Genomic DNA, 69927 nt, shown 5'->3' on the forward strand with positions numbered 1-69927 from the left:
TACCCAAAGCCTTCCTTTGGGGGCACTTTTGGATGGGCGAATGGGGCTCGTAACACATTTTCTGTGGCCCGAGCTTTCAGTCGACTGCCAGGCGTGCTAGGGCTATATTTAGGGTTGCTGTGAAAGAGCAAATACGGAGGGTCCAGTTGCATGTGGGGCTGCGTTAAGGCTCCCCTGGGGAGTTCACTTGTACCCAAAGCCTTCCTTTGGGGGCACTTTTGGATGGGCGAATTAGGCTTTTAACGCATTTTCTGGGGCCCGAGTTTTCAGTTTTCTGCCATGCTGGCTAGTGTTATATTTAGGGTTGCTTGTAAACAGAGAACACGGGGGTCCAGTTGCGTATGGGCCTGCATAAAGGCTCCCCTGGGGAGTTCAGTTGTACCCAAAGCCTTCCTTTGGTGGCACTTTTGGATGGTCGAATGGGGCTTGTAGCACGTTTTCTGGGGCCCGAGTTTTCAGTCGTCTGCCATGCGGGCCAGGGTTATATTTAGGGTTGCTGTGAAAGAGCGAATACGGAGGGTCCAGTTGCATGTGGGGCTGCATAAAGGCTCCCCTGGGGAGTTCACTTGTACCCAAAGCCTTCCTTTGGGGGCACTTCTGGATGGGCGAAAGGGGCTTGAAACACTTTTTCTGTGGCCCGAGTTTTCAGTCTTCTGCCATGCTGGCTAGGGTTATATTTAGGGTTGCTGTAAAGAGCGAACACGGAGGGTCCAGTTGCATGTGGGGCTGCATAAAGGCTCCCCTGGGGAGTTCACTCGTACCCAAAGCCTTCCTTTGGGGGCACTTCTGGATGGGCGAAAGGGGCTTGAAACGCATTTTTTGGAGCCCGAGTTTTCAGTCTTCTGCCATGGTGGCTAGGGGTATATTTATGGTTGCTCGTAAACAATGAACAAGGAGGGCCCAGTTGCATGTGGGGCTGCGTAAAGTCTCCCCTGGTTGAGTTCAGTTGTACCCAAAGCCTTCCTTTGGGGGCACTTTTGGATGGTCCAAGGGGAATCGCAATGCGTTTTCTGAGGCCCGCTTTTTCAGTCTTCTCCCATTGCGCCGAGGGCTATATTTAGGCTTACGGTGAAAGAGTGAACCCGGAGGGTCCAGTTGCATGTGGGGCTGCATAAAGGATCCCCTGAGGAGTTCACTTGTACCCAAAGCCTTCCTTTGGGTGCACTTCTGGATGGGTGAATGGGGCGTGAAACGCATTTTCTGGAGCCCGAGTTTTCAGTCTTCTGCCATGCTGGCTAGGGTTATATTTAGGGTTGCTGTAAAGAGCGAACACGGAGGGTCCAGTTGCATGTGGGGCTGCGTAAAGGCTCCCCTGGGGAGTTCAGATGTACCCAAAGCCTTCCTTTGGGGGCACGTTTGGATGGGCGAATTAGGCTTTTAACGCATTTTCTGGGGCCCGAGTTTTCAGTTTTCTGCCCTGCTGGCTAGTGTTATATTTAGGGTTGCTTGTAAACAGAGAACACGGGGGTCCAGTTGCGTATGGGCCTGCATAAAGGCTCCCCTGGGGAGTTCAGTTGTACCCAAAGCCTTCCTTTGGTGGCACTTTTGGATGGTCGAATGGGGCTTGTAGCACGTTTTCTGGGGCCCGAGTTTTCAGTCGTCTGCCATGCGGGCCAGGGTTATATTTAGGGTTGCTGTGAAAGAGCGAATACGGAGGGTCCAGTTGCATGTGGGGCTGCATAAAGGCTCCCCTGGGGAGTTCAGATGTACCCAAAGCCTTCCTTTGGGGGCACTTCTGGATGGGCGAAAGGGGCTTGAAACACTTTTTCTGTGGCCCGAGTTTTCAGTCTTCTGCCATGCTGGCTAGGGTTATATTTAGGGTTGCTGTAAAGAGCGAACACGGAGGGTCCAGTTGCATGTGGGGCTGCGTAAAGGCTCCCCTGGGGAGTTCAGATGTACCCAAAGCCTTCCTTTGGGGGCACTTTTGGATGGGCGAATGGGGCTCGTAACACATTTTCTGTGGCCCGAGCTTTCAGTCGACTGCCAGGCGTGCTAGGGTTATATTTAGGCTTGCGGTGAAAGAGTGAACCCGGAGGGTCCAGTTGCATGTGCGGCTGCATAAAGGCTCCCCTGGGGAGTTCACTTGTACCCAAAGCCTTCCTTTGGGGGCACTTCTGGATGGGTGAATGGGGCTTGAAACGCATTTTCTGGAGCCCGAGTTTTCAGTCTTCTGCCATGGTGGCTAGGGGTATATTTAGGGTTGCTCGTAAACAGTGAACAAGGAGGGTCCGGTTGCATGTGGGGCTGCGTAAAGTCTCCCCTGGGGAGTTCAGTTGTACCCAAAGCCTTCCTTTGGGGGCACTTTTGGATGGGCGAATGGGGCTCGTAACACATTTTCTGTGGCCCGAGCTTTCAGTCGACTGCCAGGCGTCCTAGGGCTATATTTAGGGTTGCTGTGAAAGAGCAAATACGGAGGGTCCAGTTGCATGTGGGGCTGCATAAAGGCTCCCCTGGGGAGTTCACTTGTACCCAAAGCCTTCCTTTGGGGGCACTTTTGGATGGGCGAATTAGGCTTTTAACGCATTTTCTGGGGCCCGAGTTTTCAGTTTTCTGCCCTGCTGGCTAGTGTTATATTTAGGGTTGCTTGTAAACAGAGAACACGGGGGTCCAGTTGCGTATGGGCCTGCATAAAGGCTCCCCTGGGGAGTTCAGTTGTACCCAAAGCCTTCCTTTGGTGGCACTTTTGAATGGTCGAATGGGGCTTGTAGCACGTTTTCTGGGGCCCGAGTTTTCAGTCGTCTGCCATGCGGGCCAGGGTTATATTTAGGGTTGCTGTGAAAGAGCGAATACGGAGGGTCCAGTTGCATGTGGGGCTGCATAAAGGCTCCCCTGGGGAGTTCACTTGTACCCAAAGCCTTCCTTTGGGGGCACTTCTGGATGGGCGAAAGGGGCTTGAAACACTTTTTCTGTGGCCCGAGTTTTCAGTCTTCTGCCATGGTGGCTAGGGGTATATTTAGGGTTGCTCGTAAACAATGAACAAGGAGGGCCCAGTTGCATGTGGGGCTGCGTAAAGTCTCCCCTGGGGAGTTCAGTTGTACCCAAAGCCTTCCTTTGGGGGCACTTTTGGATGGGCGAATGGGGCTCGTAACACATTTTCTGTGGCCCGAGCTTTCAGTCGACTGCCAGGCGGGCCAGGGCTATATTTAGGGTTGCTGTGAAAGAGCAAATACGGAGGGTCCAGTTGCATGTGGGGCTGCATAAAGGCTCCCCTGGGGAGTTCAGATGTACCCAAAGCCTTCCTCTGGGGGCACTTTTGGATGGGCGAATGGGGCTCGTAACACATTTTCTGTGGCCTGAGCTTTCAGTCGACTGCCAGGCGTGCTAGGGCTATATTTAGGGTTGCTGTGAAAGAGCAAATACGGAGGGTCCAGTTGCATGTGGGGCTGCATAAAGGCTCCCCTGGGGAGTTCACTTGTACCCAAAGCCTTCCTTTGGGGGCACTTTTGGATGGGCGAATTAGGCTTTTAACGCATTTTCTGGGGCCCGAGTTTTCAGTTTTCTGCCATGCTGGCTAGTGTTATATTTAGGGTTGCTTGTAAACAGAGAACACGGGGGTCCAGTTGCGTATGGGCCTGCATAAAGGCTCCCCTGGGGAGTTCAGTTGTACCCAAAGCCTTCCTTTGGTGGCACTTTTGGATGGTCGAATGGGGCTTGTAGCACGTTTTCTGGGGCCCGAGTTTTCAGTCGTCTGCCATGCGGGCCAGGGTTATATTTAGGGTTGCTGTGAAAGAGCGAATACGGAGGGTCCAGTTGCATGTGGGGCTGCATAAAGGCTCCCCTGGGGAGTTCACTTGTACCCAAAGCCTTCCTTTGGGGGCACTTCTGGATGGGCGAAAGGGGCTTGAAACACTTTTTCTGTGGCCCGAGTTTTCAGTCTTCTGCCATGCTGGCTAGGGTTATATTTAGGGTTGCTGTAAAGAGCGAACACGGAGGGTCCAGTTGCATGTGGGGCTGCGTAAAGGCTCCCCTGGGGAGTTCAGATGTACCCAAAGCCTTCCTTTGGGGGCACTTTTGGATGGGCGAATGGGGCTCGTAACACATTTTCTGTGGCCCGAGCTTTCAGTCGACTGCCAGGCGTGCTAGGGTTATATTTAGGCTTGCGGTGAAAGAGTGAACCCGGAGGGTCCAGTTGCATGTGGGGCTGCATAAAGGCTCCCCTGGGGAGTTCACTTGTACCCAAAGCCTTCCTTTGGGGGCACTTCTGGATGGGTGAATGGGGCTTGAAACGCATTTTCTGGGGCCCGAGTTTTCAGTCTTCTGCCATGGTGGCTAGGGGTATATTTAGGGTTGCTCGTAAACAATGAACAAGGAGGGCCCAGTTGCATGTGGGGCTGCGTAAAGTCTCCCCTGGGGAGTTCAGTTGTACCCAAAGCCTTCCTTTGGTGGCACTTTTGGATGGGCGAATGGGGCTCGTAACACATTTTCTGTGGCCCGAGCTTTCAGTCGACTGCCAGGCGAGCCAGGGCTATATTTAGGGTTGCTGTGAAAGAGCAAATACGGAGGGTCCAGTTGCATGTGGGGCTGCATAAAGGCTCCCCTGGGGAGTTCAGATGTACCCAAAGTCTTCCTTTGGGGGCACTTCTGGATGGGTGAATGGGGCTTGAAACGCATTTTCTGGAGCCCGAGTTTTCAGTCTTCTGCCATGCTGGCTAAGGGTATATTTAGGGTTGCTCGTAAACAGTGAACAAGGAGGGTCCAGTTGCATGTGGGGCTGCGTAAAGGCTCCCCTGGGGAGTTCACTTGTACCCAAAGGCTTCCTCTGGGGGCACTTTTGGATGGGCGAATTAGGCTTTTAACGCATTTTCTAGGGCCCGAGTTTTCTGTCGACTGCCAGGCGGGCCAGGGCTATATTTAGGGTTGCTGTGAAAGAGCAAATACGGAGGGTCCAGTTGCATGTGGGGCTGCGTTAAGGCTCCCCTGGGGAGTTCAGTTGTACCCAAAGCCTTCCTCTGGGGGCACTTTTGGATGGGCGAATTAGGCTTTTAACGCATTTTCTGGGGCCCGAGTTTTCAGTTTTCTGCCATGCTGGCTAGTGTTATATTTAGGGTTGCTTGTAAACAGAGAACACGGGGGTCCAGTTGCGTATGGGCCTGCATAAAGGCTCCCCTGGGAGTTCAGTTGTACCCAAAGCCTTCCTTTGGTGGCACTTTTGGATGGTCGAATGGGGCTTGTAGCACGTTTTCTGGGGCCCGAGTTTTCAGTCGTCTGCCATTCGGGCCAGGGTTATATTTAGGGTTGCTGTGAAAGAGCGAATACGGAGGGTCCAGTTGCATGTGGGGCTGCATAAAGGCTCCCCTGGGGAGTTCACTTGTACCCAAAGCCTTCCTTTGGGGGCACTTCTGGATAGGTGAATGGGGCTTGCAACGCATTTTCTGGAGCCCGAGTTTTCAGTCTTCTGCCATGGTGGCTAGGGGTATATTTAGGGTTGCTCGTAAACAGTGAACAAGGAGGGTCCGGTTGCATGTGGGGCTGCGTAAAGTCTCCCCTGGGGAGTTCAGTTGTACCCAAAGCCTTCCTTTGGGGGCACTTTTGGATGGGCGAATGGGGCTCGTAACACATTTTCTGTGGCCCGAGCTTTCAGTCGACTGCCAGGCGTGCTAGGGCTATATTTAGGGTTGCTGTGAAAGAGCAAATACGGAGGGTCCAGTTGCATGTGGGGCTGCATAAAGGCTCCCCTGGGGAGTTCACTTGTACCCAAAGCCTTCCTTTGGGGGCACTTTTGGATGGGCGAATTAGGCTTTTAACGCATTTTCTGGGGCCCGAGTTTTCAGTTTTCTGCCCTGCTGGCTAGTGTTATATTTAGGGTTGCTTGTAAACAGAGAACACGGGGGTCCAGTTGCGTATGGGCCTGCATAAAGGCTCCCCTGGGAGTTCAGTTGTACCCAAAGCCTTCCTTTGGGGGCACTTTTGGATGGGCGAATGGGGCTCGTAACACATTTTCTGTGGCCCGAGCTTTCAGTCGACTGCCAGGCGGGCCAGGGATATATTTAGGGTTGCTGTGAAAGAGCAAATACGGAGGGTCCAGTTGCATGTGGGGCTGCATAAAGGCTCCCCTGGGGAGTTCAGATGTACCCAAAGTCTTCCTTTGGGGGCACTTCTGGATGGGTGAATGGGGCTTGAAACGCATTTTCTGGAGCCCGAGTTTTCAGTCTTCTGCCATGCTGGCTAAGGGTATATTTAGGGTTGCTTGTAAACAGTGAACAAGGAGGGTCCAGTTGCATGTGGGGCTGCGTAAAGGCTCCCCTGGGGAGTTCACTTGTACCCAAAGGCTTCCTCTGGGGGCACTTTTGGATGGGCGAATTAGGCTTTTAACGCATTTTCTAGGGCCCGAGTTTTCTGTCGACTGCCAGGCGGGCCAGGGCTATATTTAGGGTTGCTGTGAAAGAGCAAATACGGAGGGTCCAGTTGCATGTGGGGCTGCGTTAAGGCTCCCCTGGGGAGTTCAGTTGTACCCAAAGCCTTCCTCTGGGGGCACTTTTGGATGGGCGAATGGGGCTCGTAACACATTTTCTGTGGCCCGAGCTTTCAGTCGACTGCCAGGCGTGCTAGGGCTATATTTAGGGTTGCTGTGAAAGAGCAAATACGGAGGGTCCAGTTGCATGTGGGGCTGCATAAAGGCTCCCCTGGGGAGTTCACTTGTACCCAAAGCCTTCTTTGGGGGCACTTTTGGATGGGCGAATTAGGCTTTTAACGCATTTTCTGGGGCCCGAGTTTTCAGTTTTCTGCCATGCTGGCTAGTGTTATATTTAGGGTTGCTTGTAAACAGAGAACACAGGGGTCCAGTTGCGTATGGGCCTGCATAAAGGCTCCCCTGGGGAGTTCAGTTGTACCCAAAGCCTTCCTTTGGTGGCACTTTTGGATGGTCGAATGGGGCTTGTAGCACGTTTTCTGGGGCCCGAGTTTTCAGTCGTCTGCCATGCGGGCCAGGGTTATATTTAGGGTTGCTGTGAAAGAGCGAATACGGAGGGTCCAGTTGCATGTGGGGCTGCATAAAGGCTCCCCTGGGGAGTTCACTTGTACCCAAAGCCTTCCTTTGGGGGCACTTCTGGATGGGCGAAAGGGGCTTGAAACACTTTTTCTGTGGCCCGAGTTTTCAGTCTTCTGCCATGCTGGCTAGGGTTATATTTAGGGTTGCTGTAAAGAGCGAACACGGAGGGTCCAGTTGCATGTGGGGCTGCGTAAAGGCTCCCCTGGGGAGTTCAGATGTACCCAAAGCCTTCCTTTGGGGGCACTTTTGGATGGGCGAATGGGGCTCGTAACACATTTTCTGTGGCCCGAGCTTTCAGTCGACTGCCAGGCGTGCTAGGGTTATATTTAGGCTTGCGGTGAAAGAGTGAACCCGGAGGGTCCAGTTGCATGTGGGGCTGCATAAAGGCTCCCCTGGGGAGTTCACTTGTACCCAAAGCCTTCCTTTGGGGGCACTTCTGGATGGGTGAATGGGGCTTGAAACGCATTTTCTGGAGCCCGAGTTTTCAGTCTTCTGCCATGGTGGCTAGGGGTATATTTAGGGTTGCTCGTAAACAATGAACAAGGAGGGCCCAGTTGCATGTGGGGCTGTGTAAAGTCTCCCCTGGAGAGTTCAGTTGTACCCAAAGCCTTCCTCTGGGGGCACTTTTGGATGGGCGAATGGGGCTCGTAACACATTTTCTGTGGCCCGAGCTTTCAGTCGACTGCCAGGCGTGCTAGGGCTATATTTAGGGTTGCTGTGAAAGAGCAAATACGGAGGGTCCAGTTGCATGTGGGGCTGCATAAAGGCTCCCCTGGGGAGTTCACTTGTACCCAAAGCCTTCCTTTGGGGGCACTTTTGGATGGGCGAATTAGGCTTTTAACGCATTTTCTGGGGCCCGAGTTTTCAGTTTTCTGCCATGCTGGCTAGTGTTATATTTAGGGTTGCTTGTAAACAGAGAACACAGGGGTCCAGTTGCGTATGGGCCTGCATAAAGGCTCCCCTGGGGAGTTCAGTTGTACCCAAAGCCTTCCTTTGGTGGCACTTTTGGATGGTCGAATGGGGCTTGTAGCACGTTTTCTGGGGCCCGAGTTTTCAGTCGTCTGCCATGCGGGCCAGGGTTATATTTAGGGTTGCTGTGAAAGAGCGAATACGGAGGGTCCAGTTGCATGTGGGGCTGCATAAAGGCTCCCCTGGGGAGTTCAGATGTACCCAAAGCCTTCCTTTGGGGGCACTTCTGGATGGGCGAAAGGGGCTTGAAACACTTTTTCTGTGGCCCGAGTTTTCAGTCTTCTGCCATGCTGGCTAGGGTTATATTTAGGGTTGCTGTAAAGAGCGAACACGGAGGGTCCAGTTGCATGTGGGGCTGCGTAAAGGCTCCCCTGGGGAGTTCAGATGTACCCAAAGCCTTCCTTTGGGGGCACTTTTGGATGGGCGAATGGGGCTCGTAACACATTTTCTGTGGCCCGAGCTTTCAGTCGACTGCCAGGCGTGCTAGGGTTATATTTAGGCTTGCGGTGAAAGAGTGAACCCGGAGGGTCCAGTTGCATGTGGGGCTGCATAAAGGCTCCCCTGGGGAGTTCACTTGTACCCAAAGTCTTCCTTTGGGGGCACTTCTGGATGGGTGAATGGGGCTTGAAACGCATTTTCTGGAACCCGAGTTTTCAGTCTTCTGCCATGCTGGCTAAGGGTATATTTAGGGTTGCTCGTAAACAGTGAACAAGGAGGGTCCAGTTGCATGTGGGGCTGCGTAAAGGCTCCCCTGGGGAGTTCACTTGTACCCAAAGGCTTCCTCTGGGGGCACTTTTGGATGGGCGAATTAGGCTTTTAACGCATTTTCTGGGGCCCGAGTTTTCTGTCGACTGCCAGGCGGGCCAGGGCTATATTTAGGGTTGCTGTGAAAGAGCAAATACGGAGGGTCCAGTTGCATGTGGGGCTGCGTTAAGGCTCCCCTGGGGAGTTCAGTTGTACCCAAAGCCTTTCTTTGGGGGCACTTTTGGATGGGCGAAAGGGGCTCGTAACACATTTTTTGTGGCCCGAGCTTTCAGTCGACTTCCATGCTGGCTAGGGGTATATTTAGGGTTGCTGTAAAGCGCGAACACGGAGGGTCCAGTTGCATGTGGGGCTGCATAAAGGCTCCCCTGGGGAGTTCAAATGTACCCAAAGCCTTCCTTTGGGGCACTTTTGGATGGGCGAATGGGGCTCGTAACACATTTTCTGTGGCCCGAGTTTTCAGTCGACTGCCATGCTGGCTAGGGTTATATTTAGGGTTGCTGTAAAACGCGAACCCGGAGGGTCCAGTTGCATGTGGGGCTGCATAAAGGCTCCCTGGGGAGTTCACTCGTACCCAAAGCCTTCCTTTGGGGGCACTTCTGGATGGGCGAAAGGGGCTTGAAACGCATTTTTTGGAGCCCGAGTTTTCAGTCTTCTGCCATGGTGGCTAGGGTTATATTTATGGTTGCTCGTAAACAATGAACAAGGAGGGCCCAGTTGCATGTGGGGCTGCGTAAAGTCTCCCCTGGGGAGTTCAGTTGTACCCAAAGCCTTCTTTGGGGGCACTTTGGATGGTCCAAGGGGAATCGCAATGCGTTTTCTGAGGCCCGCTTTTTCAGTCTTCTCCCATTGCGCCGAGGGCTATATTTAGGCTTACGGTGAAAGAGTGAACCCGGAGGGTCCAGTTGAATGTGGGACTGCATAAAGGATCCCCTGAGGAGTTCAGATGTACCCAAAGCCTTCCTTTGGGTGCACTTCTGGATGGGTGAATGGGGCGTGAAACGCATTTTCTGGAGCCCGAGTTTTCAGTCTTCTGCCATGCTGGCTAGGGGTATATTTAGGTTGCTGTAAAGAGCGAACACGGAGGGTCCAGTTGCATGTGGGGCTGCGTAAAGGCTCCCCTGGGGAGTTCAGATGTACCCAAAGCCTTCCTTTGGGGGCACGTTTGGATGGGCGAATGGGGCTCGTAACACATTTTCTGTGGCCCGAGCTTTCAGTCGACTGCCAGGCGTGCTAGGGTTATATTTAGGCTTGCGGTGAAAGAGTGAACCCGGAGGGTCCAGTTGCATGTGGGGCTGCATAAAGGCTCCCCTGGGGAGTTCACTTGTACCCAAAGCCTTCCTTTGGGGGCACTTCTGGATGGGTGAATGGGGCTTGAAACGCATTTTCTGGAGCCCGAGTTTTCAGTCTTCTACCATGGTGGCTAGGGGTATATTTAGGGTTGCTCGTAAACAGTGAACAAGGAGGGTCCGGTTGCATGTGGGGCTGCGTAAAGTCTCCCCTGGGGAGTTCAGTTGTACCCAAAGCCTTCCTTTGGGGGCACTTTTGGATGGGCGAATGGGGCTCGTAACACATTTTCTGTGGCCCGAGCTTTCAGTCGACTGCCAGGCGTGCTAGGGCTATATTTAGGGTTGCTGTGAAAGAGCAAATACGGAGGGTCCAGTTGCATGTGGGCTGCATAAAGGCTCCCCTGGGAGTTCACTTGTACCCAAAGCCTCCTTTGGGGGCACTTTTGGATGGGCGAATTAGGCTTTTAACGCATTTTCTGGGGCCCGAGTTTTCAGTTTTCTGCCCTGCTGGCTAGTGTTATATTTAGGGTTGCTTGTAAACAGAGAACACGGGGGTCCAGTTGCGTATGGGCCTGCATAAAGGCTCCCCTGGGGAGTTCAGTTGTACCCAAAGCCTTCCTTTGGTGGCACTTTTGGATGGTCGAATCGGGCTTGTAGCACGTTTTCTGGGCCCGAGTTTTCAGTCGTCTGCCATGCGGGCCAGGGTTATATTTAGGGTTGCTGTGAAAGAGCGAATACGGAGGGTCCAGTTGCATGTGGGGCTGCATAAAGCTCCCCTGGGAGTTCAGTTGTACCCAAAGCCTTCCTTTGGGGGCACTTCTGGATGGGCGAAAGGGGCTTGAAACACTTTTTCTGTGGCCTGAGTTTTTCAGTCTTCTGCCATGCTGCTAGGGTTATATTTAGGGTTGCTGTAAAGAGCGAACACGGAGGGTCCAGTTGCATGTGGGGCTGCGTAAAGGCTCCCTGGGGAGTTCAGATGTACCCAAAGCCTTCCTTTGGGGGCACTTTTGGATGGGCGAATGGGGCTCGTAACACATTTTCTGTGGCCCGAGCTTTCAGTCGACTGCCAGGCGTGCTAGGGTTATATTTAGGCTTGTGGTGAAAGAGTGAACCCGGAGGGTCCAGTTGCATGTGGGGCTGCATAAAGGCTCCCCTGGGGAGTTCACTTGTACCCAAAGCCTTCCTTTGGGGGCACTTCTGGATGGGTGAATGGGGCTTGAACGCATTTTCTGGAGCCCGAGTTTTCAGTCTTCTGCCATGCTGGCTAAGGGTATATTTAGGGTTGCTCGTAAACAGTGAACAAGGAGGGTCCAGTTGCATGTGGGCTGCGTAAAGGCTCCCCTGGGAGTTCACTTGTACCCAAAGGCTTCCTCTGGGGGCACTTTTGGATGGGCGAATTAGGCTTTTAACGCATTTTCTAGGGCCCGAGTTTTCTGTCGACTGCCAGGCGGGCCAGGGGCTATATTTAGGGTTGCTGTGAAAGAGCAAATACGGAGGGTCCAGTTGCATGTGGGGCTGCGTTAAGGCTCCCTGGGGAGTTCTCTTCTACCCAAAGCCTTTCTTTGGGGGCACTTTTGGATGGGCGAAAGGGGCTCGTAACACATTTTTTGTGGCCCGAGCTTTCAGTCGACTGCCATGCTGGCTAGGGGTATATTTAGGGTTGCTGTAAAGCGCGAACACGGAGGGTCCAGTTGCATGTGGGGCTGCATAAAGGCTCCCCTGGGAGTTCACTTGTACCCAAAGCCTTCCTTTGGGGGCACTTTTGGATGGGCGAATTAGGCTTTTAACGCATTTTCTGGGGCCCGAGTTTTCTGTTTTCTGCCCGTCTGGCTATGTTATATTTAGGGTTGCTTGTAAACAGAGAACACGGGGGTCCAGTTGCGTATGGGCCTGCATAAAGGCTCCCCTGGGGAGTTCAGTTGTACCCAAAGCCTTCCTTTGGTGGCACTTTTGGATGGTCGAATGGGGCTTGTAGCACGTTTTCTGGGGCCCGAGTTTTCAGTCGTCTGCCATGCGGGCCAGGGTTATATTTAGGGTTGCTGTGAAAGAGCGAATACGGAGGGTCCAGTTGCATGTGGGGCTGCATAAAGGCTCCCCTGGGAGTTCACTTGTACCCAAAGCCTTCCTTTGGGGGCACTTCTGGATGGGTGAATGGGGCTTGAAACGCATTTTCTGGAGCCCGAGTTTTCAGTCTTCTGCCATGGTGGCTAGGGGTATATTTAGGGTTGCTCGTAAACAATGAACAAGGAGGGCCCAGTTGCATGTGGGGCTGCGTAAAGTCTCCCCTGGGGAGTTCAGTTGTACCCAAAGCCTTCCTTTGGGGGCACTTTTGGATGGGCGAATGGGGCTCGTAACACATTTTCTGTGGCCCGACCTTTCAGTCGACTGCCAGGCGGGCCAGGGCTATATTTAGGGTTGCTGTGAAAGAGCAAATACGGAGGGTCCAGTTGCATGTGGGGCTGCATAAAGGCTCCCCTGGGGAGTTCAGATGTACCCAAAGTCTTCCTTTGGGGGCACTTCTGGATGGGTGAATGGGGCTTGAAACGCATTTTCTGGAGCCCGAGTTTTCAGTCTTCTGCCATGCTGGCTAAGGGTATATTTAGGGTTGCTCGTAAACAGTGAACAAGGAGGGTCCAGTTGCATGTGGGGCTGCGTAAAGGCTCCCCTGGGGAGTTCACTTGTACCCAAAGGCTTCCTCTGGGGGCACTTTGGATGGGCGAATTAGGCTTTTAACGCATTTCTAGGGCCGAGTTTTCTGTCGACTGCCAGGCGGGCCAGGGCTATATTAGGGTTGCTGTGAAAGAGCAAATACGGAGGGTCCAGTTGCATGTGGGGCTGCGTTAAGGCTCCCCTGGGAGTTCAGTTGTACCCAAAGCCTTTCTTTGGGGGCACTTTTGGATGGGCGAAAGGGGCTCGTAACACATTTTTTGTGGCCCGAGCTTTCAGTCGACTGCCATGCTGGCTAGGGGTATATTTAGGGTTGCTGTAAAGCGCGAACACGGAGGGTCCAGTTGCATGTGGGGCTGCATAAAGGCTCCCCTGGGGAGTTCAGATGTACCCAAAGCCTTCCTTTGGGGGCACTTTTGGATGGGCGAATGGGGCTCGTAACACATTTTCTGTGGCCCGAGCTTTCAGTCGACTGCCATGCTGGCTAGGGTTATATTTAGGGTTGCTGTAAAGCGCGAACCCGGAGGGTCCAGTTGCATGTGGGGCTGCATAAAGGCTCCCCTGGGGAGTTCACTCGTACCCAAAGCCTTCCTTTGGGGGCACTTCTGGATGGGCGAAAGGGGCTTGAAACGCATTTTTTGGAGCCCGAGTTTTCAGTCTTCTGCCATGGTGGCTAGGGGTATATTTATGGTTGCTCGTAAACAATGAACAAGGAGGGCCCAGTTGCATGTGGGGCTGCGTAAAGTCTCCCCTGGGGAGTTCAGTTGTACCCAAAGCCTTCCTTTGGGGGCACTTTTGGATGGTCCAAGGGGAATCGCAATGCGTTTTCTGAGGCCCGCTTTTTGAGTCTTCTCCCATTGCGCCGAGGGCTATATTTAGGCTTACGGTGAAAGAGTGAACCCGGAGGGTCCAGTTGCATGTGGGGCTGCATAAAGGATCCCCTGAGGAGTTCAGATGTACCCAAAGCCTTCCTTTGGGTGCACTTCTGGATGGGTGAATGGGGCGTGAAACGCATTTTCTGGAGCCCGAGTTTTCAGTCTTCTGCCATGCTGGCTAGGGTTATATTTAGGGTTGCTGTAAAGAGCGAACACGGAGGGTCCAGTTGCATGTGGGGCTGCGTAAAGGCTCCCCTGGGGAGTTCAGATGTACCCAAAGCCTTCCTTTGGGGGCACTTTTGGATGGGCGAATGGGGCTCGTAACACATTTTCTGTGGCCCGAGCTTTCAGTCGACTGCCAGGCGTGCTAGGGTTATATTTAGGCTTGCGGTGAAAGAGTGAACCCGGAGGGTCCAGTTGCATGTGGGGCTGCATAAAGGCTCCCCTGGGGAGTTCACTTGTACCCAAAGCCTTCCTTTGGGGGCACTTTTGGATGGGCAAATTAGGCTTTTAACGCATTTTCTGGGGCCCGAGTTTTCAGTTTTCTGCCCTGCTGGCTAGTGTTATATTTAGGGTTGCTTGTAAACAGAGAACACGGGGGTCCAGTTGCGTATGGGCCTGCATAAAGGCTCCCCTGGGGAGTTCAGTTGTACCCAAAGCCTTCCTTTGGTGGCACTTTTGGATGGTCGAATGGGGCTTGTAGCACGTTTTCTGGGGCCCGAGTTTTCAGTCGTCTGCCATGCGGGCCAGGGTTATATTTAGGGTTGCTGTGAAAGAGCGAATACGGAGGGTCCAGTTGCATGTGGGGCTGCATAAAGGCTCCCCTGGGGAGTTCACTTGTACCCAAAGCCTTCCTTTGGGGGCACTTCTGGATGGGCGAAAGGGGCTTGAAACACTTTTTCTGTGGCCCGAGTTTTCAGTCTTCTGCCATGCTGGCTAGGGTTATATTTAGGGTTGCTGTAAAGAGCGAACACGGAAGGTCCAGTTGCATGTGGGGCTGCGTAAAGGCTCCCCTGGGGAGTTCAGATGTACCCAAAGCCTTCCTTTGGGGGCACTTTTGGATGGGCGAATGGGGCTCGTAACACATTTTCTGTGGCCCGAGCTTTCAGTCGACTGCCAGGCGTGCTAGGGTTATATTTAGGCTTGCGGTGAAAGAGCAAATACGGAGGGTCCAGTTGCATGTGGGGCTGCATAAAGGCTCCCCTGGGGAGTTCAGATGTACCCAAAGTCTTCCTTTGGGGGCACTTCTGGATGGGTGAATGGGGCTTGAAACGCATTTTCTGGAGCCCGAGTTTTCAGTCTTCTGCCATGCTGGCTAAGGGTATATTTAGGGTTGCTCGTAAACAGTGAACAAGGAGGGTCCAGTTGCATGTGGGGCTGCGTAAAGGCTCCCCTGGGGAGTTCACTTGTACCCAAAGGCTTCCTCTGGGGGCACTTTTGGATGGGCGAATTAGGCTTTTAACGCATTTTCTAGGGCCCGAGTTTTCTGTCGACTGCCAGGCGGGCCAGGGCTATATTTAGGGTTGCTGTGAAAGAGCAAATACGGAGGGTCCAGTTGCATGTGGGGCTGCGTTAAGGCTCCCCTGGGGAGTTCAGTTGTACCCAAAGCCTTCCTCTGGGGGCACTTTTGGATGGGCGAATGGGGCTCGTAACACATTTTCTGTGGCCCGAGCTTTCAGTCGACTGCCAGGCGTGCTAGGGCTATATTTAGGGTTGCTGTGAAAGAGCAAATACGGAGGGTCCAGTTGCATGTGGGGCTGCGTAAAGGCTCCCCTGGGGAGTTCACTTGTACCCAAAGCCTTCCTTTGGGGGCACTTTTGGATGGGCGAATTAGGCTTTTAACGCATTTTCTGGGGCCCGAGTTTTCAGTTTTCTGCCCTGCTGGCTAGTGTTATATTTAGGGTTGCTTGTAAACAGAGAACACGGGGGTCCAGTTGCGTATGGGCCTGCATAAAGGCTCCCCTGGGGAGTTCAGTTGTACCTAAAGCCTTCCTTTGGGGGCACTTTTGGATGGTCCAAGGGGAATCGCAATGCGTTTTCTGAGGCCCGCTTTTTCAGTCTTCTCCCATTGCGCCGAGGGCTATATTTAGGCTTACGGTGAAAGAGTGAACCCGGAGGGTCCAGTTGCATGTGGGGCTGCATAAAGGATCCCCTGAGGAGTTCAGATGTACCCAAAGCCTTCCTTTGGTGGCACTTTTGGATGGTCGAATGGGGCTTGTAGCACGTTTTCTGGGGCCCGAGTTTTCAGTCGTCTGCCATGCGGGCCAGGGTTATATTTAGGGTTGCTGTGAAAGAGCGAATACGGAGGGTCCAGTTGCATGTGGGGCTGCGTAAAGGCTCCCCTGGGGAGTTCACTTGTACCCAAAGCCTTCCTTTGGGGGCACTTCTGGATGGGTGAATGGGGCTTGAAACGCATTTTCTGGAGCCCGAGTTTTCAGTCTTCTGCCATGCTGGCTTGGGGTATATTTAGGGTTGCTCGTAAACAATGAACAAGGAGGGCCCAGTTGCATGTGGGGCTGCGTAAAGTCTCCCCTGGGGAGTTCAGTTGTACCCAAAGCCTTCCTTTGGGGGCACTTCTGGATGGGCGAAAGGGGCTTGAAACGCTTTTTCTGTGGCCCGAGTTTTCAGTCTTCTGCCATGCTGGCTAGGGTTATATTTAGGGTTGCTGTAAAGAGCGAACACGGAGGGTCCAGTTGCATGTGGGGCTGCGTAAAGGCTCCCCTGGGGAGTTCAGATGTACCCAAAGCCTTCCTTTGGGGGCACTTTTGGATGGGCGAATGGGGCTCGTAACACATTTTCTGTGGCCCGAGCTTTCAGTCGACTGCCAGGCGTGCTAGGGTTATATTTAGGCTTGCGGTGAAAGAGTGAACCCGGAGGGTCCAGTTGCATGTGGGGTTGCATAAAGGCTCCCCTGGGGAGTTCAGATGTACCCAAAGTCTTCCTTTGGGGGCACTTCTGGATGGGTGAATGGGGCTTGAAACGCATTTTCTGGAGCCCGAGTTTTCAGTCTTCTGCCATGGTGGCTAGGGGTATATTTAGGGTTGCTCGTAAACAGTGAACAAGGAGGGTCCGGTTGCATGTGGGGCTGCGTAAAGTCTCCCCTGGGGAGTTCAGTTGTACCCAAAGCCTTCCTTTGGGGGCACTTTTGGATGGGCGAATGGGGCTCGTAACACATTTTCTGTGGCCCGAGCTTTCAGTCGACTGCCAGGCGTGCTAGGGCTATATTTAGGGTTGCTGTGAAAGAGCAAATACGGAGGGTCCAGTTGCATGTGGGGCTGCATAAAGGCTCCCCTGGGGAGTTCACTTGTACCCAAAGCCTTCCTTTGGGGGCACTTTTGGATGGGCGAATTAGGCTTTTAACGCATTTTCTGGGGCCCGAGTTTTCAGTTTTCTGCCATGCTGGCTAGTGTTATATTTAGGGTTGCTTGTAAACAGAGAACACGGGGGTCCAGTTGCGTATGGGCCTGCATAAAGGCTCCCCTGGGGAGTTCAGTTGTACCCAAAGCCTTCCTTTGGTGGCACTTTTGGATGGTCGAATGGGGCTTGTAGCACGTTTTCTGGGGCCCGAGTTTTCAGTCGTCTGCCATGCGGGCCAGGGTTATATTTAGGGTTGCTGTGAAAGAGCGAATACGGAGGGTCCAGTTGCATGTGGGGCTGCATAAAGGCTCCCCTGGGGAGTTCACTTGTACCCAAAGCCTTCCTTTGGGGGCACTTCTGGATGGGCGAAAGGGGCTTGAAACACTTTTTCTGTGGCCCGAGTTTTCAGTCTTCTGCCATGCTGGCTAGGGTTATATTTAGGGTTGCTGTAAAGAGCGAACACGGAGGGTCCAGTTGCATGTGGGGCTGCGTAAAGGCTCCCCTGGGGAGTTCAGTTGTACCCAAAGCCTTCCTTTGGGGGCACTTTTGGATGGGCGAATGGGGCTCGTAACACATTTTCTGTGGCCCGAGCTTTCAGTCGACTGCCAGGCGGGCCAGGGCTATATTTAGGGTTGCTGTGAAAGAGCAAATACGGAGGGTCCAGTTGCATGTGGGGCTGCATAAAGGCTCCCCTGGGGAGTTCAGATGTACCCAAAGTCTTCCTTTGGGGGCACTTCTGGATGGGTGAATGGGGCTTGAAACGCATTTTCTGGAGCCCGAGTTTTCAGTCTTCTGCCATGCTGGCTAAGGGTATATTTAGGGTTGCTCGTAAACAGTGAACAAGGAGGGTCCAGTTGCATGTGGGGCTGCGTAAAGGCTCCCCTGGGGAGTTCACTTGTACCCAAAGGCTTCCTCTGGGGGCACCTTTGGATGGGCGAATTAGGCTTTTAACGCATTTTCTAGGGCCCGAGTTTTCTGTCGACTGCCAGGCGGGCCAGGGCTATATTTAGGGTTGCTGTGAAAGAGCGAATACGGAGGGTCCAGTTGCATGTGGGGCTGCGTTAAGGCTCCCCTGGGGAGTTCAGTTGTACCCAAAGCCTTCCTCTGGGGGCACTTTTGGATGGGCGAATGGGGCTCGTAACACATTTTCTGTGGCCCGAGCTTTCAGTCGACTGCCAGGCGTGCTAGGGCTATATTTAGGGTTGCTGTGAAAGAGCAAATACGGAGGGTCCAGTTGCATGTGGGGCTGCATAAAGGCTCCCCTGGGGAGTTCACTTGTACCCAAAGCCTTCCTTTGGGGGCACTTTTGGATGGGCGAATTAGGCTTTTAACGCATTTTCTGGGGCCCGAGTTTTCAGTTTTCTGCCCTGCTGGCTAGTGTTATATTTAGGGTTGCTTGTAAACAGAGAACACGGGGGTCCAGTTGCGTATGGGGCTGCATAAAGGCTCCCCTGGGGAGTTCAGTTGTACCCAAAGCCTTCCTTTGGTGGCACTTTTGGATGGTCGAATGGGGCTTGTAGCACGTTTTCTGGGGCCCGAGTTTTCAGTCGTCTGCCATGCGGGCCAGGGTTATATTTAGGGTTGCTGTGAAAGAGCGAATACGGAGGGTCCAGTTGCATGTGGGGCTGCATAAAGGCTCCCCTGGGGAGTTCACTTGTACCCAAAGCCTTCCTTTGGGGGCACTTCTGGATGGGTGAATGGGGCTTGAAACGCATTTTCTGGAGCCCGAGTTTTCAGTCTTCTGCCATGGTGGCTAGGGGTATATTTAGGGTTGCTCGTAAACAATGAACAAGGAGGGCCCAGTTGCATGTGGGGCTGCGTAAAGTCTCCCCTGGGGAGTTCAGTTGTACCCAAAGCCTTCCTTTGGGGGCACTTTTGTATGGGCGAATGGGGCTCGTAACACATTTTCTGTGGCCCGAGCTTTCAGTCGACTGCCAGGCGGGCCAGGGCTATATTTAGGGTTGCTGTGAAAGAGCAAATACGGAGGGTCCAGTTGCATGTGGGGCTGCATAAAGGCTCCCCTGGGGAGTTCAGATGTACCCAAAGTCTTCCTTTGGGGGCACTTCTGGATGGGTGAATGGGGCTTGAAACGCATTTTCTGGAGCCCGAGTTTTCAGTCTTCTGCCATGCTGGCTAAGGGTATATTTAGGGTTGCTCGTAAACAGTGAACAAGGAGGGTCCAGTTGCATGTGGGGCTGCTTAAAGGCTCCCCTGGGGAGTTCACTTGTACCCAAAGGCTTCCTCTGGGGGCACTTTTGGATGGGCGAATTAGGCTTTTAACGCATTTTCTAGGGCCCGAGTTTTCTGTCGACTGCCAGGCGGGCCAGGGCTATATTTAGGGTTGCTGTGAAAGAGCAAATACGGAGGGTCCAGTTGCATGTGGGGCTGCGTTAAGGCTCCCCTGGGGAGTTCAGTTGTACCCAAAGCCTTCCTCTGGGGGCACTTTTGGATGGGCGAATTAGGCTTTTAACGCATTTTCTGGGGCCCGAGTTTTCAGTTTTCTGCCATGCTGGCTAGTGTTATATTTAGGGTTGCTTGTAAACAGAGAACACGGGGGTCCAGTTGCGTATGGGCCTGCATAAAGGCTCCCCTGGGGAGTTCAGTTGTACCCAAAGCCTTCCTTTGGTGGCACTTTTGGATGGTCGAATGGGGCTTGTAGCACGTTTTCTGGGGCCCGAGTTTTCAGTCGTCTGCCATGCGGGCCAGGGTTATATTTAGGGTTGCTGTGAAAGAGCGAATACGGAGGGTCCAGTTGCATGTGGGGCTGCATAAAGGCTCCCCTGGGGAGTTCACTTGTACCCAAAGCCTTCCTTTGGGGGCACTTCTGGATGGGCGAAAGGGGCTTGAAACGCTTTTTCTGTGGCCCGAGTTTTCAGTCTTCTGCCATGCTGGCTAGGGTTATATTTAGGGTTGCTGTAAAGAGCGAACACGGAGGGTCCAGTTGCATGTGGGGCTGCGTAAAGGCTCCCCTGGGGAGTTCAGATGTACCCAAAGCCTTCCTTTGGGGGCACTTTTGGATGGGCGAATGGGGCTCGTAACACATTTTCTGTGGCCCGAGCTTTCAGTCGACTGCCAGGCGTGCTAGGGTTATATTTAGGCTTGCGGTGAAAGAGTGAACCCGGAGGGTCCAGTTGCATGTGGGGCTGCATAAAGGCTCCCCTGGGGAGTTCACTTGTACCCAAAGCCTTCCTTTGGGGGCACTTCTGGATGGGTGAATGGGGCTTGAAACGCATTTTCTGGAGCCCGAGTTTTCAGTCTTCTGCCATGGTGGCTAGGGGTATATTTAGGGTTGCTCGTAAACAATGAACAAGGAGGGCCCAGTTGCATGTGGGGCTGCGTAAAGTCTCCCCTGGGGAGTTCAGTTGTACCCAAAGCCTTCCTTTGGGGGCACTTTTGGATGGGCGAATGGGGCTCGTAACACATTTTCTGTGGCCCGAGCTTTCAGTCGACTGCCAGGCGGGCCAGGGCTATATTTAGGGTTGCTGTGAAAGAGCAAATACGGAGGGTCCAGTTGCATGTGGGGCTGCATAAAGGCTCCCCTGGGGAGTTCAGATGTACCCAAAGTCTTCCTTTGGGGGCACTTCTGGATGGGTGAATGGGGCTTGAAACGCATTTTCTGGAGCCCGAGTTTTCAGTCTTCTGCCATGCTGGCTAAGGGTATATTTAGGGTTGCTCGTAAACAGTGAACAAGGAGGGTCCAGTTGCATGTGGGGCTGCGTAAAGGCTCCCCTGGGGAGTTCACTTGTACCCAAAGGCTTCCTCTGGGGGCACCTTTGGATGGGCGAATTAGGCTTTTAACGCATTTTCTAGGGCCCGAGTTTTCTGTCGACTGCCAGGCGGGCCAGGGCTATATTTAGGGTTGCTGTGAAAGAGCGAATACGGAGGGTCCAGTTGCATGTGGGGCTGCGTTAAGGCTCCCCTGGGGAGTTCAGTTGTACCCAAAGCCTTCCTTTGGGGGCACTTCTGGATGGGCGAAAGGGGCTTGAAACACTTTTTCTGTGGCCCGAGTTTTCAGTCTTCTGCCATGCTGGCTAGGGTTATATTTAGGGTTGCTGTAAAGAGCGAACACGGAGGGTCCAGTTGCATGTGGGGCTGCGTAAAGGCTCCCCTGGGGAGTTCAGATGTACCCAAAGCCTTCCTTTGGGGGCACTTCTGGATGGGCGAAAGGGGCTTGAAACACTTTTTCTGTGGCCCGAGTTTACAGTCTTCTGCCATACTGGCTAGGGTTATATTTAGGGTTGCTGTAAAGAGCGAACACGGAGGGTCCAGTTGCATGTGGGGCTGCGTAAAGGCTCCCCTGGGGAGTTCAGTTGTACCCAAAGCCTTCCTTTGGGGGCACTTCTGGATGGGCGAAAGGGGCTTGAAACACTTTTTCTGTGGCCCGAGTTTTCAGTCTTCTGCCATGCTGGCTAGGGTTATATTTAGGGTTGCTGTAAAGAGCGAACACGGAGGGTCCAGTTGCATGTGGGGCTGCGTAAAGGCTCCCCTGGGGAGTTCAGATGTACCCAAAGCCTTCCTTTGGGGGCACTTCTGGATGGGCGAAAGGGGCTTGAAACACTTTTTCTGTGGCCCGAGTTTACAGTCTTCTGCCATACTGGCTAGGGTTATATTTAGGGTTGCTGTAAAGAGCGAACACGGAGGGTCCAGTTGCATGTGGGGCTGCATAAAGGCTCCCCTGGGGAGTTCAGTTGTACCCAAAGCCTTCCTTTGGGGGCACTTTTGGATGGGCGAATGGGGCTCGTAACACATTTTCTGTGGCCCGAGCTTTCAGTCGACTGCCAGGCGTGCTAGGGTTATATTTAGGCTTGCGGTGAAAGAGTGAACCCGGAGGGTCCAGTTGCATGTGGGGCTGCATAAAGGCTCCCCTGGGGAGTTCACTTGTACCCAAAGCCTTCCTTTGGGGGCACTTCTGGATGGGTGAATGGGGCTTGAAACGCATTTTCTGGAGCCCGAGTTTTCAGTCTTCTGCCATGGTGGCTAGGGGTATATTTAGGGTTGCTCGTAAACAATGAACAAGGAGGGCCCAGTTGCATGTGGGGCTGCGTAAAGTCTCCCCTGGGGAGTTCAGTTGTACCCAAAGCCTTCCTTTGGGGGCACTTTTGGATGGGCGAATGGGGCTCGTAACACATTTTCTGTGGCCCGAGCTTTCAGTCGACTGCCAGGCGGGCCAGGGCTATATTTAGGGTTGCTGTGAAAGAGCAAATACGGAGGGTCCAGTTGCATGTGGGGCTGCATAAAGGCTCCCCTGGGGAGTTCAGATGTACCCAAAGTCTTCCTTTGGGGGCACTTCTGGATGGGTGAATGGGGCTTGAAACGCATTTTCTGGAGCCCGAGTTTTCAGTCTTCTGCCATGCTGGCTAAGGGTATATTTAGGGTTGCTCGTAAACAGTGAACAAGGAGGGTCCAGTTGCATGTGGGGCTGCGTAAAGGCTCCCCTGGGGAGTTCACTTGTACCCAAAGGCTTCCTCTGGGGGCACCTTTGGATGGGCGAATTAGGCTTTTAACGCATTTTCTAGGGCCCGAGTTTTCTGTCGACTGCCAGGCGGGCCAGGGCTATATTTAGGGTTGCTGTGAAAGAGCGAATACGGAGGGTCCAGTTGCATGTGGGGCTGCGTTAAGGCTCCCCTGGGGAGTTCAGTTGTACCCAAAGCCTTCCTTTGTGGCACTTTTGGATGGGCGAATGGGGCTCGTAACACGTTTTCTGGGGCCCGAGTTTTCAGTCGTCTGCCATTCGGGCCAGGGTTATATTTAGGGTTGCTGTGAAAGAGCGAATACGGAGGGTCCAGTTGCATGTGGGGCTGCATAAAGGCTCCCCTGGGGAGTTCACTTGTACCCAAAGCCTTCCTTTGGGGGCACTTCTGGATGGGCGAAAGGGGCTTGAAACGCTTTTTCTGTGGCCCGAGTTTTCAGTCTTCTGCCATGCTGGCTAGGGTTATATTTAGGGTTGCTGTAAAGAGCGAACACGGAGGGTCCAGTTGCATGTGGGGCTGCGTAAAGGCTCCCCTGGGGAGTTCAGATGTACCCAAAGCCTTCCTTTGGGGGCACTTTTGGATGGGCGAATGGGGCTCGTAACACATTTTCTGTGGCCCGAGCTTTCAGTCGACTGCCAGGCGTGCTAGGGTTATATTTAGGCTTGCGGTGAAAGAGTGAACCCGGAGGGTCCAGTTGCATGTGGGGCTGCATAAAGGCTCCCCTGGGGAGTTCACTTGTACCCAAAGCCTTCCTTTGGGGGCACTTTTGGATGGGCGAATTAGGCTTTTAACGCATTTTCTGGGGCCCGAGTTTTCAGTTTTCTGCCATGCTGGCTAGTGTTATATTTAGGGTTGCTTGTAAACAGAGAACACGGGGGTCCAGTTGCGTATGGGCCTGCATAAAGGCTCCCCTGGGGAGTTCAGTTGTACCCAAAGCCTTCCTTTGGTGGCACTTTTGGATGGTCGAATGGGGCTTGTAGCACGTTTTCTGGGGCCCGAGTTTTCAGTCTTCTGCCATGCTGGCTAGGGTTATATTTAGGGTTGCTGTAAAGAGCGAACACGGAGTCTCCAGTTGCATGTGGGGCTGCGTAAAGGCTCCCCTGGGGAGTTCAGATGTACCCAAAGCCTTCCTTTGGGGGCACTTTTGGATGGGCGAATGGGGCTCGTAACACATTTTCTGTGGCCCGAGCTTTCAGTCGACTGCCAGGCGGGCCAGGGCTATATTTAGGGTTGCTGTGAAAGAGCAAATACGGAGGGTCCAGTTGCATGTGGGGCTGCATAAAGGCTCCCCTGGGGAGTTCACTTGTACCCAAAGCCTTCCTTTGGGGGCACTTCTGGATGGGTGAATGGGGCTTGAAACGCATTTTCTGGAGCCCGAGTTTTCAGTCTTCTGCCATGCTGGCTAAGGGTATATTTAGGGTTGCTCGTAAACAGTGAACAAGGAGGGTCCAGTTGCATGTGGGGCTGCGTAAAGGCTCCCCTGGGGAGTTCACTTGTACCCAAAGGCTTCCTCTGGGGGCACTTTTGGATGGGCGAATTAGGCTTTTAACGCATTTTCTAGGGCCCGAGTTTTCTGTCGACTGCCAGGCGGGCCAGGGCTATATTTAGGGTTGCTGTGAAAGAGCAAATACGGAGGGTCCAGTTGCATGTGGGGCTGCGTTAAGGCTCCCCTGGGGAGTTCAGTTGTACCCAAAGCCTTCCTCTGGGGGCACTTTTGGATGGGCGAATTAGGCTTTTAACGCATTTTCTGGGGCCCGAGTTTTCAGTTTTCTGCCATGCTGGCTAGTGTTATATTTAGGGTTGCTTGTAAACAGAGAACACGGGGGTCCAGTTGCGTATGGGCCTGCATAAAGGCTCCCCTGGGGAGTTCAGTTGTACCCAAAGCCTTCCTTTGGTGGCACTTTTGGATGGTCGAATGGGGCTTGTAGCACGTTTTCTGGGGCCCGAGTTTTCAGTCGTCTGCCATGCGGGCCAGGGTTATATTTAGGGTTGCTGTGAAAGAGCGAATACGGAGGGTCCAGTTGCATGTGGGGCTGCATAAAGGCTCCCCTGGGGAGTTCACTTGTACCCAAAGCCTTCCTTTGGGGGCACTTCTGGATGGGTGAATGGGGCTTGAAACGCATTTTCTGGAGCCCGAGTTTTCAGTCTTCTGCCATGGTGGCTAGGGGTATATTTAGGGTTGCTCGTAAACAATGAACAAGGAGGGCCCAGTTGCATGTGGGGCTGCGTAAAGTCTCCCCTGGGGAGTTCAGTTGTACCCAAAGCCTTCCTTTGGGGGCACTTTTGGATGGGCGAATGGGGCTCGTAACACATTTTCTGTGGCCCGAGCTTTCAGTCGACTGCCAGGCGGGCCAGGGCTATATTTAGGGTTGCTGTGAAAGAGCAAATACGGAGGGTCCAGTTGCATGTGGGGCTGCATAAAGGCTCCCCTGGGGAGTTCAGATGTACCCAAAGTCTTCCTTTGGGGGCACTTCTGGATGGGTGAATGGGGCTTGAAACGCATTTTCTGGAGCCCGAGTTTTCAGTCTTCTGCCATGCTGGCTAAGGGTATATTTAGGGTTGCTCGTAAACAGTGAACAAGGAGGGTCCAGTTGCATGTGGGGCTGCGTAAAGGCTCCCCTGGGGAGTTCACTTGTACCCAAAGGCTTCCTCTGGGGGCACTTTTGGATGGGCGAATTAGGCTTTTAACGCATTTTCTAGGGCCCGAGTTTTCTGTCGACTGCCAGGCGGGCCAGGGCTATATTTAGGGTTGCTGTGAAAGAGCAAATACGGAGGGTCCAGTTGCATGTGGGGCTGCGTTAAGGCTCCCCTGGGGAGTTCAGTTGTACCCAAAGCCTTCCTCTGGGGGCACTTTTGGATGGGCGAATTAGGCTTTTAACGCATTTTCTGGGGCCCGAGTTTTCAGTTTTCTGCCATGCTGGCTAGTGTTATATTTAGGGTTGCTTGTAAACAGAGAACACGGGGGTCCAGTTGTGTATGGGCCTGCATAAAGGCTCCCCTGGGGAGTTCAGTTGTACCCAAAGCCTTCCTTTGGTGGCACTTTTGGATGGTCGAATGGGGCTTGTAGCACGTTTTCTGGGGCCCGAGTTTTCAGTCGTCTGCCATTCGGGCCAGGGTTATATTTAGGGTTGCTGTGAAAGAGCGAATACGGAGGGTCCAGTTGCATGTGGGGCTGCATAAAGGCTCCCCTGGGGAGTTCACTTGTACCCAAAGCCTTCCTTTGGGGGCACTTCTGGATGGGCGAAAGGGGCTTGAAACGCTTTTTCTGTGGCCCGAGTTTTCAGTCTTCTGCCATGCTGGCTAGGGTTATATTTAGGGTTGCTGTAAAGAGCGAACACGGAGGGTCCAGTTGCATGTGGGGCTGCGTAAAGGCTCCCCTGGGGAGTTCAGATGTACCCAAAGCCTTCCTTTGGGGGCACTTTTGGATGGGCGAATGGGGCTCGTAACACATTTTCTGTGGCCCGAGCTTTCAGTCGACTGCCAGGCGTGCTAGGGTTATATTTAGGCTTGCGGTGAAAGAGTGAACCCGGAGGGTCCAGTTGCATGTGGGGCTGCATAAAGGCTCCCCTGGGGAGTTCAGATGTACCCAAAGTCTTCCTTTGGGGGCACTTCTGGATGGGTGAATGGGGCTTGAAACGCATTTTCTGGAGCCCGAGTTTTCAGTCTTCTGCCATGGTGGCTAGGGGTATATTTAGGGTTGCTCGTAAACAGTGAACAAGGAGAGTCCGGTTGCATGTGGGGCTGCGTAAAGTCTCCCCTGGGGAGTTCAGTTGTACCCAAAGCCTTCCTTTGGGGGCACTTTTGGATGGGCGAATGGGGCTCGTAACACATTTTCTGTGGCCCGAGCTTTCAGTCGACTGCCAGGCGTGCTAGGGCTATATTTAGGGTTGCTGTGAAAGAGCAAATACGGAGGGTCCAGTTGCATGTGGGGCTGCATAAAGGCTCCCCTGGGGAGTTCACTTGTACCCAAAGCCTTCCTTTGGGGGCACTTTTGGATGGGCGAATTAGGCTTTTAACGCATTTTCTGGGGCCCGAGTTTTCAGTTTTCTGCCCTGCTGGCTAGTGTTATATTTAGGGTTGCTTGTAAACAGAGAACACGGGGGTCCAGTTGCGTATGGGCCTGCATAAAGGCTCCCCTGGGGAGTTCAGTTGTACCCAAAGCCTTCCTTTGGTGGCACTTTTGGATGGTCGAATGGGGCTTGTAGCACGTTTTCTGGGGCCCGAGTTTTCAGTCGTCTGCCATGCGGGCCAGGGTTATATTTAGGGTTGCTGTGAAAGAGCGAATACGGAGGGTCCAGTTGCATGTGGGGCTGCATAAAGGCTCCCCTGGGGAGTTCACTTGTACCCAAAGCCTTCCTTTGGGGGCACTTCTGGATGGGCGAAAGGGGCTTGAAACACTTTTTCTGTGGCCCGAGTTTTCAGTCTTCTGCCATGCTGGCTAGGGTTATATTTAGGGTTGCTGTAAAGAGCGAACACGGAGGGTCCAGTTGCATGTGGGGCTGCGTAAAGGCTCCCCTGGGGAGTTCAGATGTACCCAAAGCCTTCCTTTGGGGGCACTTTTGGATGGGCGAATGGGGCTCGTAACACATTTTCTGTGGCCCGAGCTTTCAGTCGACTGCCAGGCGTGCTAGGGTTATATTTAGGCTTGCGGTGAAAGAGTGAACCCGGAGGGTCCAGTTGCATGTGGGGCTGCATAAAGGCTCCCCTGGGGAGTTCACTTGTACCCAAAGCCTTCCTTTGGGGGCACTTCTGGATGGGTGAATGGGGCTTGAAACGCATTTTCTGGAGCCCGAGTTTTCAGTCTTCTGCCATGGTGGCTAGGGGTATATTTAGGGTTGCTCGTAAACAATGAACAAGGAGGGCCCAGTTGCATGTGGGGCTGCGTAAAGTCTCCCCTGGGGAGTTCAGTTGTACCCAAAGCCTTCCTTTGGGGGCACTTTTGGATGGGCGAATGGGGCTCGTAACACATTTTCTGTGGCCCGAGCTTTCAGTCGACTGCCAGGCGGGCCAGGGCTATATTTAGGGTTGCTGTGAAAGAGCAAATACGGAGGGTCCAGTTGCATGTGGGGCTGCATAAAGGCTCCCCTGGGGAGTTCAGATGTACCCAAAGTCTTCCTTTGGGGGCACTTCTGGATGGGTGAATGGGGCTTGAAACGCATTTTCTGGAGCCCGAGTTTTCAGTCTTCTGCCATGCTGGCTAAGGGTATATTTAGGGTTGCTCGTAAACAGTGAACAAGGAGGGTCCAGTTGCATGTGGGGCTGCGTAAAGGCTCCCCTGGGGAGTTCACTTGTACCCAAAGGCTTCCTCTGGGGGCACTTTTGGATGGGCGAATTAGGCTTTTAACGCATTTTCTAGGGCCCAAGTTTTCTGTCGACTGCCAGGCGGGCCAGGGCTATATTTAGGGTTGCTGTGAAAGAGCAAATACGGAGGGTCCAGTTGCATGTGGGGCTGCGTTAAGGCTCCCCTGGGGAGTTCAGTTGTACCCAAAGCCTTCCTTTGGGGGCACTTTTGGATGGGCGAATTAGGCTTTTAACGCATTTTCTGGGGCCCGAGTTTTCAGTTTTCTGCCCTGCTGGCTAGTGTTATATTTAGGGTTGCTTGTAAACAGAGAACACGGGGGTCCAGTTGCGTATGGGCCTGCATAAAGGCTCCCCTGGGGAGTTCAGTTGTACCCAAAGCCTTCCTTTGGTGGCACTTTTGGATGGTCGAATGGGGCTTGTAGCACGTTTTCTGGGGCCCGAGTTTTCAGTCGTCTGCCATGCGGGCCAGGGTTATATTTAGGGTTGCTGTGAAAGAGCGAATACGGAGGGTCCAGTTGCATGTGGGGCTGCATAAAGGCTCCCCTGGGGAGTTCACTTGTACCCAAAGCCTTCCTTTGGGGGCACTTCTGGATGGGTGAATGGGGCTTGAAACGCATTTTCTGGAGCCCGAGTTTTCAGTCTTCTGCCATGGTGGCTAGGGGTATATTTAGGGTTGCTCGTAAACAATGAACAAGGAGGGCCCAGTTGCATGTGGGGCTGCGTAAAGTCTCCCCTGGGGAGTTCAGTTGTGTACCCAAAGCCTTCCTTTGGGGGCACTTTTGGATGGGCGAATGGGGCTCGTAACACATTTTCTGTGGCCCGAGCTTTCAGTCGACTGCCAGGCGGGCCAGGGCTATATTTAGGGTTGCTGTGAAAGAGCAAATACGGAGGGTCCAGTTGCATGTGGGGCTGCATAAAGGCTCCCCTGGGGAGTTCAGATGTACCCAAAGTCTTCCTTTGGGGGCACTTCTGGATGGGTGAATGGGGCTTGAAACGCATTTTCTGGAGCCCGAGTTTTCAGTCTTCTGCCATGGTGGCTAGGGGTATATTTAGGGTTGCTCGTAAACAGTGAACAAGGAGGGTCCAGTTGCATGTGGGGCTGCGTAAAGGCTCCCCTGGGGAGTTCACTTGTACCCAAAGGCTTCCTCTGGGGGCACTTTTGGATGGGCGAATTAGGCTTTTAACGCATTTTCTAGGGCCCGAGTTTTCTGTCGACTGCCAGGCGGGCCAGGGCTATATTTAGGGTTGCTGTGAAAGAGCAAATACGGAGGGTCCAGTTGCATGTGGGGCTGCATAAAGGCTCCCCTGGGGAGTTCACTTGTACCCAAAGCCTTCCTTTGGGGGCACTTTTGGATGGGCGAATTAGGCTTTTAACGCATTTTCTGGGGCCCGAGTTTTCAGTTTTCTGCCCTGCTGGCTAGTGTTATATTTAGGGTTGCTTGTAAACAGAGAACACGGGGGTCCAGTTGCGTATGGGCCTGCATAAAGGCTCCCCTGGGGAGTTCAGTTGTACCCAAAGCCTTCCTTTGGTGGCACTTTTGGATGGTCGAATGGGGCTTGTAGCACGTTTTCTGGGGCCCGAGTTTTCAGTCGTCTGCCATGCGGGCCAGGGTTATATTTAGGGTTGCTGTGAAAGAGCGAATACGGAGGGTCCAGTTGCATGTGGGGCTGCATAAAGGCTCCCCTGGGGAGTTCACTTGTACCCAAAGCCTTCCTTTGGGGGCACTTCTGGATGGGCGAAAGGGGCTTGAAACACTTTTTCTGTGGCCCGAGTTTTCAGTCTTCTGCCATGCTGGCTAGGGTTATATTTAGGGTTGCTGTAAAGAGCGAACACGGAGGGTCCAGTTGCATGTGGGGCTGCGTAAAGGCTCCCCTGGGGAGTTCAGATGTACCCAAAGCCTTCCTTTGGGGGCACTTTTGGATGGGCGAATGGGGCTCGTAACACATTTTCTGTGGCCCGAGCTTTCAGTCGACTGCCAGGCGTGCTAGGGTTATATTTAGGCTTGCGGTGAAAGAGTGAACCCGGAGGGTCCAGTTGCATGTGGGGCTGCATAAAGGCTCCCCTGGGGAGTTCAGATGTACCCAAAGTCTTCCTTTGGGGGCACTTCTGGATGGGTGAATGGGGCTTGAAACGCATTTTCTGGAACCCGAGTTTTCAGTCTTCTGCCATGCTGGCTAAGGGTATATTTAGGGTTGCTCGTAAACAGTGAACAAGGAGGGTCCAGTTGCATGTGGGGCTGCGTAAAGGCTCCCCTGGGGAGTTCACTTGTACCCAAAGGCTTCCTCTGGGGGCACTTTTGGATGGGCGAATTAGGCTTTTAACGCATTTTCTGGGGCCTGAGTTTTCTGTCGACTGCCAGGCGGGCCAGGGCTATATTTAGGGTTGCTGTGAAAGAGCAAATACGGAGGGTCCAGTTGCATGTGGGGCTGCGTTAAGGCTCCCCTGGGGAGTTCAGTTGTACCCAAAGCCTTCCTCTGGGGGCACTTTTGGATGGGCGAATTAGGCTTTTAACGCATTTTCTGGGGCCCGAGTTTTCAGTTTTCTGCCATGCTGGCTAGTGTTATATTTAGGGTTGCTTGTAAACAGAGAACACGGGGGTCCAGTTGCGTATGGGGCTGCGTAAAGGCTCCCCTGGGGAGTTCAGTTGTACCCAAAGCCTTCCTTTGGTGGCACTTTTGGATGGTCGAATGGGGCTTGTAGCACGTTTTCTGGGGCCCGAGTTTTCAGTCGTCTGCCATGCGGGCCAGGGTTATATTTAGGGTTGCTGTGAAAGAGCGAATACGGAGGGTCCAGTTGCATGTGGGGCTGCATAAAGGCTCCCCTGGGGAGTTCACTTGTACCCAAAGCCTTCCTTTGGGGGCACTTCTGGATGGGTGAATGGGGCTTGAAACGCATTTTCTGGAGCCCGAGTTTTCAGTCTTCTGCCATGGTGGCTAGGGGTATATTTAGGGTTGCTCGTAAACAATGAACAAGGAGGGCCCAGTTGCATGTGGGGCTGCGTAAAGTCTCCCCTGGGGAGTTCAGTTGTACCCAAAGCCTTCCTTTGGGGGCACTTTTGGATGGGCGAATGGGGCTCGTAACACATTTTCTGTGGCCCGAGCTTTCAGTCGACTGCCAGGCGGGCCAGGGTTATATTTAGGGTTGCTGTGAAAGAGCAAATACGGAGGGTCCAGTTGCATGTGGGGCTGCATAAAGGCTCCCCTGGGGAGTTCAGATGTACCCAAAGTCTTCCTTTGGGGGCACTTCTGGATGGGTGAATGGGGCTTGAAACGCATTTTCTGGAGCCCGAGTTTTCAGTCTTCTGCCATGCTGGCTAAGGGTATATTTAGGGTTGCTCGTAAACAGTGGACAAGGAGGGTCCAGTTGCATGTGGGGCTGCGTAAAGGCTCCCCTGGGGAGTTCACTTGTACCCAAAGGCTTCCTCTGGGGGCACTTTTGGATGGGCAAATTAGGCTTTTAACGCATTTTCTAGGGCCCGAGTTTTCTGTCGACTGCCAGGCGGGCCAGGGCTATATTTAGGGTTGCTGTGAAAGAGCAAATACGGAGGGTCCAGTTGCATGTGGGGCTGCATAAAGGCTCCCCTGGGGAGTTCAGTTGTACCCAAAGCCTTCCTTTGGGGGCACTTTTGGATGGGAGAATTAGGCTTTTAACGCATTTTCTGGGGCCCGAGTTTTCAGTTTTCTGCCCTGCTGGCTAGTGTTATATTTAGGGTTGCTTGTAAACAGAGAACACGGGGGTCCAGTTGCGTATGGGCCTGCATAAAGGCTCCCCTGGGGAGTTCAGTTGTACCCAAAGCCTTCCTTTGGTGGCACTTTTGGATGGTCGAATGGGGCTTGTAGCACGTTTTCTGGAGCCCGAGTTTTCAGTCGTCTGCCATGCGGGCCAGGGTTATATTTAGGGTTGCTGTGAAAGAGCGAATACGGAGGGTCCAGTTGCATGTGGGGCTGCATAAAGGCTCCCCTGGGGAGTTCACTTGTACCCAAAGCCTTCCTTTGGGGGCACTTCTGGATGGGTGAATGGGGCTTGAAACGCATTTTCTGGAGCCCGAGTTTTCAGTCTTCTGCCATGGTGGCTAGGGGTATATTTAGGGTTGCTCGTAAACAATGAACAAGGAGGGCCCAGTTGCATGTGGGGCTGCGTAAAGTCTCCCCTGGGGAGTTCAGTTGTGTACCCAAAGCCTTCCTTTGGGGGCACTTTTGGATGGGCGAATGGGGCTCGTAACACATTTTCTGTGGCCCGAGCTTTCAGTCGACTGCCAGGCGGGCCAGGGCTATATTTAGGGTTGCTGTGAAAGAGCAAATACGGAGGGTCCAGTTGCATGTGGGGCTGCATAAAGGCTCCCCTGGGGAGTTCAGATGTACCCAAAGTCTTCCTTTGGGGGCACTTCTGGATGGGTGAATGGGGCTTGAAACGCATTTTCTGGAGCCCGAGTTTTCAGTCTTCTGCCATGCTGGCTAAGGGTATATTTAGGGTTGCTCGTAAACAGTGGACAAGGAGGGTCCAGTTGCATGTGGGGCTGCGTAAAGGCTCCCCTGGGGAGTTCACTTGTACCCAAAGGCTTCCTCTGGGGGCACTTTTGGATGGGCGAATTAGGCTTTTAACGCATTTTCTAGGGCCCGAGTTTTCTGTCGACTGCCAGGCGGGCCAGGGCTATATTTAGGGTTGCTGTGAAAGAGCGAATACGGAGGGTCCAGTTGCATGTGGGGCTGCATAAAGGCTCCCCTGGGGAGTTCACTTGTACCCAAAGCCTTCCTTTGGGGGCACTTCTGGATGGGCGAAAGGGGCTTGAAACACTTTTTCTGTGGCCCGAGTTTTCAGTCTTCTGCCATGCTGGCTAGGGTTATATTTAGGGTTGCTGTAAAGAGCGAACACGGAGGGTCCAGTTGCATGTGGGGCTGCGTAAAGGCTCCCCTGGGGAGTTCAGATGTACCCAAAGCCTTCCTTTGGGGGCACTTTTGGATGGGCGAATGGGGCTCGTAACACATTTTCTGTGGCCCAAGCTTTCAGTCGACTGCCAGGCGTGCTAGGGTTATATTTAGGCTTGCGGTGAAAGAGTGAACCTGGAGGGTCCAGTTTCATGTGGGGCTGCATAAAGGCTCCCCTGGGGAGTTCAGATGTACCCAAAGTCTTCCTTTGGGGGCACTTCTGGATGGGTGAATGGGGCTTGAAACGCATTTTCTGGAACCCGAGTTTTCAGTCTTCTGCCATGCTGGCTAAGGGTATATTTAGGGTTGCTCGTAAACAGTGAACAAGGAGGGTCCAGTTGCATGTGGGGCTGCGTAAAGGCTCCCCTGGGGAGTTCACTTGTACCCAAAGGCTTCCTCTGGGGGCACTTTTGGATGGGCGAATTAGGCTTTTAACGCATTTTCTGGGGCCCGAGTTTTCTGTCGACTGCCAGGCGGGCCAGGGCTATATTTAGGGTTGCTGTGAAAGAGCAAATACGGAGGGTCCAGTTGCATGTGGGGCTGCGTTAAGGCTCCCCTGGGGAGTTCAGTTGTACCCAAAGCCTTCCTCTGGGGGCACTTTTGGATGGGCGAATTAGGCTTTTAACGCATTTTCTGGGGCCCGAGTTTTCAGTTTTCTGCCATGCTGGCTAGTGTTATATTTAGGGTTGCTTGTAAACAGAGAACACGGGGGTCCAGTTGCGTATGGGGCTGCGTAAAGGCTCCCCTGGGGAGTTCAGTTGTACCCAAAGCCTTCCTTTGGTGGCACTTTTGGATGGTCGAATGGGGCTTGTAGCACGTTTTCTGGGGCCCGAGTTTTCAGTCGTCTGCCATGCGGGCCAGGGTTATATTTAGGGTTGCTGTGAAAGAGCGAATACGGAGGGTCCAGTTGCATGTGGGGCTGCATAAAGGCTCCCCTGGGGAGTTCACTTGTACCCAAAGCCTTCCTTTGGGGGCACTTCTGGATGGGTGAATGGGGCTTGAAACGCATTTTCTGGAGCCCGAGTTTTCAGTCTTCTGCCATGGTGGCTAGGGGTATATTTAGGGTTGCTCGTAAACAATGAACAAGGAGGGCCCAGTTGCATGTGGGGCTGCGTAAAGTCTCCCCTGGGGAGTTCAGTTGTACCCAAAGCCTTCCTTTGGGGGCACTTTTGGATGGGCGAATGGGGCTCGTAACACATTTTCTGTGGCCCGAGCTTTCAGTCGACTGCCAGGCGGGCCAGGGCTATATTTAGGGTTGCTGTGAAAGAGCAAATACGGAGGGTCCAGTTGCATGTGGGGCTGCATAAAGGCTCCCCTGGGGAGTTCAGATGTACCCAAAGTCTTCCTTTGGGGGCACTTCTGGATGGGTGAATGGGGCTTGAAACGCATTTTCTGGAGCCCGAGTTTTCAGTCTTCTGCCATGCTGGCTAAGGGTATATTTAGGGTTGCTCGTAAACAGTGAACAAGGAGGGTCCAGTTGCATGTGGGGCTGCGTAAAGGCTCCCCTGGGGAGTTCACTTGTACCCAAAGGCTTCCTCTGGGGGCACTTTTGGATGGGCAAATTAGGCTTTTAACGCATTTTCTAGGGCCCGAGTTTTCTGTCGACTGCCAGGCGGGCCAGGGCTATATTTAGGGTTGCTGTGAAAGAGCAAATACGGAGGGTCCAGTTGCATGTGGGGCTGCGTTAAGGCTCCCCTGGGGAGTTCAGTTGTACCCAAAGCCTTCCTTTGGGGGCACTTTTGGATGGGCGAATTAGGCTTTTAACGCATTTTCTGGGGCCCGAGTTTTCAGTTTTCTGCCCTGCTGGCTAGTGTTATATTTAGGGTTGCTTGTAAACAGAGAACACGGGGGTCCAGTTGCGTATGGGCCTGCATAAAGGCTCCCCTGGGGAGTTCAGTTGTACCCAAAGCCTTCCTTTGGTGGCACTTTTGGATGGTCGAATGGGGCTTGTAGCACGTTTTCTGGGGCCCGAGTTTTCAGTCGTCTGCCATGCGGGCCAGGGTTATATTTAGGGTTGCTGTGAAAGAGCGAATACGGAGGGTCCAGTTGCATGTGGGGCTGCATAAAGGCTCCCCTGGGGAGTTCACTTGTACCCAAAGCCTTCCTTTGGGGGCACTTCTGGATGGGTGAATGGGGCTTGAAACGCATTTTCTGGAGCCCGAGTTTTCAGTCTTCTGCCATGGTGGCTAGGGGTATATTTAGGGTTGCTCGTAAACAATGAACAAGGAGGGCCCAGTTGCATGTGGGGCTGCGTAAAGTCTCCCCTGGGGAGTTCAGTTGTACCCAAAGCCTTCCTTTGGGGGCACTTTTGGATGGGCGAATGGGGCTCGTAACACATTTTCTGTGGCCCGAGCTTTCAGTCGACTGCCAGGCGGGCCAGGGTTATATTTAGGGTTGCTGTGAAAGAGCAAATACGGAGGGTCCAGTTGCATGTGGGGCTGCATAAAGGCTCCCCTGGGGAGTTCAGATGTACCCAAAGTCTTCCTTTGGGGGCACTTCTGGATGGGTGAATGGGGCTTGAAACGCATTTTCTGGAGCCCGAGTTTTCAGTCTTCTGCCATGCTGGCTAAGGGTATATTTAGGGTTGCTCGTAAACAGTGGACAAGGAGGGTCCAGTTGCATGTGGGGCTGCGTAAAGGCTCCCCTGGGGAGTTCACTTGTACCCAAAGGCTTCCTCTGGGGGCACTTTTGGATGGGCGAATTAGGCTTTTAACGCATTTTCTAGGGCCCGAGTTTTCTGTCGACTGCCAGGCGGGCCAGGGCTATATTTAGGGTTGCTGTGAAAGAGCAAATACGGAGGGTCCAGTTGCATGTGGGGCTGCATAAAGGCTCCCCTGGGGAGTTCACTTGTACCCAAAGCCTTCCTTTGGGGGCACTTTTGGATGGGCGAATTAGGCTTTTAACGCATTTTCTGGGGCCCGAGTTTTCAGTTTTCTGCCCTGCTGGCTAGTGTTATATTTAGGGTTGCTTGTAAACAGAGAACACGGGGGTCCAGTTGCGTATGGGCCTGCATAAAGGCTCCCCTGGGGAGTTCAGTTGTACCTAAAGCCTTCCTTTGGTGGCACTTTTGGATGGTCGAATGGGGCTTGTAGCACGTTTTCTGGGGCCCGAGTTTTCAGTCGTCTGCCATTCGGGCCAGGGTTATATTTAGGGTTGCTGTGAAAGAGCGAATACGGAGGGTCCAGTTGCATGTGGGGCTGCATAAAGGCTCCCCTGGGGAGTTCACTTGTACCCAAAGCCTTCCTTTGGGGGCACTTCTGGATGGGTGAATGGGGCTTGAAACGCATTTTCTGGAGCCCGAGTTTTCAGTCTTCTGCCATGGTGGCTAGGGGTATATTTAGGGTTGCTCGTAAACAATGAACAAGGAGGGCCCAGTTGCATGTGGGGCTGCGTAAAGTCTCCCCTGGGGAGTTCAGTTGTACCCAAAGCCTTCCTTTGGGGGCACTTTTGGATGGGCGAATGGGGCTCGTAACACATTTTCTGTGGCCCGAGCTTTCAGTCGACTGCCAGGCGGGCCAGGGCTATATTTAGGGTTGCTGTGAAAGAGCAAATACGGAGGGTCCAGTTGCATGTGGGGCTGCATAAAGGCTCCCCTGGGGAGTTCAGATGTACCCAAAGTCTTCCTTTGGGGGCACTTCTGGATGGGTGAATGGGGCTTGAAACGCATTTTCTGGAGCCCGAGTTTTCAGTCTTCTGCCATGCTGGCTAAGGGTATATTTAGGGTTGCTCGTAAACAGTGGACAAGGAGGGTCCAGTTGCATGTGGGGCTGCGTAAAGGCTCCCCTGGGGAGTTCACTTGTACCCAAAGGCTTCCTCTGGGGGCACCTTTGGATGGGCGAATTAGGCTTTTAACGCATTTTCTAGGGCCCGAGTTTTCTGTCGACTGCCAGGCGGGCCAGGGCTATATTTAGGGTTGCTGTGAAAGAGCAAATACGGAGGGTCCAGTTGCATGTGGGGCTGCGTTAAGGCTCCCCTGGGGAGTTCAGTTGTACCCAAAGCCTTCCTCTGGGGGCACTTTTGGATGGGCGAATTAGGCTTTTAACGCATTTTCTGGGGCCCGAGTTTTCAGTTTTCTGCCCTGCTGGCTAGTGTTATATTTAGGGTTGCTTGTAAACAGAGAACACGGGGGTCCAGTTGCGTATGGGCCTGCATAAAGGCTCCCCTGGGGAGTTCAGTTGTACCCAAAGCCTTCCTTTGGTGGCACTTTTGGATGGTCGAATGGGGCTTGTAGCACGTTTTCTGGGGCCCGATTTTTCAGTCGTCTGCCATTCGGGCCAGGGTTATATTTAGGGTTGCTGTGAAAGAGCGAATACGGAGGGTCCAGTTGCATGTGGGGCTGCATAAAGGCTCCCCTGGGGAGTTCACTTGTACCCAAAGCCTTCCTTTGGGGGCACTTTTGGATGGGCGAATTAGGCTTTTAACGCATTTTCTGGGGCCCGAGTTTTCAGTTTTCTGCCATGCTGGCTAGTGTTATATTTAGGGTTGCTTGTAAACAGAGAACACGGGGGTCCAGTTGCGTATGGGCCTGCATAAAGGCTCCCCTGGGGAGTTCAGTTGTACCCAAAGCCTTCCTTTGGTGGCACTTTTGGATGGTCGAATGGGGCTTGTAGCACGTTTTCTGGGGCCCGAGTTTTCAGTCGTCTGCCATGCGGGCCAGGGTTATATTTAGGGTTGCTGTGAAAGAGCGAATACGGAGGATCCAGTTCATGTGGGGCTGCATAAAGGCTCCCCTGGGGAGTTCACTTGTACCCAAAGCCTTCCTTTGGGGGCACTTCTGGATGGGCGAAAGGGGCTTGAAACACTTTTTCTGTGGCCCGAGTTTTCAGTCTTCTGCCATGCTGGCTAGGGTTATATTTAGGGTTGCTGTAAAGAGCGAACACGGAGGGTCCAGTTGCATGTGGGGCTGCGTAAAGGCTCCCCTGGGGAGTTCAGATGTACCCAAAGCCTTCCTTTGGGGGCACTTTTGGATGGGCGAATGGGGCTCGTAACACATTTTCTGTGGCCCGAGCTTTCAGTCGACTGCCAGGCGTGCTAGGGTTATATTTAGGCTTGCGGTGAAAGAGTGAACCCGGAGGGTCCAGTTGCATGTGGGGCTGCATAAAGGCTCCCCTGGGGAGTTCAGATGTACCCAAAGTCTTCCTTTGGGGGCACTTCTGGATGGGTGAATGGGGCTTGAAACGCATTTTTTGGAGCCCGAGTTTTCAGTCTTCTGCCATGCTGGCTAAGGGTATATTTAGGGTTGCTCGTAAACAGTGAACAAGGAGGGTCCAGTTGCATGTGGGGCTGCATAAAGGCTCCCCTGGGGAGTTCACTTGTACCCAAAGGCTTCCTCTGGGGGCACTTTTGGATGGGCGAATTAGGCTTTTAACGCATTTTCTAGGGCCCGAGTTTTCTGTCGACTGCCAGGCGGGCCAGGGCTATATTTAGGGTTGCTGTGAAAGAGCAAATACGGAGGGTCCAGTTTCATGTGGGGCTGCGTTAAGGCTCCCCTGGGGAGTTCAGTTGTACCCAAAGCCTTCCTCTGGGGGCACTTTCGGATGGGCGAATTAGGCTTTTAACGCATTTTCTGGAGCCCGAGTTTTCAGTTTTCTGCCATGCTGGCTAGTGTTATATTTAGGGTTTCTTGTAAACAGAGAACACGGGGGTCCAGTTGCGTATGGGCCTGCATAAAGGCTCCCCTGGGGAGTTCAGTTGTACCCAAAGCCTTCCTTTGGTGGCACTTTTGGATGGTCGAATGGGGCTCGTAACACATTTTCTGTGGCCCGAGCTTTCAGTCGACTGCCAGGCGTGCTAGGGCTATATTTAGGGTTGCTGTGAAAGAGCAAATACGGAGGGTCCAGTTGCAAGTGGGGCTGCATAAAGGCTCCCCTGGGGAGTTCAGTTGTACCCAAAGCCTTCCTTTTGTGGCATTTTTGGATGGTCGAATGGGGCTTGTAGCACGTTTTCTGGGGCCCGATTTTTCAGTCGTCTGCCATGCGGGCCAGGGTTATATTTAGGGTTGCTGTGAAAGAGCGAATACGGAGGGTCCAGTTGCATGTGGGGCTGCATAAAGGCTCCCCTGGGGAGTTCACTTGTACCCAAAGCCTTCCTTTGGGGGCACTTCTGGATGGGTGAATGGGGCGTGAAACGCTTTTTCTGTGGCCCGAGTTTTCAGTCTTCTGCCATGCTGGCTAGGGGTATATTTAGGGTTGCTGTAAAGAGCGAACACGGAGGGTCCAGTTGCATGTGGGGCTGCGTAAAGGCTCCCCTGGGGAGTTCAGATGTACCCAAAGCCTTCCTTTGGGGGCACTTTTGGATGGGCGAATGGGGCTCGTAACACATTTTCTGTGGCCCGAGCTTTCAGTCGACTGCCAGGCCTGCTAGGGCTATATTTAGGCTTGCGGTGAAAGAGTGAACCCGGAGGGTCCAGTTGCATGTGGGGCTGCATAAAGGCTCCCCTGGGGAGTTCAGATGTACCCAAAGTCTTCCTTTGGGGGCACTTCTGGATGGGTGAATGGGGCTTGAAACGCATTTTCTGGAGCCCGAGTTTTCAGTCTTCTGCCATGGTGGCTAGGGGTATATTTAGGGTTGCTCGTAAACAGTGAACAAGGAGGGTCCGGTTGCATGTGGGGCTGCGTAAAGTCTCCCCTGCGGAGTTCAGTTGTACCCAAAGCCTTCCTTTGGGGGCACTTTTGGATGGGCGAATGGGGCTCGTAACACATTTTCTGTGGCCCGAGCTTTCAGTCGACTGCCAGGCGTGCTAGGGCTATATTTAGGGTTGCTGTGAAAGAGCAAATACGGAGGGTCCAGTTGCATGTGGGGCTGCATAAAGGCTCCCCTGGGGAGTTCACTTGTACCCAAAGCCTTCCTTTGGGGGCACTTTTGGATGGGCGAATTAGGCTTTTAACGCATTTTCTGGGGCCCGAGTTTTCAGTTTTCTGCCCTGCTGGCTAGTGTTATATTTAGGGTTGCTTGTAAACAGAGAACACGGGGGTCCAGTTGCGTATGGGCCTGCATAAAGGCTCCCCTGGGGAGTTCAGTTGTACCCAAAGCCTTCCTTTGGTGGCACTTTTGGATGGTCGAATGGGGCTTGTAGCACGTTTTCTGGGGCCCGAGTTTTCAGTCGTCTGCCATGCGGGCCAGGGTTATATTTAGGGTTGCTGTGAAAGAGCGAATACGGAGGGTCCAGTTGCATGTGGGGCTGCATAAAGGCTCCCCTGGGGAGTTCACTTGTACCCAAAGCCTTCCTTTGGGGGCACTTCTGGATGGGCGAAAGGGGCTTGAAACACTTTTTCTGTGGCCCGAGTTTTCAGTCTTCTGCCATGCTGGCTAGGGTTATATTTAGGGTTGCTGTAAAGAGCGAACACGGAGGGTCCAGTTGCATGTGGGGCTGCGTAAAGGCTCCCCTGGGGAGTTCAGATGTACCCAAAGCCTTCCTTTGGGGGCACTTTTGGATGGGCGAATGGGGCTCGTAACACATTTTCTGTGGCCCGAGCTTTCAGTCGACTGCCAGGCGTGCTAGGGTTATATTTAGGCTTGCGGTGAAAGAGTGAACCCGGAGGGTCCAGTTGCATGTGGGGCTGCATAAAGGCTCCCCTGGGGAGTTCAGATGTACCCAAAGTCTTCCTTTGGGGGCACTTCTGGATGGGTGAATGGGGCTTGAAACGCATTTTCTGGAGCCCGAGTTTTCAGTCTTCTGCCATGGTGGCTAGGGGTATATTTAGGGTTGCTCGTAAACAGTGAACAAGGAGGGTCCGGTTGCATGTGGGGCTGCGTAAAGTCTCCCCTGGGGAGTTCAGTTGTACCCAAAGCCTTCCTTTGGGGGCACTTTTGGATGGGCGAATGGGGCTCGTAACACATTTTCTGTGGCCCGAGCTTTCAGTCGACTGCCAGGCGTGCTAGGGCTATATTTAGGGTTGCTGTGAAAGAGCAAATACGGAGGGTCCAGTTGCATGTGGGGCTGCATAAAGGCTCCCCTGGGGAGTTCACTTGTACCCAAAGCCTTCCTTTGGGGGCACTTTTGGATGGGCGAATTAGGCTTTTAACGCATTTTCTGGGGCCCGAGTTTTCAGTTTTCTGCCCTGCTGGCTAGTGTTATATTTAGGGTTGCTTGTAAACAGAGAACACGGGGGTCCAGTTGCGTATGGGCCTGCATAAAGGCTCCCCTGGGGAGTTCAGTTGTACCCAAAGCCTTCCTTTGGTGGCACTTTTGGATGGTCGAATGGGGCTTGTAGCACGTTTTCTGGGGCCCGATTTTTCAGTCGTCTGCCATGCGGGCCAGGGTTATATTTAGGGTTGCTGTGAAAGAGCGAATACGGAGGGTCCAGTTGCATGTGGGGCTGCATAAAGGCTCCCCTGGGGAGTTCACTTGTACCCAAAGCCTTCCTTTGGGGGCACTTCTGGATGGGCGAAAGGGGCTTGAAACACTTTTTCTGTGGCCCGAGTTTTCAGTCTTCTGCCATGCTGGCTAGGGTTATATTTAGGGTTGCTGTAAAGAGCGAACACGGAGGGTCCAGTTGCATGTGGGGCTGCGTAAAGGCTCCCCTGGGGAGTTCAGATGTACCCAAAGCCTTCCTTTGGGGGCACTTTTGGATGGGCGAATGGGGCTCGTAACACATTTTCTGTGGCCCGAGCTTTCAGTCGACTGCCAGGCGTGCTAGGGTTATATTTAGGCTTGCGGTGAAAGAGTGAACCCGGAGGGTCCAGTTGCATGTGGGGCTGCATAAAGGCTCCCCTGGGGAGTTCACTTGTACCCAAAGCCTTCCTTTGGGGGCACTTCTGGATGGGTGAATGGGGCTTGAAACGCATTTTCTGGAGCCCGAGTTTTCAGTCTTCTGCCATGGTGGCTAGGGGTATATTTAGGGTTGCTCGTAAACAGTGAACAAGGAGGGTCCGGTTGCATGTGGGGCTGCGTAAAGTCTCCCCTGGGGAGTTCAGTTGTACCCAAAGCCTTCCTTTGGGGGCACTTTTGGATGGGCGAATGGGGCTCGTAACACATTTTCTGTGGCCCGAGCTTTCAGTCGACTGCCAGGCGTGCTAGGGCTATATTTAGGGTTGCTGTGAAAGAGCAAATACGGAGGGTCCAGTTGCATGTGGGGCTGCATAAAGGCTCCCCTGGGGAGTTCACTTGTACCCAAAGCCTTCCTTTGGGGGCACTTTTGGATGGGCGAATTAGGCTTTTAACGCATTTTCTGGGGCCCGAGTTTTCAGTTTTCTGCCATGCTGGCTAGTGTTATATTTAGGGTTGCTTGTAAACAGAGAACACGGGGGTCCAGTTGCGTATGGGCCTGCATAAAGGCTCCCCTGGGGAGTTCAGTTGTACCCAAAGCCTTCCTTTGGTGGCACTTTTGGATGGTCGAATGGGGCTTGTAGCACGTTTTCTGGGGCCCGAGTTTTCAGTCGTCTGCCATGCGGGCCAGGGTTATATTTAGGGTTGCTGTGAAAGAGCGAATACGGAGGATCCAGTTCATGTGGGGCTGCATAAAGGCTCCCCTGGGGAGTTCACTTGTACCCAAAGCCTTCCTTTGGGGGCACTTCTGGATGGGCGAAAGGGGCTTGAAACACTTTTTCTGTGGCCCGAGTTTTCAGTCTTCTGCCATGCTGGCTAGGGTTATATTTAGGGTTGCTGTAAAGAGCGAACACGGAGGGTCCAGTTGCATGTGGGGCTGCGTAAAGGCTCCCCTGGGGAGTTCAGATGTACCCAAAGCCTTCCTTTGGGGGCACTTTTGGATGGGCGAATGGGGCTCGTAACACATTTTCTGTGGCCCGAGCTTTCAGTCGACTGCCAGGCGTGCTAGGGTTATATTTAGGCTTGCGGTGAAAGAGTGAACCCGGAGGGTCCAGTTGCATGTGGGGCTGCATAAAGGCTCCCCTGGGGAGTTCAGATGTACCCAAAGTCTTCCTTTGGGGGCACTTCTGGATGGGTGAATGGGGCTTGAAACGCATTTTCTGGAGCCCGAGTTTTCAGTCTTCTGCCATGCTGGCTAAGGGTATATTTAGGGTTGCTCGTAAACAGTGAACAAGGAGGGTCCAGTTGCATGTGGGGCTGCATAAAGGCTCCCCTGGGGAGTTCACTTGTACCCAAAGGCTTCCTCTGGGGGCACTTTTGGATGGGCGAATTAGGCTTTTAACGCATTTTCTAGGGCCCGAGTTTTCTGTCGACTGCCAGGCGGGCCAGGGCTATATTTAGGGTTGCTGTGAAAGAGCAAATACGGAGGGTCCAGTTTCATGTGGGGCTGCGTTAAGGCTCCCCTGGGGAGTTCAGTTGTACCCAAAGCCTTCCTCTGGGGGCACTTTCGGATGGGCGAATTAGGCTTTTAACGCATTTTCTGGAGCCCGAGTTTTCAGTTTTCTGCCATGCTGGCTAGTGTTATATTTAGGGTTGCTTGTAAACAGAGAACACGGGGGTACAGTTGCGTATGGGCCTGCATAAAGGCTCCCCTGGGGAGTTCAGTTGTACCCAAAGCCTTCCTCTGGGGGCACTTTTGGATGGTCGAATGGGGCTCGTAACACATTTTCTGTGGCCCGAGCTTTCAGTCGACTGCCAGGCGTGCTAGGGCTATATTTAGGGTTGCTGTGAAAGAGCAAATACGGAGGGTCCAGTTGCAAGTGGGGCTGCATAAAGGCTCCCCTGGGGAGTTCAGTTGTACCCAAAGCCTTCCTTTGGTGGCACTTTTGGATGGTCGAATGGGGCTTGTAGCACGTTTTCTGGGGCCCGAGTTTTCAGTCGTCTGCCATGCGGGCCAGGGTTATATTTAGGGTTGCTGTGAAAGAGCGAATACGGAGGATCCAGTTCATGTGGGGCTGCATAAAGGCTCCCCTGGGGAGTTCACTTGTACCCAAAGCCTTCCTTTGGGGGCACTTCTGGATGGGCGAAAGGGGCTTGAAACACTTTTTCTGTGGCCCGAGTTTTCAGTCTTCTGCCATGCTGGCTAGGGTTATATTTAGGGTTGCTGTAAAGAGCGAACACGGAGGGTCCAGTTGCATGTGGGGCTGCGTAAAGGCTCCCCTGGGGAGTTCAGATGTACCCAAAGCCTTCCTTTGGGGGCACTTTTGGATGGGCGAATGGGGCTCGTAACACATTTTCTGTGGCCCGAGCTTTCAGTCGACTGCCAGGCGTGCTAGGGTTATATTTAGGCTTGCGGTGAAAGAGTGAACCCGGAGGGTCCAGTTGCATGTGGGGCTGCATAAAGGCTCCCCTGGGGAGTTCAGATGTACCCAAAGTCTTCCTTTGGGGGCACTTCTGGATGGGTGAATGGGGCTTGAAACGCATTTTCTGGAGCCCGAGTTTTCAGTCTTCTGCCATGCTGGCTAGGGTTATATTTAGGGTTGCTCGTAAACAGTGAACAAGGAGGGTCCAGTTGCATGTGGGGCTGCATAAAGGCTCCCCTGGGGAGTTCACTTGTACCCAAAGGCTTCCTCTGGGGGCACTTTTGGATGGGCGAATTAGGCTTTTAACGCATTTTCTAGGGCCCGAGTTTTCTGTCGACTGCCAGGCGGGCCAGGGCTATATTTAGGGTTGCTGTGAAAGAGCAAATACGGAGGGTCCAGTTTCATGTGGGGCTGCGTTAAGGCTCCCCTGGGGAGTTCAGTTGTACCCAAAGCCTTCCTCTGGGGGCACTTTCGGATGGGCGAATTAGGCTTTTAACGCATTTTCTGGAGCCCGAGTTTTCAGTTTTCTGCCATGCTGGCTAGTGTTATATTTAGGGTTGCTTGTAAACAGAGAACACGGGGGTACAGTTGCATATAGGCCTGCATAAAGGCTCCCCTGGGGAGTTCAGTTGTACCCAAAGCCTTCCTCTGGGGGCACTTTTGGATGGTCGAATGGGGCTCGTAACACATTTTCTGTGGCCCGAGCTTTCAGTCGACTGCCAGGCGTGCTAGGGCTATATTTAGGGTTGCTGTGAAAGAGCAAATACGGAGGGTCCAGTTGCAAGTGGGGCTGCATAAAGGCTCCCCTGGGGAGTTCAGATGTACCCAAAGCCTTCCTTTTGTGGCATTTTTGGATGGTCGAATGGGGCTTGTAGCACGTTTTCTGGGGCCCGATTTTTCAGTCGTCTGCCATGCGGGCCAGGGTTATATTTAGGGTTGCTGTGAAAGAGCGAATACGGAGGGTCCAGTTGCATGTGGGGCTGCATAAAGGCTCCCCTGGGGAGTTCACTTGTACCCAAAGCCTTCCTTTGGGGGCACTTCTGGATGGGTGAATGGGGCGTGAAACGCATTTTCTGGAGCCCGAGTTTTCAGTCCTCTGCCATGCTGGCTAGGGGTATATTTAGGTTTGCTGTGAAAGAGCGAATACGGAGGGTCCAGTTGCATGTGGGGCTGCGTAAAGGCTCCCCTGGGGAGTTCAGTTGTACCCAAAGCCTTCCTTTGGGGGCACTTCTGGATGGGTGAATGGGGCTTGAAACGCATTTTCTGGAGCCCGAGTTTTCAGTCTTCTGCCATGGTGGCTAGGGGTATATTTAGGGTTGCTCGTAAACAATGAACAAGGAGGGCCCAGTTGCATGTGGGGCTGTGTAAAGTCTCCCCTGGGGAGTTCAGATGTACCCAAAGGCTTCCTCTGGGGGCACTTTTGGATGGGCGAATTAGGCTTTTAACGCATTTTCTAGGGCCCGAGTTTTCTGTCGACTGCCAGGCGGGCCAGGGCTATATTTAGGGTTGCTGTGAAAGAGCAAATACGGAGGGTCCAGTTGCATGTGGGGCTGCATAAAGGCTCCCCTGGGGAGTTCACTTGTACCCAAAGCCTTCCTCTGGGGGCACTTTTGGATGGGCGAATTAGGCTTTTAACGCATTTTCTGGGGCCCGAGTTTTCAGTTTTCTGCCCTGCTGGCTAGTGTTATATTTAGGGTTGCTTGTAAACAGAGAACACGGGGGTCCAGTTGCGTATGGGCCTGCATAAAGGCTCCCCTGGGGAGTTCAGTTGTACCCAAAGCCTTCCTTTGGTGGCACTTTTGGATGGTCGAATGGGGCTTGTAGCACGTTTTCTGGGGCCCGAGTTTTCAGTCGTCTGCCATGCGGGCCAGGGTTATATTTAGGGTTGCTGTGAAAGAGCGAATACGGAGGGTCCAGTTGCATGTGGGGCTGCATAAAGGCTCCCCTGGGGAGTTCAGATGTACCCAAAGCCTTCCTTTGGGGGCACTTCTGGATGGGCGAAAGGGGCTTGAAACACTTTTTCTGTGGCCCGAGTTTTCAGTCTTCTGCCATGCTGGCTAGGGTTATATTTAGGGTTGCTGTAAAGAGCGAACACGGAGGGTCCAGTTGCATGTGGGGCTGCGTAAAGGCTCCCCTGGGGAGTTCAGATGTACCCAAAGCCTTCCTTTGGGGGCACTTTTGGATGGGCGAATGGGGCTCGTAACACATTTTCTGTGGCCCGAGCTTTCAGTCGACTGCCAGGCGTGCTAGGGTTATATTTAGGCTTGCGGTGAAAGAGTGAACCCGGAGGGTCCAGTTGCATGTGGGGCTGCATAAAGGCTCCCCTGGGGAGTTCAGATGTACCCAAAGTCTTCCTTTGGGGGCACTTCTGGATGGGTGAATGGGGCTTGAAACGCATTTTCTGGAACCCGAGTTTTCAGTCTTCTGCCATGCTGGCTAAGGGTATATTTAGGGTTGCTCGTAAACAGTGAACAAGGAGGGTCCAGTTGCATGTGGGGCTGCGTAAAGGCTCCCCTGGGGAGTTCACTTGTACCCAAAGGCTTCCTCTGGGGGCACTTTTGGATGGGCGAATTAGGCTTTTAACGCATTTTCTGGGGCCCGAGTTTTCTGTCGACTGCCAGGCGGGCCAGGGCTATATTTAGGGTTGCTGTGAAAGAGCAAATACGGAGGGTCCAGTTGCATGTGGGGCTGCGTTAAGGCTCCCCTGGGGAGTTCAGTTGTACCCAAAGCCTTCCTCTGGGGGCACTTTTGGATGGGCGAATTAGGCTTTTAACGCATTTTCTGGGGCCCGAGTTTTCAGTTTTCTGCCATGCTGGCTAGTGTTATATTTAGGGTTGCTTGTAAACAGAGAACACGGGGGTCCAGTTGCGTATGGGCCTGCATAAAGGCTCCCCTGGGGAGTTCACTTGTACCCAAAGCCTTCCTTTGGGGGCACTTCTGGATGGGTGAATGGGGCGTGAAACGCATTTTCTGGAGCCCGAGTTTTCAGTCCTCTGCCATGCTGGCTAGGGGTATATTTAGGTTTGCTGTGAAAGAGCGAATACGGAGGGTCCAGTTGCATGTGGGGCTGCGTAAAGGCTCCCCTGGGGAGTTCAGTTGTACCCAAAGCCTTTCTTTGGGGGCACTTTTGGATGGGGGAAAGGGGCTCGTAACACATTTTCTGTGGCCCGAGCTTTCAGTCGACTGCCATGCTGGCTAGGGTTATATTTAGGGTTGCTGTAAAGAGCGAACACGGAGGGTCCAGTTGCATGTGGGGCTGCGTTAAGGCTCCCCTGGGGAGTTCAGATGTACCCAAAGCCTTCCTTTGGGGGCACTATTGGATGGGCGAATTAGGCTTTTAACGCATTTTCTGTGGCCCGAGCTTTCAGTCGACTGCCAGGCGTGCTAGGGCTATATTTAGGCTTGCGGTGAAAGAGTGAACCCGGAGGGTCCAGTTGCATGTGGGGCTGCATAAAGGCTCCCCTGGGGAGTTCACTTGTACCCAAAGCCTTCCTCTGGGGGCACTTTTGGATGGGCGAAAGGGGCTTGAAACGCATTTTTTGGAGCCCGAGTTTTCAGTCTTCTGCCATGCTGGCTAGGGGTATATTTAGGGTTGCTCTTAAACAATGAACAAGGAGGGCCCAGTTGCATGTGGGGCTGCGTAAAGGCTCCCCTGGGGAGTTCAGATGTTCTCAAAGCCTTCCTTTGGGGGCACTTTTGGATGGGCGAAAGGGTCTTGTAAGACGTTTTCTTGGGTACAAGTAAACTCCCCAGGGGAGCCTTCACGCAGCCCGACATGCCTATGGAGCCTCCTTATTCGCTCTTTCATTGCCACCCCACGGGCCGGCGTAGGACCCCTAAACGACTCGTAGCAAGTCTGGCTCCCATTCCGCTCGTGTCACCCGTGTCACTTTAGTCCAGCCGCCCAAGGCGGGACCCGGACCCCGGTGCGGCTAGCACACACCTCGCCCAGGATAGGAGCGTGGGTATTCGGGACCGACGGCTGCTGCTCCGGAGAGGACAGAACCCTTAGTCCCCGCGACTGCCAGCCCACGAGGCAGCAGAGGACAGCCTCCTGCTTCGCGGCAAGGCTGGCAGCCACACCGCTTGTGGCCGGTCACCCGTGCCTTGCGATCACTTTTGTCGAGCCGCCCAAGGCGGGACCCGGACCCCGGCGCGGCTAGCACACACGTCGCGCAGGACCGGAGCCTAGGGGCTCGGGAAGCCGCACCGACGTAGCCCGTAGAGGGACACACGTTTCCTGCAATCGAAATAGCGGAGCCGACAGAGGTCCGACCGGGTCCTAGTTCGGCTAGCACTCACATCGCCCAGGACCGGAGCGTGGGTGTTCGGGACGGACGGCTGCCGCTCCGGAGAGGACAGAACCCCATGTCCCCGCGACTGCCAGCCCACGAGGCGGCGGAGGACAGCCTCCTGCTTCGCGGCAAGGCTGGCAGCCACACCGCTTGTGGCCGGTCACCCGTGTCTTGCGATCACTTTACTCCAGCCGCCCAAGGCGGGACCCGGACCCCCATGCGGCTTGCACAAACGTCGCCCAGGACCGGAGCGTGGCTGTTCGGGAAGGACGGCTGACGCTCCGGGACGGATAGTTGCCGAGCGAAAGGAACACAGCCGCCTGCTTCGCGGCAAGTCTGGCAGCCACAACGCTTGTGGCAGGTCACCCCTGTCTTGAGATCACTTTTGTCGAGCCGCCCAAGGCGGGACCCGGACCCCGGCGCGGCTAGCACACACGTCGCGCAGGACCGGAGCCTAGGGGCTCGGGAAGCCGCACCGACGCAGCCCGTAGAGGGACACTCGTTTCCTGCAATCGAAATAGCGGAGCCGACAGAGGTCCGACCGGGTCCTAGTTCGCCTAGCACACACATCGCCCAGGACCGGAGCGTGGGTGTTCGGGACGGACGGCTGCCGCTCCGGAGAGGACAGAACCCCATGTCCCCGCGACTGCCAGCCCACGAGGCGGCGGAGGACAGCCTCCTGCTACGCGGCAAGGCCGGCAGCCACACCGCTTGTGGCCGCTCACCCGTGTCTTGCGATCACTTTCGTCGAGCCACCCAAGGCGGACCCGTACCCCGGCGCGGCTAGCACACACGACACCCAGGACCGGAGCCCACGGACCACATCCGGACGACTGCCGCTCTGGACTGTCTGAATCCCCGGTCCCAGGGACGGCGTAACTCCGACCCGGGGAACGACAGCCTGACGCTTCGCGGCAAGTCTGGCTTTCATGCCGCTCGTGGCCGGACAACCGTGTCTTGGGATCGTTGTCCCCAGTCCGCCCAAGGCGGGACCCGGACCCCCGTGCGGCTTGCACAAACGTCGCCCAGGACCGGAGCGTGGGTTTTCGGGGCGGACGGCGGCCGCTCCGGGGCGGATAGTTGCCGAGCGAACGGAACACAGCCGCCTGCTTCGTGGCAAGGCTGAAACCCACAGGGCTTGTGGCCGGTCACCCGTGTCTTGCGATCACTTTTGTCGAGCCGCCCAAGGCGGGACCCGGACCCCGGCGCGGCTAGCACACACGACACCCAGGACCGGAGCCCACGGACCACATCCGGACGACTGCCGCTCTGGACTGTCTGAATCCCCGGTCCCAGGGACGGCGTATCTCCGACCCGGGGAACGACAGCCTGACGCTTCGCGGCAAGTCTGGCTTTCATGCCGGTCGTGGCCGGACAACCGTGTCTTGGGATCGTTGTCCCCAGTCCGCCCGAGACGGGACCCGGACCCCGGTGCGGCTAGCACACACGTCGCCCAGGATAGGAGCGTGGGTGTTCGGGACGGACGGCTGCCGCTCCGGAGAGGACAGAACCCCATGTCCCCGCGACTGCCAGCCCACGAGGCGGCGGAGGACAGCCTCCTGCTTCGCGGCAAGGCTGGCAGCCACACCGCTTGTGGCCGGTCACCCGTGTCTTGCGATCACTTTACTCCAGCCGCCCAAGGCGGGACCCGGACCCCCGTGCGGCTTGCACAAACGTCGCCCAGGACCGGAGCGTGGGTGTTCGGGACGGACGGCGGCCGCTCCGGGACGGATAGTTGCCGAGCGAACGGAACACAGCCGCCTGCTTCGTGGCAAGGCTGGCACCCACAGGGGTTGTGGCCGGTCACCCGTTTCTTGCGATCACTTTAGTCCAGCCGCCTAAGGCAGAACCCGGACCCCGGTGCGGCTAGCACAAACGTCGCCCAGGACCGGAGCGTGGCTGTTCGGGAAGGACGGCGGCCGCTCCGGGACGGATAGCTGCCGAGCGAACGGAACACAGCCGCCTGCTTCGCGGCAAGTCTGGCAGCTACAACGCTTGTGGCCGGTCACCCGTGTCTTGCGATCACTTTTGTCGAGCCGCCCAAGGCGGGACCCGGACCCCGGCGCGGCTAGCACACACGACACCCAGGACCGGAGCCCACGGACCACATCCGGACGACTGCCGCTCTGGACTGTCTGAATCCCCGGTCCCAGGGACGGCGTAACTCCGACCCGGGGAACGACAGCCTGACGCTTCGCGGAAAGTCTGGCTTTCATGCCACTCGTGGCCGGACAACCGTGTTTTGGGATCGTTGTACCCAGTCCGCCCGAGACGGGACCCGGACCCCGGCGCGGCTAGCACACACGTCGCGCAGGACCGGAGCCTAGGGGCTCGGGAAGCCGCACCGACGCAGCCCGTAGAGGGACACACGTTTCCTGCGATCGAAATAGCGGAGCCGACAGAGGTCCGACCGTGTCCTAGTTCGCCTAGCACACACATCGCCCAGGACCGGAGCGTGGATGTTCGGGACGGACGGCTGCCGCTCCGGAGAGGACAGAACCCCATGTCCCCGCGACTGCCAGCCCACGAGGCGGCGGAGGACAGCCTCCTGCTTCGCGGCAAGGCTGGCAGCCACACCGCTTGTGGCCGGTCACCCGTGTCTTGCGATCACTTTACTCCAGCCGCCCAAGGCGGGACCCGGACCCCCATGCGGCTTGCACAAACGTCGCCCAGGACCGGAGCGTGGCTGTTCGGGAAGGACGGCTGCCGCTCCGGGACGGATAGTTGCCGAGCGAACGGAACACAGCCGCCTGCTTCGCGGCAAGTCTGGCAGCCACAACGCTTGTGGCAGGTCACCCCTGTCTTGCGATCACTTTTGTCGAGCCGCCCAAGGCGGGACCCGGACCCCGGCGCGGCTAGCACACACGTCGCGCAGGACCGGAGCCTAGGGGCTCGGGAAGCCGCACCGACGCAGCCCGTAGAGGGACTCTCGTTTCCTGCAATCGAAATAGCGGAGCCGACAGAGGTTCGACCGGGTCCTAGTTCGCCTAGCACACACATCGCCCAGGACCGGAGCGTGGATGTTCGGGACGGACGGCTGCCGCTCCGGAGAGGACAGAACCCCATGTCCCCGCGACTGCCAGCCCACGAGGCGGCGGAGGACAGCCTCCTGCTTCGCGGCAAGGCTGGCAGCCACACCGCTTGTGGCCGCTCACCCGTGTCTTGCGATCACTTTACTCCAGCCGCCCAAAGCGGGACCCGGACCCCCATGCGGCTTGCACAAACGTCGCCCAGGACCGGAGCGTGGCTGTTCGGGAAGGACGGCTGCCGCTCCGGGACGGATAGTTGCCGAGCGAACGGAACACAGCCGCCTGCTTCGCGGCAAGTCTGGCAGCCACAACGCTTGTGGCAGGTCACCCCTGTCTTGCGATCACTTTTGTCGAGCCGCCCAAGGCGGGACCCGGACCCCGGCGCGGCTAGCACACACGTCGCGCAGGACCGGAGCCTAGGGGCTCGGGAAGCCGGACCGACGCAGCCCGTAGAGGGACTCTCGTTTCCTGCAATCGAAATAGCGGAGCCGACAGAGGTTCGACCGGGTCCTAGTTCGCCTAGCACACACATCGCCCAGGACCGGAGCGTGGCTGTTCGGGACGGACGGCTGCCGCTCCGGAGAGGACAGAACCCCATGTCCCCGCGACTGCCAGCCCACGAGGCGGCGGAGGACAGCCTCCTGCTTCGCGGCAAGGCCGGCAGCCACACCGCTTGTGGCCGCTCACCCGTGTCTTGCGATCACTTTACTCCAGCCGCCCAAGGCGGGACCCGGACCCCCGTGCGGCTTGCACAAACGTCGCCCAGGACCGGAGCGTGGGTGTTCGGGACGGACGGCGGCCGCTCCGGGACGGATAGCTGCCGAGCGAACGGAACACAGCCGCCTGCTTCGCGGCAAGTCTGGCAGCTACAACGCTTGTGGCCGGTCACCCGTGTCTTGCGATCACTTTAGTCCAGCCGCCCAAGGCGGGACCCGGACCCCGGTGCGGCTAGCAGAAACGTCGCCCAGGACCGGAGCCCAGGGACCACATCCGGACGACTGCCGCTCTGGACTGTCTGAATCCCCGGTCCCAGGGACGGCGTATCTCCGACCCGGGGAACGACAGCCTGACGCTTCGCGGCAAGTCTGGCTTTCATGCCGCTCGTGGCCGGACAACCGTGTCTTGGGATCGTTGTCCCCAGTCCGCCCGAGACGGGACCCGGACCCCGGTGCGGCTAGCACACACGTCGCCCAGGATAGGAGCGTGGGTGTTCGGGACGGACGGCTGCCGCTCCGGAGAGGACAGAACCCCATGTCCCCGCGACTGCCAGCCCACGAGGCGGCGGAGGACAGCCTCCTGCTTCGCGGCAAGGCTGGCAGCCACACCGCTTGTGGCCGGTCACCCGTGTCTTGCGATCACTTTACTCCAGCCGCCCAAGGCGGGACCCGGACCCCCGTGCGGCTTGCACAAACGTCGCCCAGGACCGGAGCGTGGGTGTTCGGGACGGACGGCGGCCGCTCCGGGACGGATAGTTGCCGAGCGAACGGAACACAGCCGCCTGCTTCGTGGCAAGGCTGGCACCCACAGGGGTTGTGGCCGGTCACCCGTTTCTTGCGATCACTTTAGTCCAGCCGCCCAAGGCGTGACCCGGACCCCGGTGCGGCTAGCACAAACGTCGCCCAGGACCGGAGCGTGGCTGTTCGGGAAGGACGGCGGCCGCTCCGGGACGGATAGCTGCCGAGCGAACGGAACACAGCCGCCTGCTTCGCGGCAAGTCTGGCAGCTACAACGCTTGTGGCCGGTCACCCGTGTCTTGCGATCACTTTTGTCGAGCCGCCCAAGGCGGGACCCGGACCCCGGCGCGGCTAGCACACACGACACCCAGGACCGGAGCCCAGGGACCACATCCGGACGACTGCCGCTCTGGACTGTCTGAATCCCCGGTCCCAGGGACGGCGTATCTCCGACCCGGGGAACGACAGCCTGACGCTTCGCGGCAAGTCTGGCTTTCATGCCGCTCGTGGCCGGACAACCGTGTCTTGGGATCGTTGTCCCCAGTCCGCCCGAGACGGGACCCGGACCCCGGTGCGGCTAGCACACACGTCGCCCAGGATAGGAGCGTGGGTGTTCGGGACGGACGGCTGCCGCTCCGGAGAGGACAGAACCCCATGTCCCCGCGACTGCCAGCCCACGAGGCGGCGGAGGACAGCCTCCTGCTTCGCGGCAAGGCTGGCAGCCACACCGCTTGTGGCCGCTCACCCGTGTCTTGCGATCACTTTACTCCAGCCGCCCAAGGCGGGACCCGGACCCCCGTGCGGCTTGCACAAACGTCGCCCAGGACCGGAGCGTGGGTGTTCGGGACGGACGGCGGCCGCTCCGGGACGGATAGTTGCCGAGCGAACGGAACACAGCCGCCTGCTTCGTGGCAAGGCTGGCACCCACAGGGGTTGTGGCCGGTCACCCGTTTCTTGCGATCACTTTAGTCCAGCCGCCTAAGGCAGAACCCGGACCCCGGTGCGGCTAGCACAAACGTCGCCCAGGACCGGAGCGTGGCTGTTCGGGAAGGACGGCGGCCGCTCCGGGACGGATAGCTGCCGAGCGAACGGAACACAGCCGCCTGCTTCGCGGCAAGTCTGGCAGCTACAACGCTTGTGGCCGGTCACCCGTGTCTTGCGATCACTTTTGTCGAGCCGCCCAAGGCGGGACCCGGACCCCGGCGCGGCTAGCACACACGACACCCAGGACCGGAGCCCACGGACCACATCCGGACGACTGCCGCTCTGGACTGTCTGAATCCCCGGTCCCAGGGACGGCGTAACTCCGACCCGGGGAACGACAGCCTGACGCTTCGCGGAAAGTCTGGCTTTCATGCCACTCGTGGCCGGACAACCGTGTTTTGGGATCGTTGTACCCAGTCCGCCCAAGGCGGGACCCGGACCCCGGCGCGGCTAGCACACACGTCGCGCAGGACCGGAGCCTAGGGGCTCGGGAAGCCGCACCGACGCAGCCCGTAGAGGGACACACGTTTCCTGCGATCGAAATAGCGGAGCCGACAGAGGTCCGACCGTGTCCTAGTTCGCCTAGCACACACATCGCCCAGGACCGGAGCGTGGATGTTCGGGACGGACGGCTGCCGCTCCGGAGAGGACAGAACCCCATGTCCCCGCGACTGCCAGCCCACGAGGCGGCGGAGGACAGCCTCCTGCTTCGCGGCAAGGCTGGCAGCCACACCGCTTGTGGCCGGTCACCCGTGTCTTGCGATCACTTTACTCCAGCCGCCCAAGGCGGGACCCGGACCCCCATGCGGCTTGCACAAACGTCGCCCAGGACCGGAGCGTGGCTGTTCGGGAAGGACGGCTGCCGCTCCGGGACGGATAGTTGCCGAGCGAACGGAACACAGCCGCCTGCTTCGCGGCAAGTCTGGCAGCCACAACGCTTGTGGCAGGTCACCCCTGTCTTGCGATCACTTTTGTCGAGCCGCCCAAGGCGGGACCCGGACCCCGGCGCGGCTAGCACACACGTCGCGCAGGACCGGAGCCTAGGGGCTCGGGAAGCCGCACCGACGCAGCCCGTAGAGGGACTCTCGTTTCCTGCAATCGAAATAGCGGAGCCGACAGAGGTTCGACCGGGTCCTAGTTCGCCTAGCACACACATCGCCCAGGACCGGAGCGTGGATGTTCGGGACGGACGGCTGCCGCTCCGGAGAGGACAGAACCCCATGTCCCCGCGACTGCCAGCCCACGAGGCGGCGGAGGACAGCCTCCTGCTTCGCGGCAAGGCTGGCAGCCACACCGCTTGTGGCCGCTCACCCGTGTCTTGCGATCACTTTACTCCAGCCGCCCAAAGCGGGACCCGGACCCCCATGCGGCTTGCACAAACGTCGCCCAGGACCCGAGCGTGGCTGTTCGGGAAGGACGGCTGCCGCTCCGGGACGGATAGTTGCCGAGCGAACGGAACACAGCCGCCTGCTTCGCGGCAAGTCTGGCAGCCACAACGCTTGTGGCAGGTCACCCCTGTCTTGCGATCACTTTTGTCGAGCCGCCCAAGGCGGGACCCGGACCCCGGCGCGGCTAGCACACACGTCGCGCAGGACCGGAGCCTAGGGGCTCGGGAAGCCGGACCGACGCAGCCCGTAGAGGGACTCTCGTTTCCTGCAATCGAAATAGCGGAGCCGACAGAGGTTCGACCGGGTCCTAGTTCGCCTAGCACACACATCGCCCAGGACCGGAGCGTGGCTGTTCGGGACGGACGGCTGCCGCTCCGGAGAGGACAGAACCCCATGTCCCCGCGACTGCCAGCCCACGAGGCGGCGGAGGACAGCCTCCTGCTTCGCGGCAAGGCCGGCAGCCACACCGCTTGTGGCCGCTCACCCGTGTCTTGCGATCACTTTACTCCAGCCGCCCAAGGCGGGACCCGGACCCCCGTGCGGCTTGCACAAACGTCGCCCAGGACCGGAGCGTGGGTGTTCGGGACGGACGGCGGCCGCTCCGGGACGGATAGCTGCCGAGCGAACGGAACACAGCCGCCTGCTTCGCGGCAAGTCTGGCAGCTACAACGCTTGTGGCCGGTCACCCGTGTCTTGCGATCACTTTAGTCCAGCCGCCCAAGGCGGGACCCGGACCCCCGTGCGGCTAGCAGAAACGTCGCCCAGGACCGGAGCCCAGGGACCACATCCGGACGACTGCCGCTCTGGACTGTCTGAATCCCCGGTCCCAGGGACGGCGTATCTCCGACCCGGGGAACGACAGCCTGACGCTTCGCGGCAAGTCTGGCTTTCATGCCGCTCGTGGCCGGACAACCGTGTCTTGGGATCGTTGTCCCCAGTCCGCCCGAGACGGGACCCGGACCCCGGTGCGGCTAGCACACACGTCGCCCAGGATAGGAGCGTGGGTGTTCGGGACGGACGGCTGCCGCTCCGGAGAGGACAGAACCCCATGTCCCCGCGACTGCCAGCCCACGAGGCGGCGGAGGACAGCCTCCTGCTTCGCGGCAAGGCTGGCAGCCACACCGCTTGTGGCCGGTCACCCGTGTCTTGCGATCACTTTACTCCAGCCGCCCAAGGCGGGACCCGGACCCCCGTGCGGCTTGCACAAACGTCGCCCAGGACCGGAGCGTGGGTGTTCGGGACGGACGGCGGCCGCTCCGGGACGGATAGTTGCCGAGCGAACGGAACACAGCCGCCTGCTTCGTGGCAAGGCTGGCACCCACAGGGGTTGTGGCCGGTCACCCGTTTCTTGCGATCACTTTAGTCCAGCCGCCTAAGGCAGAACCCGGACCCCGGTGCGGCTAGCACAAACGTCGCCCAGGACCGGAGCGTGGCTGTTCGGGAAGGACGGCGGCCGCTCCGGGACGGATAGCTGCCGAGCGAACGGAACACAGCCGCCTGCTTCGCGGCAAGTCTGGCAGCTACAACGCTTGTGGCCGGTCACCCGTGTCTTGCGATCACTTTTGTCGAGCCGCCCAAGGCGGGACCCGGACCCCGGCGCGGCTAGCACACATGACACCCAGGACCGGAGCCCACGGACCACATCCGGACGACTGCCGCTCTGGACTGTCTGAATCCCCGGTCCCAGGGACGGCGTAACTCCGACCCGGGGAACGACAGCCTGACGCTTCGCGGAAAGTCTGGCTTTCATGCCACTCGTGGCCGGACAACCGTGTTTTGGGATCGTTGTACCCAGTCCGCCCGAGACGGGACCCGGACCCCGGCGCGGCTAGCACACACGTCGCGCAGGACCGGAGCCTAGGGGCTCGGGAAGCCGGACCGACGCAGCCCGTAGAGGGACTCTCGTTTCCTGCAATCGAAATAGCGGAGCCGACAGAGGTTCGACCGGGTCCTAGTTCGCCTAGCACACACATCGCCCAGGACCGGAGCGTGGCTGTTCGGGACGGACGGCTGCCGCTCCGGAGAGGACAGAACCCCATGTCCCCGCGACTGCCAGCCCACGAGGCGGCGGAGGACAGCCTCCTGCTTCGCGGCAAGGCCGGCAGCCACACCGCTTGTGGCCGCTCACCCGTGTCTTGCGATCACTTTACTCCAGCCGCCCAAGGCGGGACCCGGACCCCCGTGCGGCTTGCACAAACGTCGCCCAGGACCGGAGCGTGGGTGTTCGGGACGGACGGCGGCCGCTCCGGGACGGATAGCTGCCGAGCGAACGGAACACAGCCGCCTGCTTCGCGGCAAGTCTGGCAGCTACAACGCTTGTGGCCGGTCACCCGTGTCTTGCGATCACTTTAGTCCAGCCGCCCAAGGCGGGACCCGGACCCCCGTGCGGCTAGCAGAAACGTCGCCCAGGACCGGAGCCCAGGGACCACATCCGGACGACTGCCGCTCTGGACTGTCTGAATCCCCGGTCCCAGGGACGGCGTATCTCCGACCCGGGGAACGACAGCCTGACGCTTCGCGGCAAGTCTGGCTTTCATGCCGGTCGTGGCCGGACAACCGTGTCTTGGGATCGTTGTCCCCAGTCCGCCCGAGACGGGACCCGGACCCCGGTGCGGCTAGCACACACGTCGCCCAGGATAGGAGCGTGGGTGTTCGGGACGGACGGCTGCCGCTCCGGAGAGGACAGAACCCCATGTCCCCGCGACTGCCAGCCCACGAGGCGGCGGAGGACAGCCTCCTGCTTCGCGGCAAGGCTGGCAGCCACACCGCTTGTGGCCGCTCACCCGTGTCTTGCGATCACTTTACTCCAGCCGCCCAAGGCGGGACCCGGACCCCCGTGCGGCTTGCACAAACGTCGCCCAGGACCGGAGCGTGGGTGTTCGGGACGGACGGCGGCCGCTCCGGGACGGATAGTTGCCGAGCGAACGGAACACAGCCGCCTGCTTCGTGGCAAGGCTGGCACCCACAGGGGTTGTGGCCGGTCACCCGTTTCTTGCGATCACTTTAGTCCAGCCGCCTAAGGCAGAACCCGGACCCCGGTGCGGCTAGCACAAACGTCGCCCAGGACCGGAGCGTGGCTGTTCGGGAAGGACGGCGGCCGCTCCGGGACGGATAGCTGCCGAGCGAACGGAACACAGCCGCCTGCTTCGCGGCAAGTCTGGCAGCTACAACGCTTGTGGCCGGTCACCCGTGTCTTGCGATCACTTTTGTCGAGCCGCCCAAGGCGGGACCCGGACCCCGGCGCGGCTAGCACACACGACACCCAGGACCGGAGCCCACGGACCACATCCGGACGACTGCCGCTCTGGACTGTCTGAATCCCCGGTCCCAGGGACGGCGTAACTCCGACCCGGGGAACGACAGCCTGACGCTTCGCGGAAAGTCTGGCTTTCATGCCACTCGTGGCCGGACAACCGTGTTTTGGGATCGTTGTACCCAGTCCGCCCGAGACGGGACCCGGACCCCGGCGCGGCTAGCACACACGTCGCGCAGGACCGGAGCCTAGGGGCTCGGGAAGCCGCACCGACGCAGCCCGTAGAGGGACACACGTTTCCTGCGATCGAAATAGCGGAGCCGACAGAGGTCCGACCGGGTCCTAGTTCGCCTAGCACACACATCGCCCAGGACCGGAGCGTGGCTGTTCGGGACGGACGGCTGCCGCTCCGGAGAGGACAGAACCCCATGTCCCCGCGACTGCCAGCCCACGAGGCGGCGGAGGACAGCCTCCTGCTTCGCGGCAAGGCTGGCAGCCACACCGCTTGTGGCCGGTCACCCGTGTCTTGCGATCACTTTACTCCAGCCGCCCAAGGCGGGACCCGGACCCCCATGCGGCTTGCACAAACGTCGCCCAGGACCGGAGCGTGGCTGTTCGGGAAGGACGGCTGCCGCTCCGGGACGGATAGTTGCCGAGCGAACGGAACACAGCCGCCTGCTTCGCGGCAAGTCTGGCAGCCACAACGCTTGTGGCAGGTCACCCCTGTCTTGCGATCACTTTTGTCGAGCCGCCCAAGGCGGGACCCGGACCCCGGCGCGGCTAGCACACACGTCGCGCAGGACCGGAGCCTAGGGGCTCGGGAAGCCGGACCGACGCAGCCCGTAGAGGGACTCTCGTTTCCTGCAATCGAAATAGCGGAGCCGACAGAGGTTCGACCGGGTCCTAGTTCGCCTAGCACACACATCGCCCAGGACCGGAGCGTGGCTGTTCGGGACGGACGGCTGCCGCTCCGGAGAGGACAGAACCCCATGTCCCCGCGACTGCCAGCCCACGAGGCGGCGGAGGACAGCCTCCTGCTTCGCGGCAAGGCCGGCAGCCACACCGCTTGTGGCCGCTCACCCGTGTCTTGCGATCACTTTACTCCAGCCGCCCAAGGCGGGACCCGGACCCCCGTGCGGCTTGCACAAACGTCGCCCAGGACCGGAGCGTGGGTGTTCGGGACGGACGGCGGCCGCTCCGGGACGGATAGCTGCCGAGCGAACGGAACACAGCCGCCTGCTTCGCGGCAAGTCTGGCAGCTACAACGCTTGTGGCCGGTCACCCGTGTCTTGCGATCACTTTAGTCCAGCCGCCCAAGGCGGGACCCGGACCCCCGTGCGGCTAGCAGAAACGTCGCCCAGGACCGGAGCCCAGGGACCACATCCGGACGACTGCCGCTCTGGACTGTCTGAATCCCCGGTCCCAGGGACGGCGTATCTCCGACCCGGGGAACGACAGCCTGACGCTTCGCGGCAAGTCTGGCTTTCATGCCGGTCGTGGCCGGACAACCGTGTCTTGGGATCGTTGTCCCCAGTCCGCCCGAGACGGGACCCGGACCCCGGTGCGGCTAGCACACACGTCGCCCAGGATAGGAGCGTGGGTGTTCGGGACGGACGGCTGCCGCTCCGGAGAGGACAGAACCCCATGTCCCCGCGACTGCCAGCCCACGAGGCGGCGGAGGACAGCCTCCTGCTTCGCGGCAAGGCTGGCAGCCACACCGCTTGTGGCCGCTCACCCGTGTCTTGCGATCACTTTACTCCAGCCGCCCAAGGCGGGACCCGGACCCCCGTGCGGCTTGCACAAACGTCGCCCAGGACCGGAGCGTGGGTGTTCGGGACGGACGGCGGCCGCTCCGGGACGGATAGTTGCCGAGCGAACGGAACACAGCCGCCTGCTTCGTGGCAAGGCTGGCACCCACAGGGGTTGTGGCCGGTCACCCGTTTCTTGCGATCACTTTAGTCCAGCCGCCTAAGGCAGAACCCGGACCCCGGTGCGGCTAGCACAAACGTCGCCCAGGACCGGAGCGTGGCTGTTCGGGAAGGACGGCGGCCGCTCCGGGACGGATAGCTGCCGAGCGAACGGAACACAGCCGCCTGCTTCGCGGCAAGTCTGGCAGCTACAACGCTTGTGGCCGGTCACCCGTGTCTTGCGATCACTTTTGTCGAGCCGCCCAAGGCGGGACCCGGACCCCGGCGCGGCTAGCACACACGACACCCAGGACCGGAGCCCACGGACCACATCCGGACGACTGCCGCTCTGGACTGTCTGAATCCCCGGTCCCAGGGACGGCGTAACTCCGACCCGGGGAACGACAGCCTGACGCTTCGCGGAAAGTCTGGCTTTCATGCCACTCGTGGCCGGACAACCGTGTTTTGGGATCGTTGTACCCAGTCCGCCCGAGACGGGACCCGGACCCCGGCGCGGCTAGCACACACGTCGCGCAGGACCGGAGCCTAGGGGCTCGGGAAGCCGCACCGACGCAGCCCGTAGAGGGACACACGTTTCCTGCGATCGAAATAGCGGAGCCGACAGAGGTCCGACCGGGTCCTAGTTCGCCTAGCACACACATCGCCCAGGACCGGAGCGTGGATGTTCGGGACGGACGGCTGCCGCTCCGGAGAGGACAGAACCCCATGTCCCCGCGACTGCCAGCCCACGAGGCGGCGGAGGACAGCCTCCTGCTTCGCGGCAAGGCTGGCAGCCACACCGCTTGTGGCCGGTCACCCGTGTCTTGCGATCACTTTAGTCGAGCCGCCCAAGGCGGGACCCGGACCCCCATGCGGCTTGCAAAAACGTCGCCCAGGACCGGAGCGTGGCTGTTCGGGAAGGACGGCTGCCGCTCCGGGACGGATAGTTGCCGAGCGAACGGAACACAGCCGCCTGCTTCGCGGCAAGTCTGGCAGCCACAACGCTTGTGGCAGGTCACCCCTGTCTTGCGATCACTTTTGTCGAGCCGCCCAAGGCGGGACCCGGACCCCGGCGCGGCTAGCACACACGTCGCGCAGGACCGGAGCCTAGGGGCTCGGGAAGCCGGACCGACGCAGCCCGTAGAGGGACTCTCGTTTCCTGCAATCGAAATAGCGGAGCCGACAGAGGTTCGACCGGGTCCTAGTTCGCCTAGCACACACATCGCCCAGGACCGGAGCGTGGCTGTTCGGGACGGACGGCTGCCGGTCCGGAGAGGACAGAACCCCATGTCCCCGCGACTGCCAGCCCACGAGGCGGCGGAGGACAGCCTCCTGCTTCGCGGCAAGGCCGGCAGCCACACCGCTTGTGGCCGCTCACCCGTGTCTTGCGATCACTTTACTCCAGCCGCCCAAGGCGGGACCCGGACCCCCGTGCGGCTTGCACAAACGTCGCCCAGGACCGGAGCGTGGGTGTTCGGGACGGACGGCGGCCGCTCCGGGACGGATAGCTGCCGAGCGAACGGAACACAGCCGCCTGCTTCGCGGCAAGTCTGGCAGCTACAACGCTTGTGGCCGGTCACCCGTGTCTTGCGATCACTTTAGTCCAGCCGCCCAAGGCGGGACCCGGACCCCCGTGCGGCTAGCAGAAACGTCGCCCAGGACCGGAGCCCAGGGACCACATCCGGACGACTGCCGCTCTGGACTGTCTGAATCCCCGGTCCCAGGGACGGCGTATCTCCGACCCGGGGAACGACAGCCTGACGCTTCGCGGCAAGTCTGGCTTTCATGCCGGTCGTGGCCGGACAACCGTGTCTTGGGATCGTTGTCCCCAGTCCGCCCGAGACGGGACCCGGACCCCGGTGCGGCTAGCACACACGTCGCCCAGGATAGGAGCGTGGGTGTTCGGGACGGACGGCTGCCGCTCCGGAGAGGACAGAACCCCATGTCCCCGCGACTGCCAGCCCACGAGGCGGCGGAGGACAGCCTCCTGCTTCGCGGCAAGGCTGGCAGCCACACCGCTTGTGGCCGGTCACCCGTGTCTTGCGATCACTTTACTCCAGCCGCCCAAGGCGGGACCCGGACCCCCGTGCGGCTTGCACAAACGTCGCCCAGGACCGGAGCGTGGGTGTTCGGGACGGACGGCGGCCGCTCCGGGACGGATAGTTGCCGAGCGAACGGAACACAGCCGCCTGCTTCGTGGCAAGGCTGGCACCCACAGGGGTTGTGGCCGGTCACCCGTTTCTTGCGATCACTTTAGTCCAGCCGCCTAAGGCAGAACCCGGACCCCGGTGCGGCTAGCACAAACGTCGCCCAGGACCGGAGCGTGGCTGTTCGGGAAGGACGGCGGCCGCTCCGGGACGGATAGCTGCCGAGCGAACGGAACACAGCCGCCTGCTTCGCGGCAAGTCTGGCAGCTACAACGCTTGTGGCCGGTCACCCGTGTCTTGCGATCACTTTTGTCGAGCCGCCCAAGGCGGGACCCGGACCCCGGCGCGGCTAGCACACACGACACCCAGGACCGGAGCCCACGGACCACATCCGGACGACTGCCGCTCTGGACTGTCTGAATCCCCGGTCCCAGGGACGGCGTAACTCCGACCCGGGGAACGACAGCCTGACGCTTCGCGGAAAGTCTGGCTTTCATGCCACTCGTGGCCGGACAACCGTGTTTTGGGATCGTTGTACCCAGTCCGCCCGAGACGGGACCCGGACCCCGGCGCGGCTAGCACACACGTCGCGCAGGACCGGAGCCTAGGGGCTCGGGAAGCCGCACCGACGCAGCCCGTAGAGGGACACACGTTTCCTGCGATCGAAATAGCGGAGCCGACAGAGGTCCGACCGGGTCCTAGTTCGCCTAGCACACACATCGCCCAGGACCGGAGCGTGGATGTTCGGGACGGACGGCTGCCGCTCCGGAGAGGACAGAACCCCATGTCCCCGCGACTGCCAGCCCACGAGGCGGCGGAGGACAGCCTCCTGCTTCGCGGCAAGGCTGGCAGCCACACCGCTTGTGGCCGGTCACCCGTGTCTTGCGATCACTTTACTCCAGCCGCCCAAGGCGGGACCCGGACCCCCATGCGGCTTGCACAAACGTCGCCCAGGACCGGAGCGTGGCTGTTCGGGAAGGACGGCTGCCGCTCCGGGACGGATAGTTGCCGAGCGAACGGAACACAGCCGCCTGCTTCGCGGCAAGTCTGGCAGCCACAACGCTTGTGGCAGGTCACCCCTGTCTTGCGATCACTTTTGTCGAGCCGCCCAAGGCGGGACCCGGACCCCGGCGCGGCTAGCACACACGTCGCGCAGGACCGGAGCCTAGGGGCTCGGGAAGCCGGACCGACGCAGCCCGTAGAGGGACTCTCGTTTCCTGCAATCGAAATAGCGGAGCCGACAGAGGTTCGACCGGGTCCTAGTTCGCCTAGCACACACATCGCCCAGGACCGGAGCGTGGCTGTTCGGGACGGACGGCTGCCGGTCCGGAGAGGACAGAACCCCATGTCCCCGCGACTGCCAGCCCACGAGGCGGCGGAGGACAGCCTCCTGCTTCGCGGCAAGGCCGGCAGCCACACCGCTTGTGGCCGCTCACCCGTGTCTTGCGATCACTTTACTCCAGCCGCCCAAGGCGGGACCCGGACCCCCGTGCGGCTTGCACAAACGTCGCCCAGGACCGGAGCGTGGGTGTTCGGGACGGACGGCGGCCGCTCCGGGACGGATAGCTGCCGAGCGAACGGAACACAGCCGCCTGCTTCGCGGCAAGTCTGGCAGCTACAACGCTTGTGGCCGGTCACCCGTGTCTTGCGATCACTTTAGTCCAGCCGCCCAAGGCGGGACCCGGACCCCCGTGCGGCTAGCAGAAACGTCGCCCAGGACCGGAGCCCAGGGACCACATCCGGACGACTGCCGCTCTGGACTGTCTGAATCCCCGGTCCCAGGGACGGCGTATCTCCGACCCGGGGAACGACAGCCTGACGCTTCGCGGCAAGTCTGGCTTTCATGCCGGTCGTGGCCGGACAACCGTGTCTTGGGATCGTTGTCCCCAGTCCGCCCGAGACGGGACCCGGACCCCGGTGCGGCTAGCACACACGTCGCCCAGGATAGGAGCGTGGGTGTTCGGGACGGACGGCTGCCGCTCCGGAGAGGACAGAACCCCATGTCCCCGCGACTGCCAGCCCACGAGGCGGCGGAGGACAGCCTCCTGCTTCGCGGCAAGGCTGGCAGCCACACCGCTTGTGGCCGGTCACCCGTGTCTTGCGATCACTTTACTCCAGCCGCCCAAGGCGGGACCCGGACCCCCGTGCGGCTTGCACAAACGTCGCCCAGGACCGGAGCGTGGGTGTTCGGGACGGACGGCGGCCGCTCCGGGACGGATAGTTGCCGAGCGAACGGAACACAGCCGCCTGCTTCGTGGCAAGGCTGGCACCCACAGGGGTTGTGGCCGGTCACCCGTTTCTTGCGATCACTTTAGTCCAGCCGCCTAAGGCAGAACCCGGACCCCGGTGCGGCTAGCACAAACGTCGCCCAGGACCGGAGCGTGGCTGTTCGGGAAGGACGGCGGCCTCTCCGGGACGGATAGCTGCCGAGCGAACGGAACACAGCCGCCTGCTTCGCGGCAAGTCTGGCAGCTACAACGCTTGTGGCCGGTCACCCGTGTCTTGCGATCACTTTTGTCGAGCCGCCCAAGGCGGGACCCGGACCCCGGCGCGGCTAGCACACACGACACCCAGGACCGGAGCCCACGGACCACATCCGGACGACTGCCGCTCTGGACTGTCTGAATCCCCGGTCCCAGGGACGGCGTAACTCCGACCCGGGGAACGACAGCCTGACGCTTCGCGGAAAGTCTGGCTTTCATGCCACTCGTGGCCGGACAACCGTGTTTTGGGATCGTTGTACCCAGTCCGCCCGAGACGGGACCCGGACCCCGGCGCGGCTAGCACACACGTCGCGCAGGACCGGAGCCTAGGGGCTCGGGAAGCCGCACCGACGCAGCCCGTAGAGGGACACACGTTTCCTGCGATCGAAATAGCGGAGCCGACAGAGGTCCGACCGGGTCCTAGTTCGCCTAGCACACACATCGCCCAGGACCGGAGCGTGGATGTTCGGGACGGACGGCTGCCGCTCCGGAGAGGACAGAACCCCATGTCCCCGCGACTGCCAGCCCACGAGGCGGCGGAGGACAGCCTCCTGCTTCGCGGCAAGGCTGGCAGCCACACCGCTTGTGGCCGGTCACCCGTGTCTTGCGATCACTTTACTCCAGCCGCCCAAGGCGGGACCCGGACCCCCATGCGGCTTGCACAAACGTCGCCCAGGACCGGAGCGTGGCTGTTCGGGAAGGACGGCTGCCGCTCCGGGACGGATAGTTGCCGAGCGAACGGAACACAGCCGCCTGCTTCGCGGCAAGTCTGGCAGCCACAACGCTTGTGGCAGGTCACCCCTGTCTTGCGATCACTTTTGTCGAGCCGCCCAAGGCGGGACCCGGACCCCGGCGCGGCTAGCACACACGTCGCCCAGGACCGGAGCCTAGGGGCTCGGGAAGCCGGACCGACGCAGCCCGTAGAGGGACTCTCGTTTCCTGCAATCGAAATAGCGGAGCCGACAGAGGTTCGACCGGGTCCTAGTTCGCCTAGCACACACATCGCCCAGGACCGGAGCGTGGCTGTTCGGGACGGACGGCTGCCGCTCCGGAGAGGACAGAACCCCATGTCCCCGCGACTGCCAGCCCACGAGGCGGCGGAGGACAGCCTCCTGCTTCGCGGCAAGGCCGGCAGCCACACCGCTTGTGGCCGCTCACCCGTGTCTTGCGATCACTTTAGTCCAGCCGCCCAAGGCGGGACCCGGACCCCCGTGCGGCTTGCGCAAACGTCGCCCAGGACCGGAGCGTGGGTGTTCGGGACGGACGGCGGCCGCTCCGGGACGGATAGCTGCCGAGCGAACGGAACACAGCCGCCTGCTTCGCGGCAAGTCTGGCAGCTACAACGCTTGTGGCCGGTCACCCGTGTCTTGCGATCACTTTAGTCCAGCCGCCCAAGGCGGGACCCGGACCCCCGTGCGGCTAGCAGAAACGTCGCCCAGGACCGGAGCCCAGGGACCACATCCGGACGACTGCCGCTCTGGACTGTCTGAATCCCCGGTCCCAGGGACGGCGTATCTCCGACCCGGGGAACGACAGCCTGACGCTTCGCGGCAAGTCTGGCTTTCATGCCGCTCGTGGCCGGACAACCGTGTCTTGGGATCGTTGTCCCCAGTCCGCCCGAGACGGGACCCGGACCCCGGTGCGGCTAGCACACACGTCGCCCAGGATAGGAGCGTGGGTGTTCGGGACGGACGGCTGCCGCTCCGGAGAGGACAGAACCCCATGTCCCCGCGACTGCCAGCCCACGAGGCGGCGGAGGACAGCCTCCTGCTTCGCGGCAAGGCTGGCAGCCACACCGCTTGTGGCCGGTCACCCGTGTCTTGCGATCACTTTACTCCAGCCGCCCAAGGCGGGACCCGGACCCCCGTGCGGCTTGCACAAACGTCGCCCAGGACCGGAGCGTGGGTGTTCGGGACGGACGGCGGCCGCTCCGGGACGGATAGTTGCCGAGCGAACGGAACACAGCCGCCTGCTTCGTGGCAAGGCTGGCACCCACAGGGGTTGTGGCCGGTCACCCGTTTCTTGCGATCACTTTAGTCCAGCCGCCTAAGGCAGAACCCGGACCCCGGTGCGGCTAGCACAAACGTCGCCCAGGACCGGAGCGTGGCTGTTCGGGAAGGACGGCGGCCGCTCCGGGACGGATAGCTGCCGAGCGAACGGAACACAGCCGCCTGCTTCGCGGCAAGTCTGGCAGCTACAACGCTTGTGGCCGGTCACCCGTGTCTTGCGATCACTTTTGTCGAGCCGCCCAAGGCGGGACCCGGACCCCGGCGCGGCTAGCACACACGACACCCAGGACCGGAGCCCACGGACCACATCCGGACGACTGCCGCTCTGGACTGTCTGAATCCCCGGTCCCAGGGACGGCGTAACTCCGACCCGGGGAACGACAGCCTGACGCTTCGCGGAAAGTCTGGCTTTCATGCCACTCGTGGCCGGACAACCGTGTTTTGGGATCGTTGTACCCAGTCCGCCCAAGGCGGGACCCGGACCCCGGCGCGGCTAGCACACACGTCGCGCAGGACCGGAGCCTAGGGGCTCGGGAAGCCGGACCGACGCAGCCCGTAGAGGGACTCTCGTTTCCTGCAATCGAAATAGCGGAGCCGACAGAGGTTCGACCGGGTCCTAGTTCGCCTAGCACACACATCGCCCAGGACCGGAGCGTGGCTGTTCGGGACGGACGGCTGCCGCTCCGGAGAGGACAGAACCCCATGTCCCCGCGACTGCCAGCCCACGAGGCGGCGGAGGACAGCCTCCTGCTTCGCGGCAAGGCCGGCAGCCACACCGCTTGTGGCCGCTCACCCGTGTCTTGCGATCACTTTACTCCAGCCGCCCAAGGCGGGACCCGGACCCCCGTGCGGCTTGCGCAAACGTCGCCCAGGACCGGAGCGTGGGTGTTCGGGACGGACGGCGGCCGCTCCGGAACGGATAGCTGCCGAGCGAACGGAACACAGCCGCCTGCTTCGCGGCAAGTCTGGCAGCTACAACGCTTGTGGCCGGTCACCCGTGTCTTGCGATCACTTTAGTCCAGCCGCCCAAGGCGGGACCCGGACCCCCGTGCGGCTAGCAGAAACGTCGCCCAGGACCGGAGCCCAGGGACCACATCCGGACGACTGCCGCTCTGGACTGTCTGAATCCCCGGTCCCAGGGACGGCGTATCTCCGACCCGGGGAACGACAGCCTGACGCTTCGCGGCAAGTCTGGCTTTCATGCCGCTCGTGGCCGGACAACCGTGTCTTGGGATCGTTGTCCCCAGTCCGCCCGAGACGGGACCCGGACCCCGGTGCGGCTAGCACACACGTCGCCCAGGATAGGAGCGTGGGTGTTCGGGACGGACGGCTGCCGCTCCGGAGAGGACAGAACCCCATGTCCCCGCGACTGCCAGCCCACGAGGCGGCGGAGGACAGCCTCCTGCTTCGCGGCAAGGCTGGCAGCCACACCGCTTGTGGCCGGTCACCCGTGTCTTGCGATCACTTTACTCCAGCCGCCCAAGGCGGGACCCGGACCCCCGTGCGGCTTGCACAAACGTCGCCCAGGACCGGAGCGTGGGTGTTCGGGACGGACGGCGGCCGCTCCGGGACGGATAGTTGCCGAGCGAACGGAACACAGCCGCCTGCTTCGTGGCAAGGCTGGCACCCACAGGGGTTGTGGCCGGTCACCCGTTTCTTGCGATCACTTTAGTCCAGCCGCCTAAGGCAGAACCCGGACCCCGGTGCGGCTAGCACAAACGTCGCCCAGGACCGGAGCGTGGCTGTTCGGGAAGGACGGCGGCCGCTCCGGGACGGATAGCTGCCGAGCGAACGGAACACAGCCGCCTGCTTCGCGGCAAGTCTGGCAGCTACAACGCTTGTGGCCGGTCACCCGTGTCTTGCGATCACTTTTGTCGAGCCGCCCAAGGCGGGACCCGGACCCCGGCGCGGCTAGCACACACGACACCCAGGACCGGAGCCCACGGACCACATCCGGACGACTGCCGCTCTGGACTGTCTGAATCCCCGGTCCCAGGGACGGCGTAACTCCGACCCGGGGAACGACAGCCTGACGCTTCGCGGAAAGTCTGGCTTTCATGCCACTCGTGGCCGGACAACCGTGTTTTGGGATCGTTGTACCCAGTCCGCCCGAGACGGGACCCGGACCCCGGCGCGGCTAGCACACACGTCGCGCAGGACCGGAGCCTAGGGGCTCGGGAAGCCGCACCGACGCAGCCCGTAGAGGGACACACGTTTCCTGCAATCGAAATAGCGGAGCCGACAGAGGTCCGACCGGGTCCTAGTTCGCCTAGCACACACATCGCCCAGGACCGGAGCGTGGATGTTCGGGACGGACGGCTGCCGCTCCGGAGAGGACAGAACCCCATGTCCCCGCGACTGCCAGCCCACGAGGCGGCGGAGGACAGCCTCCTGCTTCGCGGCAAGGCTGGCAGCCACACCGCTTGTGGCCGGTCACCCGTGTCTTGCGATCACTTTACTCCAGCCGCCCAAGGCGGGACCCGGACCCCCATGCGGCTTGCACAAACGTCGCCCAGGACCGGAGCGTGGCTGTTCGGGAAGGACGGCTGCCGCTCCGGGACGGATAGTTGCCGAGCGAACGGAACACAGCCGCCTGCTTCGCGGCAAGTCTGGCAGCCACAACGCTTGTGGCAGGTCACCCCTGTCTTGCGATCACTTTTGTCGAGCCGCCCAAGGCGGGACCCGGACCCCGGCGCGGCTAGCACACACGTCGCGCAGGACCGGAGCCTAGGGGCTCGGGAAGCCGGACCGACGCAGCCCGTAGAGGGACTCTCGTTTCCTGCAATCGAAATAGCGGAGCCGACAGAGGTTCGACCGGGTCCTAGTTCGCCTAGCACACACATCGCCCAGGACCGGAGCGTGGCTGTTCGGGACGGACGGCTGCCGCTCCGGAGAGGACAGAACCCCATGTCCCCGCGACTGCCAGCCCACGAGGCGGCGGAGGACAGCCTCCTGCTTCGCGGCAAGGCCGGCAGCCACACCGCTTGTGGCCGCTCACCCGTGTCTTGCGATCACTTTACTCCAGCCGCCCAAGGCGGGACCCGGACCCCCGTGCGGCTTGCACAAACGTCGCCCAGGACCGGAGCGTGGGTGTTCGGGACGGACGGCGGCCGCTCCGGGACGGATAGCTGCCGAGCGAACGGAACACAGCCGCCTGCTTCGCGGCAAGTCTGGCAGCTACAACGCTTGTGGCCGGTCACCCGTGTCTTGCGATCACTTTAGTCCAGCCGCCCAAGGCGGGAC

The sequence above is a fragment of the Anas acuta genome, chromosome 7, assembly GCF_963932015.1.
Source record: "Anas acuta chromosome 7, bAnaAcu1.1, whole genome shotgun sequence".
NCBI classification, from domain to species: domain Eukaryota; kingdom Metazoa; phylum Chordata; class Aves; order Anseriformes; family Anatidae; genus Anas; species Anas acuta.